The sequence below is a fragment of the Prunus persica genome, chromosome G3 (assembly GCF_000346465.2).
Source record: "Prunus persica cultivar Lovell chromosome G3, Prunus_persica_NCBIv2, whole genome shotgun sequence".
Classification (NCBI taxonomy): domain Eukaryota; kingdom Viridiplantae; phylum Streptophyta; class Magnoliopsida; order Rosales; family Rosaceae; genus Prunus; species Prunus persica.
The window spans coordinates 13716923-13780636 of NC_034011.1; the positions used below are offsets into that span (position 1 = coordinate 13716923).

The 63714-nt window shown below is 37.4% G+C and overlaps 6 protein-coding genes, 1 long non-coding RNA gene and 1 pseudogene across 7 annotated transcripts; 5 read left to right on the top strand and 3 right to left on the bottom strand.

Moving 5' to 3' along the window:
• On the bottom strand, window positions 2535-3411 carry LOC18766060 (annotated as a pseudogene).
• LOC18766023 lies at window positions 9364-10378 on the top strand. Its single transcript, XM_007198874.2, has one exon. It carries the CDS (start codon window positions 9546-9548, stop codon window positions 10047-10049), a length of 504 nt encoding a protein of 167 aa, XP_007198936.1. The 5' UTR covers window positions 9364-9545; the 3' UTR covers window positions 10050-10378.
• Window positions 14451-19836, top strand: LOC18766001 (mannan endo-1,4-beta-mannosidase 2). The gene is made up of 6 exons (XM_007198765.2): window positions 14451-14537; window positions 14667-15694; window positions 16497-16694; window positions 17612-17734; window positions 18179-18390; window positions 19020-19836. The coding sequence occupies exons 2-6, from the start codon at window positions 15299-15301 to the stop codon at window positions 19423-19425; spliced, it is 1335 nt and encodes a 444-aa protein (XP_007198827.1). The 5' UTR covers window positions 14451-14537; window positions 14667-15298; the 3' UTR covers window positions 19426-19836.
• LOC18766094 lies at window positions 19934-21393 on the bottom strand. The gene has a single exon (XM_007198781.2). The coding sequence runs from the start codon at window positions 20875-20877 to the stop codon at window positions 20116-20118; it is 762 nt and encodes a 253-aa protein (XP_007198843.2). The 5' UTR covers window positions 20878-21393; the 3' UTR covers window positions 19934-20115.
• Window positions 27338-29787, top strand: LOC18766140 (ankyrin repeat domain-containing protein EMB506, chloroplastic). The gene is made up of 7 exons (XM_007198778.2): window positions 27338-27841; window positions 28319-28398; window positions 28620-28718; window positions 28818-28916; window positions 28999-29097; window positions 29199-29297; window positions 29425-29787. Exons 1-7 carry the CDS (start codon window positions 27391-27393, stop codon window positions 29527-29529), a joined length of 1032 nt encoding a protein of 343 aa, XP_007198840.2. The 5' UTR covers window positions 27338-27390; the 3' UTR covers window positions 29530-29787.
• LOC18766012 (putative ubiquitin-conjugating enzyme E2 38) lies at window positions 36095-42297 on the top strand. Its single transcript, XM_007198841.2, has 7 exons — window positions 36095-36196; window positions 36347-36445; window positions 37528-38064; window positions 38349-38412; window positions 38732-38871; window positions 38954-39265; window positions 41758-42297. The coding sequence occupies exons 2-7, from the start codon at window positions 36380-36382 to the stop codon at window positions 41995-41997; spliced, it is 1359 nt and encodes a 452-aa protein (XP_007198903.1). The 5' UTR covers window positions 36095-36196; window positions 36347-36379; the 3' UTR covers window positions 41998-42297.
• LOC109948053 (protein FAR1-RELATED SEQUENCE 5-like) lies at window positions 51009-52466 on the top strand. The gene has a single exon (XM_020559955.1). The coding sequence runs from the start codon at window positions 51009-51011 to the stop codon at window positions 52464-52466; it is 1458 nt and encodes a 485-aa protein (XP_020415544.1).
• On the bottom strand, window positions 61787-62229 carry LOC109948325. The gene is made up of 2 exons (XR_002270976.1): window positions 62190-62229; window positions 61787-62096 (listed from the first exon to the last, which is right to left on the bottom strand). It is a non-coding gene; the product is annotated as an uncharacterized LOC109948325 (long non-coding RNA).

Below are 63714 nucleotides of genomic sequence, written 5' to 3' on the forward strand. Positions count from 1 at the left end.
AAGGTTAGCTTCCCAGGAAATCAAAGTTGTATATTAGGGACAAGGCAACAACAGAGTTTCCTCATCTCAATTTAGCCTAAACAGAAGCCCAAGGTTTTTAAATGAAGGAGCCATGATCCATGAGGATCTACCAACAAAAATAAACATAATATAATATATTATTATATTATTTAAAGCCTAAAAAAAGTCGTTATAAACCATAAAAAGTTAATAATTTTGAATGAATTTGAGATTTTAGGTAATTCATTCTTTATGGTTTAAAATAATTTACTATTTTAGTTTAGTTAATTTTAGCCACAGTTAACAAGTTGAGTTGGATAATATATCGCCGATATATCTCGAAATTTCTTCGTATCGCCAATTTATCGCCACTCCAACCAAGCCATTAATAAAGCCAAAATTTCATAGACTTGACACCATGTGATTTCAAACCCATCTTAAAGACCACAATTCCTATCTCTCCTCCACCTGGTATGTCGCAATGTCCTTGTCAATTTGGTATTTGTATTATTTTTATATGGTACATTGATTTAAAGAGAATAGCCAATGGACTTGCTCGAACAAAGAAATTATCTTATATATATAATATATAATTTAATAAACTTACACATATTGCTAATATTTTTACTATATATAATTTTGTTATGTATTTACATAAATCCCTCTTATTTATTATTTTTTTTATAAAGTTATTTATTATTGTTATGTGTCTTTACATTTGTTATTCTTAACCTACATAATAATACATTTTATTACTTTCATATTATTCATTTTTTAAGTTACAGTGTTTGTTAGTTGGCACTAGACTCAACTTAAATCACTTCAACTCATCATACAATGCATTTTTTTTCAACCAAAAAAAAAATGCGCCAAAACAATATATAATTGACTAATTAAACATCTTCTAAAGTTTCATCACAAATTTCCATGTTTTTCTACCATTTTCCGTCATTTTTATCGATATCGATATTTTGTCAATATTTCCATAGATATTTCCGTGTTTTTGGACCACCGATATTTCTGAAACCCTCAATATTTAAATTCTTGATTTTGGCAACCAAACCTTGTATAAATACGTAAGTTATTCATTGAAATGAATCAAGCAATTCTGAAAGCAGAACTCAAAGCAGTTCCTTAGCTTCTTCTTTTTGTTTCTCTAATTGTCTTAAAATTCATCTCGTCCCCCATTCCTATAAACTAAGAATTCATAGTTCTATCAAGAAATTAGGGATTTAGATGGGTTGTGTTTCATATATGAGTTGCGTTTCATCTCTAGGTTCTTTATTGTAGACATTGGGGCTGAAACCCAACCATTACTAGCTGAAGATCAGGTCGAAGGGGTTGGGTTGCATCTATGGTTGGGGTGGTTATGGGTGTTAGGTTTACAGGGAGATGGGGACTGGGCGATAGCCAAAGGGAAAGGTGGTTTATGTCGAGCTTGGGGGTTGTTGGTTGCAAGGGATGTGGGTTGTTGGTCGAAGGTCAAAATGACCATATATCTCTCTCTCAGTCTCTATTTGGGGATTTTGGATATGGGTTTAGAATCAAAACCAAATTGGGAATTCACAAGTTTGCTGTGAGATTCCAAGTCTTCTGAACCGTCTATTCATCCTCCTAAGCTGCTAAAGTAGCAACAACAAAGCTCTTTTTTTCATTCTCCGGTTGAGTTTCAGGCTTATGGATGAGTTCAACTAGGGCAAAGGAAGGCCATGACTATGGATTTGGTGGACAAGAGACTTGGAAGGCACAGTGGAAGCCATGGAATTGGGTTTTGGGTGTCTTGATAAGGTTTGGTGTGGGGAAGGGGAGAGAGACAGAGAAATGGAGACGGAGACAGAGACAGAGACAGAGCTGAAGAGAGGAGGGAGGTGATGGTGGTGTAAGCGAAGGAGGAGCAGTGGGGGTGGCTGAGTTTGGATGACGGTGGAGATGAGATGGGAGTTGGTTGGGTTTGGGTGACAGTAGATGAAGTGGGGAAGGTGGATCACAGACGAGGCTAGGAATGAGAGGTTCGATTTTAAACTTTTTAATTAATTTTAAAAAATAAAGAATTTTTTAATTAATTTTTAGATTGGATGTTACATCAACCTAAAAAATGAGTTTCACTTATGCCACATCAACAATTAACAGAATTTTTAACAGTCTTATTAAAGGAGGGTGTCTTTTGAAAAGTTTTATTAAATTAGGGTACCAGTCAAATGAGTCTTTAAAGATTGGGTATGATTTTGTAATTTCCCCCTAAAATAAAATAAAAGAAGAAAAAAGAGAGAAAGTGTTGTAAAATAAAGTAGGTTAGGTGGAGTCCCCAAATGCCTATAAAAGGCTTCCCCCCTCCCCTACTCAATATACAGACAGATATCAGAATGAAGAAACTCAGTTTCTCTACTTTCTCTCTCTCTCAATTTCCTCTCCAATTTCTCTAGATTTATAACACGTTATCAGCACGAGTCTCTAACCAACAGAGCTGATAGGCCACACAGAGCTTACTCCTCTGCTCTTCTTCGTTTCCGAATAAGCGCCAGGAGCGTTTGCTGCAACCCTCGCAATTCACATTCACCACTCCAAGAACTCCACATGTTCTCCCTCACAAACTTCAAGCTCTCTGCTTTTGCAAAGAAAAAGAAAAGCCCACTTCTTTTCACTCAACACCAATCGAATTCTCCACAGCCATGGCTCCAAGAAAGCTTCTTGTTTTCTGGGTCGTCTTCATGAGTCTCTCCAATATCACAGCTTCCTTCTCTACAAGATGATGACTGGAAACCAAAGCTACTGACAGGGGGCCATAGCCCAGTGGCCACATGGGGTCTCCCCAAATTCCCACCTACCATTGCCTAACTGGTCCTACTCCCTGACCCAATACTGGACCCCCCCCCCCCCCCAATTTATCAATCTTTTGGTGCAATCCAGCTGATAGAGAAGTCCCCAGCTGTGAAACAGAGCCCCCTGCCGCTGTTAAAGCCGATGCTAGTATCGTACCGGTCCCGGTGGCTGCAATTATCGACGGTTCGGCCTGCTGCAAAAGCCACTGTATGGTTTCCCCATCAGATTTGTGGCCCAATTCTCTGGTCAATTGAAAAATTCTTGCTGCACACAGAGCAGGTTTGTTCTCACTCATGTTGGGCTGTTGCTGCTGCTGCTGCTGTTGTTGTTGTTGCTGCTGCTGTTGAGGCTGTGGGAGGCTCAAGAAGCTGGGTATCTCTAGTGTCTGCTTTGAGCCCTTGGGATCCATGAACAAAAAAAAAAAAAATAAGGCAAAAAGAAAAAGGGGTCCTCTTTGATTGAAGAAGGTGACCTGAAAAGTCCTAGACTTTCATGAGTTTTCACTGTTTTTGTTATTGCGCTAACCATGTGCACAGTCCACACACCGATAAAGAAAAGCAAACTCACCGAAAGAAAGAATAATAAATAAATATATATATAAATAAAATAAAAAATAAAAAAAGGCAATCATCTTGCTCTCAGACACTCAGCAAGGGCACTGACTCTAAAGTAGCGATAAGATCTCTGCTCCATGATCTTCCCTTTTATTTATTATTATATTTATCTGCTTTTCTATTACTAACCATTAACAAAAATGGACCCTTGGTAATACTAAACATATTATCAGTGGGAGACCGTTACTAATACTAACACTTTCCTTATCTTGTTCAGTGGTGGTTTTTATTCCCACATTTATTTTATTTACTGTATGGTGTAGGTTTATTACCCATACAACAGTATTTATTTAAAAGGGTGGTGCGGGTTTATCGTCCACGCCTTTACTTTTATTTAAATGTATGGAGCAGAATTAGTGCCCATACAAGCACGTTTACTTTATGAATTTAATTTACCGCACATTTAATTTTATTTAAGGTATGGTGCGGGATTAACGTCCATACAGCAAGCAATTTAATTTATGAATTTACTTTACCGCACATTTAATTTTATTTAAGGTATGGTGCGGGATTAACGTCCATACAGCAAGCAATTTAATTTATGAATTTAATTTACCGCACATTTACATTTATTTAAAGGGTGGTGCGGGTTTATCGTCCACGCCTTTACTTTTATTTAAATGTATGGAGCAGAATTAATGCCCATACAAGCACAATTTACTTTACCGCACATTTAATCTTATTTAAAGTATGGTGCAAGATTAACGTCCATACAGCAAGCAATTTAATTTATGAATTTAATTTACCGCACATTTAATTTTATTTAAAGTATGGTGCGGGATTAACGTCCATACAGCAAGCATTTTAATTTATGAAATTAATTTACCGCACATTTACATTTATTTAAAAGGGTGGTGCGGGTTTATCGTCCACGCTTTTACTTTTATTTAAATGTATGGTGCGGGTTTATCGTCCATACCAGTAATTTATTTACCAGCAATTTATTTTATGGATTAAATGTGCTGTATGATGAGTTTTTACAGTATGCAGATCAGGACCAGAAGTTCCTTGATCCTCATCATACAATTACATCAGGACTTGAAGATCCTTGATGATGATGTTAATATGAGAGCTGGCAGTCTCTCCGGTACTATATTTGTAAACATGTGATCGGACTTGAGGGTCCTTGATCCCTGACATGTAAATAAGGACCTGGGGTTTCTTAATGATGTAACAGTACCGTATTGGTTCATAATGCCGTACACATGAATGATAACTGTACTGGCAAATGTACTGTACACATGAATAGTGCCGTATATATGAATAGTGACGTATACATAAATATTAACCATTTTGGGTAAACCGTCACTATATTCAAAAAGGGAACCTGCAGTTCCTTAAACTCATGGATGAGCAATTAAATGAGATGCCAGAAGTTCCTCAAGATATGGACAATTATGTAAGGGCTTGAAGTCCAGAAATATGTACAGAAAATTGTAAAAATGTCCATACCATGAGAATATGTGATTTTGGCCCGAAGTTCAAAAACTAAGGGGATTGAATGTCCATACCATGAGAATATGTGATTTTGGCCTGAAGTTCAAAATCTAACAGTGTTGAGAACCTGAAGTTCCAACAATTAAATGGACAACCCTTGAGGTATTATTGCAAATTGTGGTACGCCACATATTTCTTTGGCATAAGAGAATGATGAATTGAGGCTCCCCACATATTTTGTTATATCTGGGCTGGAAGCTCATGAACCCAAATATATGAGATATTAGCGTGGCTTTTACTCAATCCATATTTCATGTTCATTTGAAAATGGCAAATGAATTCTGAGTTTGTGTTTATCACAGGCCAAAAGTTCCATACGTTGAAATATGAAATTTGGGAGAGTCGATGTGGTTATTTGAACCTATAAGGCACAAGGTTCCAAACCGTCATTTTGAAAAGACGTAAAAATCACAGGTGCAAGTTTAAGAATGTGCGCAATTATTATTACAGGAACATACAACAGATAGATTTTTTCCTGCAATGAAGGTGCAGGCCCTGTAAAATCTATAAAAATACATTATGTTCTGGAAGCCTCTGAAGGAAGAGGACGACGCCTCTTAAGCTTAGCCATGAGCCTCTCATGGTCTCCCAAAATTCTTTCATTGGAGACCTGCAGCATGTCTAGCCTTCTCAGTGTATCAACAGAGTACGAACTCACCAGTTTCAACAAGGCATTATTCTCTCCTTTAAGTTTCTCAACCTCCTGTTGAGACTCATGAAGCATTCTTTGGAGAGACGAATTTTCAGTAGTTAACCTCTCAACCTCGTTTGCTCTGGCACGCAAACGATCAGCCATGTTAGAAACAGAAACAGCACTCTGAATGCTAAAAGCCATTGAGTCATCAATAGCCTCTTCCTCTGATCTCCCTGTCAACAACATTTCATCCATTGGAGTAATGAAATTCCTAGCTACTATGACAGCAGTAGCATCATTCATCATCACAGAATCATTAACTGTGAGATGACGATTTTGGGATACAAAGGATGGACGCCAAACTTTGGTGTCACTGGTTGTTATGGGAGTATCATTTAAATTGAAATAATTTGGGCAGGAAGAAGAGGAAGCCATTTTTAAGAAGGTTTCGAAGAAAGCCTTAGAAAAACTAAAGTTTCAGAAAATGAAGGAAGTTGAGTTGAAACGCAGTTGCTCCAATCAAGTCTTGCAAAGGCAATATCTATAGGAGGAAATATGGCTACAGTTTTTCAGGATCCCAATATCTTCTCGGATCCCCATATTCTCTTTTTCTTTTCCAGATTCCAAAACTTCATGTGGCCTCCATTAATGTTTGTCGGCACTTTCGGCGTTTTTAAGTATTATTTTCATCAAAGCTGATCTTGCTTTACGGATTTCACGGAGCTACTTTTTCAAAAGTATCCCGAGAATCTCGCAATTTTCCTATGGTTAATTTGAAATTCACCGGTTCTACCTATTCATTGTATTTGTGTATAAATGTGTTACTAACGAAATTTTCTTTGCAGAAGACATCCAGTTTTCTCCATACCTAGTGATGCGATATCTACTTGTTTTTCTTATCAATGAGCACTTAATATGCCCGAGAAGCAAGACTATCTCTGATCGTCCATTCAGGAAGCGAGACTATCCCTGATCACGTTTCCGCCACATCAGGGAACTGTGAAGGCAACCTTATGCTCTAATCTCCGGAAGTTCTTCTAAACTAGAAGAAATGAGAGCTTGTTGTTTGCTCCCACCAGCTTCCTTCCTTGATTGCTGAGCTTGTTGTCTGCTCCCACCAGCTTCCTTCCTTGATTGCTTACCTTCTCCTGCAATCAATATCACATTATTTTTGCATTTTTTCTCTTTTTATAACTCTCTGTTCATAAGAGATTTTATTTCTTTAGAATGAACATCTGAAGAAAGAATCCATGGAGTGATCCTAACTCTGAGGGTTATTTGTTTTTGACAGAGAAAAGAGTTGTGATTTTGCTCTTGCAGGATATAACTAGATCATCAATCGCTACATTATATTTACTGGGCCGATACGAGCTTGAATGATACTTGAGAAAAGTTTCTCCCACCTAAGGATGTAAGCAGTATTTGTGTTATTTTATGCTTATATACTTATTTGATATGTTATCTTGAAAGGTAACCAAATGGGAAGATAAGTCTGTTCCAAAAGAATGGCTTGTATGTATCCATGAATTATTAATGCAAATTTTACAGATTGCAAGTTGGATACATTGATAATACACTGCACAGATTAAAGTCCCATAAGAACAGAATATGGGTATAGCAGTGATCAATATGATGCACGCCTGTTGCGTAGCAAATGATGTGGATTGAAGTCCCGAAAGGACAATCCTTTGACATGTCAATATTGATATTGTGCACGCCTAATGCGTAGCAAATTATATGGGTTAAAGTCCCATAATATGGGTTAAGGTCCCAGAAATTAATTGACATGTATGTATTAATCTGTGGCATGCCTTCAGCATGACAGATATATGGGTTCTAAATGTTCCAACTCCCTAAATAGAGATTATCCACGCCCTACTGCTAAATAACGCTCCAATGGAGGTTATAATCCACATTCTCACATAATAAAAGCCCCATGAAGTGGCTTGGGTACCCAAAAGCAAAGAAATGCTTATAATTGATGCATGCGCATGCAAATGAGAATGGTGGGATCATGAATTGATGAATAACAATTTTTGATTTTGGAGTAGCTACTCAAATCATCAATGGGCTGTGTTGATTGGAACCACGTTCAATTATTTGTCGACAATATTATTGGCCAAAATGGAATGAGGTAATTCCATTATAGATGAGAATGAACGTGAAAGAACAAACCCACAGTACGAACCCCAAAAGATGTTAATACTAAAATTTATACTTCGGTGTTCGGAATAAAAGGGAATATACCTACTTTGTATGACACACTGTTTCTGGCAGAAACAAGGAATGTTGGGTTTTCTCCATATTTACAGATTCAATTGTGCCCCCCCTTATTACACAATTACGGAGACCAACATATTATCTTTAAGGGTTATTAAATGCATGGAGCATATCGCCAGAAGCGATTTCCTAAAGATGTATAAATAGCTGGGTAAAAGCTATATAATGTGTCATAAAGTTTAATCCCTTTTAGACAAAATCCGTTGAGAGGATTGATATTACATAAAGCAAGTCCTTAAAGGACATGTACTTGAAGCACAAAATTTGTACTCAATATTAATATGCATAAATTACCTCAGTGAGTACATTGATTATAATGTGATTGCAACACATTAAAGCTTCTGCAGAATTCACGAAATATTTATCTCGACTTAAAAATCGAGCATTATGCCAACGAGATTCTTGCTTATACTAAGAAAGTATTGAAGCATTTTTATGAGGATTATCCGTTAGGCACTCTAAGGATTTTCCGGAAGTATATTGGACTGGACATTGTATTTTCCAGATAGAGCTCAACTCCATCACCATCATTTTGGGATGATGTGAGGCATATTTAATGCAATCTCAGCATAACACCATATACGGGCATATTTTTGAGTGAACTTATAAATAGCCCAAGTGTTATTAAATATGCAGACTCTGGAAATTTCTATGGTCGCATACTGGAAAAGCTAGTCATGAAGTTTTCAGGGGGAGATATTCATCAGGGGAAGCGTGGTATTAATAAAGACCTTCACACACTGTACTCTTTTTCCTTCATCCAGGTTTTTATCCCACTGGGTTTTTCCTGGTAAGGTTTTAACGAGGCAGTGTTGCTCAAGATTGATTCACAGAAGCAGTGTCAACTACGATATTCAGAAAGGTGATCAACAGTATGACTTAAAGATATTTTGCCAAGCATCAGGGGGAGCGTGCTATCAATAAAGATCTTCAAACACCGTACTCTTTTTCCTTCGTCCAGGTTTTTATCCCACTGGGTTTTTCCTGGCAAGGTTTTAACGAGGCAGTGTCGCACGCGTGTCAATATACATAGAATTTTATGTTACACATGATTATGTACTCTTTTTTCCTTTTGACCAGTTTTTGTCCCACTGGGTTTTTACTGGCAAGGTTTTTAACGAGACATATTCTGTATCATTTGTGGTCTCCAAGGGGAAGTGTTGTAAAATAAAGTAGGTTAGGTGGAGTCCCCAAATGCCTATAAAAGGCTTCCCCCCTTCCCTACTCAATATACAGATAGATATCAGAATGAAGAAACTCAGTTTCTCTACTTTCTCTCTCTCTCAATTTCCTCTCTAATTTCTCTAGATTTATAACAGAAAGCTCATTATTATTAGTGTGTACATAGGTGCTCTTGCTTTGGGCATGTAAATCCCAGCACATTAACATTTACACACCATGAGAAGCGCGTGTACCACGCACTTATCACGTGGCATCAACTTTTGTCACCCTCATTAAGGAATTTACTCCACGCGCTTCAAGTGCATGTGGTCTTCAGCTTCCTTACCCCATCTTTTTCATAATCAATCTCAGAATTCACTCATACATAGATGTACAACAAGATCACCAAAACCAACCCAAAGCTCAGATAGCTTTAATTTTTTCAAAATCTTGTGGAGATTTTCTTTGAGAAAAATAAGTCCAGAGCAAATAACCCAAAGCTAAGGCATACAGAGAAAGAGAAAAAGCAAGCTGTTTCAATGGCAGATACAACAGAAGATGAGCAAGAAACACCGCCGCCGCGATCATATTACATGATGTTTTTAACAACTATGAGCAAAAGGAGAACATGGGTATGTCTATTTGTGTTAGTTTATGCCATCCTTTTAACTTCTTTATGGAATTTCCTCAAATCCATACTGTCTTGGTATGAATTGCAAGCCCAACCTTCTGCCTCATCATATGGGTGGCCTGCCCTTTATGCCTCGGTGCTTCTTGGGGCAGTTTTTGGGCTGCTTTCCATGTTTGCAGCTCTTGCAGTCGTGGTGCCTGCCACTTTGGTCACCTGGATCACTATCGTGGTCATGCTGGCCTTCTTTGGGAAGCCTAGGAGTACTTTGGTTGTGGAGGGGAGGAAGATTACAAGAGAGATTTTTGGGATTGTGATCAGGATTTTGTTGAAGGAAGGCAATTTGGTGGCTGCTGCTTGTGCTGTTTTGGGGTATTTTGCGCTTTTTAGGAGGAGTTCTGAGGTGATCGAATGATTTGGCTGCTGGGATTTTTGCTAGTTCTAAGGGGGTTGAAATGGGTGTGTAGATTTGAAGGATGGGGTTTTGGATTTGGTAAAGTTTTCTCCTCTCTTCCCTAAGACATTATTTGGTATTTCTGTTTTTCTACTCAAGAATAGAAAGGGTGAAGCTCTGAACCCCCCATGTTGTTGTAGGGCTCTGTAACATTACTTCTTTTGATTTTATTGTGCGATCTGACTCTTATTTCTTGTGTTATCTTTATCCTTCCCCAATTTTCGCAATTTTGTAGACTATACATGTTTGAAATCATGGGTGTTTTTTTCTTTGTGATAAACAAGGACCAATTGTTTTCTGGTATGTGTTTTGAGCAATTGCAATAGTAGCTTTATGCTGGAATTTGACTGTGCAGCAAAGGAGAAAATCTATCAGGGCCCTAATATACGGAAACAGAGACATGTAATGATGCATTTGGTTTAAGTCTCCAGGTTTTAGCTTTTAGGTTTAGGATAATCTAGCACGCATTGCCCATGCCCTTCTGTTCATTATGCAACACTAGCATATGAATTAGCAGAAAAACTTGTGGGAAACGGAGATCACACTGTTTTTCTATTTTCAGCCAATCACGGTTGCCACGCGTGATAACTTTTTCACTTGGCATACCATAATTGATCGGGATAGCAAAACAATGTTATTCTCGTCCACACAAGTGTTTCTTACTGAATTGGCCTTGGCTGCTAGCATTACCAATTTTCTAATGCCAAATTGCAGGTTTTTAGCTTCTCTGAGTGGCAATGGCTAGTTGAAGACCTTTTGTCTTTCATTAAAGATGAGAATGGAATTTTGATGTAGAGCACTAACATAATATGTTGGTTTCTTCTGTCTTCTTTCTCTTTAAACTGAAATCCTTCTCCAATCCAAACTAATCTGCGCAACATTTAAAAATGGTTTAAAGCAGGAGGTGGAGTTCAGTACAAGTCTACATAGGAATCTATCTATCTGTTATCAACATCTGTGCACACGCTAGGCCTGCTATTCGGTTCAAATCACTCTTGCTCTTGAAGCTTACCAAACCAAATTACTTTTTTTTTCCTTAAATCACGTGTGTATTTTTCAATATCGATTAAAATAAAACTTCAATTAAAAAAGGAAAGAAAAGGTTTTGGTCAGGAATCATTTGGTTCGAGAAAAACTGTGTTTTATAACCAAATAGCAGTCCTAAAACACTCACACCCAAGGTGATTTTAGATTTCCTTTTAACTTTCTTCTTTGATTAATGCCGATAAAGATTGGACAAAACGAGCTGACTAAATTGGGCCAAACGAGTAGATTTGGGCCGTTTTGGTTCAGTTTAGTATAAATAAGTGACTTTTTCAAGTAATTCGAACAATGTTTTGATTTGTTAAGTTTTGTTAAAAATGACACAAACTTAGTATACTCCTTTTTTTACAAGTGTTTTTAGGAGTACTAGTCTCTGAACTAATGCATGATTTGTATTTTGGTCTTTAAATTCAAAAAATAGTTGTTTTAGTCTCCTTAACTCCACTTTAGTAATTGATCTAACGTTCTATTTTCTGTTAAAGTTAGAGCCAAAACAATATTTTCTTGTTCTTTCATCTGCATTAGTCATATTCTCCCTTTTCTCCTCTGCATTGAACATAGAGTTTATCAAATTAAGATTATTTGGAGCCTAGGTGAAATCTAATCGCATCCCAGTGGCAAGAAAGAACCCCTCTTGAACACCCTCTATAAAACCTTGGTGGTGATTGACTCACTTTCTGATTTATATTCCCTATTTCGATTTTTCTTTATTTTTTTGGGTGAAATTTTGTTTGAAAATAAAATTATGGAAACGAGCAAATGGGGAGGTATGATGGTGATTATCCATGGAATATCCTGCAAATCAAATCCTTATCAGCAGTTCATGGTTTTGTTCCGTTAAGGAAAAAATTGGGCTGAAAACCAAAATGGGCCAACCTGAATAGGTTTCGACTCTATTTTTGCAGGTTTGGTCGGGTTGGGCTTGAGCCCAATATCAGTTGTTCATTATGTATCAGACAATTTGAGTTAAGACACATTAAAATAGAAAAAATCATATTCAAATATAATTAACAAATGTTGACCTGAAAATGAAAATATTACCCCATTGAATTGATTCATAGAACTTCGTTTCCTCAATGGTTAGCACATATTGTAATGAAGATATATCTTATGAACTTAGCCATTTGAGAGCAAATCAAAGCTTCAACCATCCTAGGAGACAATGAGCTTCTTCTCCCACCTGTGTTAAAATATGATTCTGAAGCTACATTGCAATTAATACCAAATCAGGATATTTGAGCCATTTATTTTTCACCACCCTAGTATATCAAACTTATATTAATTGTTTCAAGTGGATCCAACATGTACCTATCCATTTCATGTGTTAGAATCATATTGTCATTTTTTTGTAGAGTGAACCAGAGGGAATCGACTCTCTCCACTATGATTGAGAGAGTTAGAGAGTGAGAAATGGCGGTGGACTGCTAGATTGGCGGCAAACTTGGGTTTAGGGATGATCGACTCTCTCTAGGATTTAGGATTAGAGAAGGACGATTTGTGGGGATGAGTGAATGAGAGAAAGTGAGGTGGAGTGAGGATTAGTTTGTGGTTTTGATCTAGTGCAAGCAAGCCTTCCGTATATCCTTATTTTGGCAAACAAAAGAATGACACATGTCCAATTTATATATCCTTATACTTTTTATTTTTTATTTTCAGTTGTTTGGTAGTAAGGGGTAAAAATTGGTTTAAAATACTATTTATAAATAATTAAAAAAATGGAGGTTTTACTGAGCATATTCTGGGGTTTAACTTGAGTCTTGACTCAGCAAGATGTTGATAATTATGGGGACTAATCATTATAACCAAACCTTTGTACGGAAAATAATCTATACGAAACCAAAGATGGTGCAAAGTTTCAATCAAAGCCCTACAAAGTTGCACCCACTAATTAATTGGAATTAATATGTTATTAGGAGGAAACAAATATCATTATTATTATTTTTTTTTAAACAAGATATGATAGAAGATGACAATTAGGAGGAAGAAAGGAATTATTCTTCTTCTTTCTTCTTTTGGTAAAGGAAAAGACCGTCCAATTATTCTTCCTTGAACTTCAATATTTTTTTTTTCTTCTTTTTCTTTTTTAAGTTAGACCAGACGCTTTTTCTCCAATGAGTAACAAGGCATCTCCCAACTTGCTCTACCAAAACAAACCAAAAAAAAAAAAACACACACACAAAGCATCCCTCCATTTGTCGTTCTCCTTCTAACTGACTCCAACTATATACTTGTGATAACATAACTATAAGTCTTAATCACTAAAACAACAACAATAAACTTGTTTTAAATGATACTTCTGATATTCATCTATTTTTAAACCAGCATAGGAATATCTCTCGTTCCGGTTAATACAAAATTAGGTATGAAGCTTAGCAAACTAGCAAGTAATGAATTGATTAAAAACCATGTTAGTCAATGGTGCGACGATAAATTTTATACACAGAGACAAAACTAAAATTATAAAATTAGAGGCCTAGGAATAGCTCCGCCACTACTCATACAACACTGATTTTTCTAAGACCAGGGCTGACATTCAGGAATTCCGTGCACTTTTTTAATGGAGGAACTGTGTGTCCAAACCAAACTTAGCTCTCCGCACGTGCTATTTCATTGGCCTCACCAATTTGTTTTTTTTTGGGTCAAGCACCAAAGATGAGTTTATGACTCATTGACTCTGACCTCTAGAGACCTACATTGTACAAGTGTTTTGTTTATTATTATTTTTTTTATCATTAGATTAATACTGATTTAAATAATCTCATTATTGTAATTTTCCATTCATTTTCTCTATTTTTTCGCTATATATATATATTTTTAAATGTAGAAGCAGTCTCTTTTCAATCTTCTTCATCAACTTTTTGTTTCCTTCTCATCAAGTAATGTTGCTTAATGATCGGAACAATCTATTTTTAGGTCATCTTAAAAATTTATTTGTACAAAAATTAATTAAATCATAAATTGTTGCACCTAATTGTCATTCAACGTATAGATGAATCATTCTGATTTAATTGAGTTTTTGGAGAGTTTAAATTACCGCTTAGAAAATAGACAGTTTCAATTATTAAAAAATACCAGAAGACAATAAACAGAAAGAGAATAAATCCTCGTTTTTATTTTATTTAACACAATAAATTGACATCCACAAGAGGTAAAAATCTCTTTCAATAACGTGGAATTATATAGTAAAATCTTTGTTTGTAATTATGAAATGGTTGGTGTACTGGATTATGTTTCGTTCCAGTGGCACAGCAACATTCTATAAATTCATTACTCACAAATTAATACCAAAAAATAGTTTTAAATAGAAAGAAAAACACCGTATAAATAAAGTATATGCCTCTCTCACATGGACATAGTTTTCAGATCTGTCAATCCCAAAAACTTTTGTCCGCAGGCGATCAAATGGTACACTTTTGTGAGCTTAAATCAAATCATTGGCACAGTCTTGGCAATGAGTACATGAGAGTTTCTTCTATTTTTCTGTTTTGGTTTTTTATTGTTTATAATTTTATGTTCTTTTCATATTTTTATCAGTTGGTGAGATTCAGCCATTGAGGATATCTTTTCTCTACACATTGAGGGATGGCCCCATGGGTGTTGAACACAGAGACTTGCTCAGTACAAATAGTAAACATGAAGAAAAGCAGTGAAATCAGGTGCTCAGATCTAAACAACCAGCAAGCTTGATACCAACACTACAACCACACACCCACCGCCACTCTCACTTTCACCGAAAATTCATTCAATTCAAACTTTCTCTCTCTCACTCTCTCTCTCTCTCAATTTTTTTGACCATTGTTTTCAAGGTTGTACATGTTAGCTGTGATTTCTCTGCCATATTCCCCACACGGTCTGAAACCTTCCACATTTCTTGCATAGTGTCATAGGTTTCCTCTTGCCTAATTTTGAGTTATAAAATCCCAAAGACTTCAGGACAGCAATACGCATTTTTCTCTGTTTATTGCTTCTTCTCCTTTCTCACTCCGTATTATATGTGTGTGAGAAGTTCTTTGAGAATTTGAGGTACTCCTTACAGCTAGAGAAGGATCTGGGTGTCTTCAAGATTGGGTTTTTGCAAACATTCCTGTTTGCATCTGGGTTCGAAGGTACCAGAATCTCATCTGGGTAATCAATTATTTCAAATCTGTGCCAATTTTGGGGCTTTTATGATCTTGAGGTCCTCTCCAACGTATAGGAAGAAAATGGTAGTGGCAGGAAATGGCCTGTTCTACCCAATTGTTGGATTTGCATCATGTGTGGCTTTCATCTACATGTCCTTCGGTGGCTTGGGGACGAATTTACAGGAAAAAACCAAGCTGGGTTTTGTGGAGAGGAATGGGACTCAGTTCATGTTAGATGGCAAAGCATTTTACATTAATGGGTGGAATTCTTACTGGTTAATGGATCATAGTGTGGATGAGTATACCAAACCCAGGGTGCGGGAGATACTGCAAGCTGGTGCGACAATGGGTCTTACCGTGTGCCGAACTTGGGCCTTTAATGATGGAGACTACAATGCCCTCCAGATTTCGCCTGGTCGCTTCAATGAGCAAGTGTTCAAGGTATTAATAATTCATGTATTTTCATCCTTCTGTCTTATAGTAAACATAAGTTTCTGACCTCTGTGTTTTGTTTTTCGTTGAGTTCGAAACTTTCTCTTTGTACTTGTTTGGGTGCTTCAATTTGTGGGTTTGCTTGAGTGGTGATCATGTTTTGCCATAATTTATCAGTGAAGGTTTGCAACTAAAGTAATAAAACTACGGTTCCATCTGAGAAGGTAAATCAGCAGGTCTAGTACAAACTAAATGCCTCAGTTCCTTGTTGATAGAGATTATATTGCATTATGAAAGTGGGAATAACCCAAAACAAAACGAGGGTTGAAACAAAGAGTTTGTATGTTTGCATATTGACTAAATGTGTTTAAGAATCCAGCGCCTTTGAAAGACGATCAGTCATGTTTGGGTGTTTCTTATTGCGAAATGTTTTGGACTATAATGTAGTAAAAGTGTTCCTAGTATTGCAATGCTTCTGCCACATTCTTTAACCTCTTTAAGATTAATGATTTGTTGTTGTTTAATATAAAGTAAAGCGCACGCATGACCATTGCCCAGTAGGAACAGTTTTTTAGATAACCATATTTTTGCTAAGATAAAGAGAATTCTCTGTAACTTCTTGAAGTTTTTTCTTGCTGTTCAAAGTGCACTTTTAAGGGAAGACAATCAAAGGTTCCCATGCTACATGGTATATAGCTAATGGTATACCTACAATAAAATGGTTTACTATTCTTTTTGTTATCTTGCCATTATTTTCATATTTGTTTTGCCCTTTTTAACTATTTCTTACAACACCGTGATCTCGTGACAGGCTTTGGATCATGTCATTGTAGAAGCTAGACAACAGGGTATCAGGTTGCTTTTTAGCTTAGTTAATAACTTGCAAGCATATGGTGGGAAGACTCAGTATGTGAAGTGGGCGTGGGATGAAGGTGTTGGTTTGAGCGCTTCCAATGACTCCTTTTTCTTCGATCCTTCCATTCGAAATTATTTCAAGAATTACGTGAAGGTAACTTTTTTTGTTGCTTTTCTTCCCCAGAAAGAAATATTGCACAACTCTTTGATGCCTCTTTGACACTTCATAACCTAGATTTTCTTGTTGACGACTGGAAAACTATTTAGTATGTTTAATATGGTTATTTATATTGGAAAGGAAAAAACAAAATTTTATTAATAGGTTAAATTTTGTTAGTGTCAGTTTCTCATGTATTACTTACATTCACCAATATTTATGTTGACATGAAGGCAGGGTATGGGGACAGAATTTTGTTGGCAAGATGACTTGCTACTAGGTTATACTTACTGAATATTTGGTGACAGATTATGTCAGGTAAGCTTTTTGGTTGCAAAGTGGTCACTGGCAAAAGGTACAATGACTAAGAATGCAAAACTTAGTGTCATGATCAACAAGAAAAAGGTTCTGGTCGATCTCCATTTGGATCTCACACCGAATGATGTGGATAGGAGATCTTGAAATAGCTTTCTTTCTTTGGCCTTTTTCTTGTTTCCTTCCCTTGGGTTCTTGCTATGATACAAAGGGATCTAATTGTGTGCCAGATCTTTTACGGATGGCTGCATGGATTTAAAGCATTGTAGAGGGAAAAATTAGAATTTAAAAGCATCAAGTTCTGGTTAATAGGATAGTGGCATTTAAGATTTATGAGAAGGGATATCTCTGAATTCTGGAAGCTATTTCTGAAAATAACATTCTGGTAGAAGTATTGTGGATTGCTAATGAGTTTGAATGTTATGAGATAAATGATTTTGGTCTTAACTGGTATGGTATGTTGAACAGGTCATTACTTTCATCCACTGATTCTTCTCCCTGTAATAACAGACTTGCTGAGAACATATTTTACATCGATTTTGGTGCTACGATAATATGTGATTTCAAACCAATTTTAATTCATTTCCTTTTTTCTACAGACTCTCCTAACGAGGAAGAATACTCTCAATGGAATTGAATATAGAGATGATCCTACCATTTTTGCATGGGAGTTAATAAACGAACCCCGTTGCATTACTGATGCTTCAGGCGACACTCTCCAAGTATGTAGTCAGTTCTTAAAAATTATGGAGTTGTGCAGTTCTGCTTGATGGATTCCCTGGATTTTACAAAATATTTTCACTAAAATATAGTCAGAAATATCTTATTTGTTTGAGACAAAGTGCAATTCTGGTGGAACCTTCCTTTAACGTGTTTGTGATTTCTTTGTGATACACCATATTAGGAAAAGAATAGAAATTAGTAGAGAGCTACTACTACTACGTAATATTTTTCCTCTTACTTTGGGCAAAGAGCTACTTATTCTAACATTCAACGATTCTTAATTCTTATCTTTTCCTTCACCAGTGAAGGGGGTTTTATTCTTTTATTTTCTTCAGAGGGTAGGGTGAGTTGGGAGGTGTGGAGATGGATAGGGAGAGGGGGATGGTCGGCTCTGTAACCTCTGTTTTCAGAACATGAACTAATTGTATGGCATACTGTTGCAGGATTGGATAGAAGAAATGTCAGCATTTGTTAAAGCAATTGACAAGAAACATCTACTGACTGTGGGCCTTGAAGGATTTTATGGTCCTAAAAACCCCAAAAGGTTGACTGTGAATCCAGAAATGTGGGCATCTAGACTTGGATCAGATTTTATTCGCAACTCCAAGGTCCCAAACATTGATTTTGCTTCTGTTCATATTTACCCTGACCACTGGTAAGCGTTTCCATTACATGAAATTTCTCAAGTCAATATGAGGGAAGTCCAATCTTACAAACTTATCAGAAATTTAAAAGGCGAGAAGCATATATATGTACCCACTCTATTAAGGCCTTATCAGATATGGATGTTGAGATATATTGAAATGCATCTTACTTTATGCATCTCAGTCATCCAAACTGATTTATCAATTGAGATGCATACCCCTAACTGAAGTCCTTATTAGATTGGCTGTGTGAGTGTGTCCTGCTCACAGGTGACCCAAAAAATCCATGCCAACTGAGGGATCAAAATCCAATTATTGATAAAGGACCTTTTTCGAATAAATGGAAATCATTTTTGTACTTATATAGAGAGTTATTATCTAATAAGGGCCTTAGATACGTATACGAACAGTTGTGATGTACAGTGGATGGGATACATCTCCATACATCTCAGTGTTGCGATCTAACAGTTCAAAAGCATAAACTACTTTACTCACCTTATTAGAGAATAATTATATGTATAGGTTCATGTTCATTTGCTAGACTTTTAATTTAAAGTATTGATCAGGTGGATTCTTGTTTGAATGTGTGATCCAAACTGACTATCTTAGACGATTCACTTCATCCTTACTTTTTGGGTAGGTTTCATGATAAAGAATTTCACGAGAACCTCAAATTTGTCTCCAAGTGGATGCATTCTCACATAGAAGATGGGGACAAAGAGCTGAATAAACCTGTGATGTTCACCGAATATGGATTGTCAAACCAGAACAAAGACTTTGAACCATCTCAGCGCGATAGATTTTACAAAGTTATTTTAGATGCCATTTACAAATCTGCAAAGAAAAATGGGTCTGGTGCAGGTTCTTTAGTCTGGCAGTTATTCGTCGGAGGAATGGACAAGTATAATGATGAATTTGGGATTGTTCCATGGGAAAGGCCATCTACATATAAGCTGATAATAGAACAATCATGCAGGTTGGCTAGACTCCACGGACCAACTCAACAACAGCGAAATTTGAAAGACTTGTGCTCGCAAAGACAGTGAAATGCTTATTCTTTTTCAGCAGAAAATTTCATTTTCTTGGGGGCTAAAATGCGATCTCTGTTATGGTTCAACAGTGCTTGAAGGAGAGAAGCAGGTCTCGGTCGTGTACCACACTCTTTCCACATAATACGCATTATATAATTTCATTTTAAATGATTCATATGAGTTATAGAAGCTGTTATAAATTGTGATGTTATCAAGCTTTTCATAATGAAAGTACAGATTAACAAGCAAAAAAAGGTCTTAAATTATTGAATATTCTGCTTTTGCTTGTAAGCAATGGTATTTGTTGCAGGCTTGAAACTATGTTTTAAGGCGCTGATAGGATTGATAGCTCTTTTAGAGATAGCAATAGCTCTTTTGTAATGATAAGTACTGGTGTATTGATATTTATACAAACTGCCTTGACTCTGGTGAGATTTTCATATTCTGAACTTGAATTAATGCAAGTCTACAATACTCTGAGAGATGAGGAGAATTGATTCTGCACCCGAGGCCTTAAGTTCGATTCAAGTGTGCAAAATTAATTAATATAATATCTGCAATTAAACAGAAATTCAGCTCTGCAATTCAACAAAAAAGAGATATGTATATAGAGCCTTTTTTTTTTTTTTTTTACTGAAAAAGGCAAGAAACTACAACAAAAAAGAAGAAAAATTAAACTGCAGATCTGACTGCCTACATCAACATTCAGCTACGGTTTGCCAATCTGGGCGAAGTCCTAGTCCCATTTACATTGCTAGACCCGGTCTGCTGCTTGTTCTCTTTTCCCTTGCTTTTGCCCTTCAACTTTTTGTCCTTGAAACTCAACTTATTTACCTCCTCTGCCACCTTCAATACAGTCTCTGCAGCCTCATCTTCCTCCGATCTCCGACTCCGAGTTCTCGTAGCAATTCCCTCAGATTCACCACCCAAACCCTTCGATGGGCTCAGGCTGTTGCCTCCCTCGCCCTCCATAGCCACCTTATCAAACGCATCCGCTAGATTCTTCACGAGCCTCTTCCCCTTCACAGCCTCAACCTCATGCTCCACCTCATCCGCATCGTTACCATCTTCATCATCTTCATCGATCAGATCCAAGAATCTCCGGCGCTTCGTCGCAATCGGAGCCGGAGGAGGCGAATCAGAGGCAGCCCTCTTGCTATTGGACTGATTTGAGGCCGACCCATTTGCGGATTTCTCGAGTTTTTGCCTCTTCCTCTCGGTCTTCTCGCGCTGCACGCGGAGCTTGCCGACGTTGCCTTCAATACGGCCCTGGAGCCTTATGCGCTTGAAACTGAGGCCGCCCATGGACCAGTGAGCTTCGTTGGCCCACCAGAGCAGAGGGTCGAGGACGGCAACAGGCGGATCGACTCGGTGGTCGTTGAACTTGACGTCGGTGTAGATCCGGGGGCGGGGGAGGCTGTGGCCGTAGAACTTGACTGGGCTAGCAAGCTTGAGCTTTTGCACCATGGCTGCGGAAATAGGGCTGAAATGCTATGAGAAAGCTTTGGAATATATTTTTGGGAATTTTCACAAACAGATGGAGGGCAGAAGAAACAATGAAATTTTGGAAATGGGATTTTATTTTTGAGAAGGGGGTTATAAAGAAGGTGGTGTGGCGGGTATTGAGCAAGTGGCGCGAAGTTTTTGGCGCCAGCAATTTGGCGCTTAGAAATTTCAAGAATTTCACGAGGGATGCGTTTCTTATGGGAGGGAGGGAGGGAGCCAGATCACCAATCTTTTATTGTCGTCGAAGAAAAATATAAATATTTAAACAAAATTAGGCTGCTCTGTTTATTTTGAGGAACAAAAATAAAACAACCTTTTTTTTTTTGTCAAGAAAAAAAAAAAAGAAGAAAAGAAACCTTTATGGAAGAATTAGGTGGCTTCTCCCGAAGGAAATGTGGATTCTTGCAATTAGGTGAATTAACCTCAGTCATCCATAATCCACATTCAAATAGAAAAATGCTCTCCTTTCCCCCCATTGTTGTGGAGAATTAATGGGTTGTTCAACCACCCTCCAAATTCCAGACCTAAATGTTGACAAATAGGAAGTGATTACAAGCTTTTTTCTTAACATCAAAAGACAATCTGGTGTCTAATAAGATATAATCATATACATTTTTGTTGTCCTATGGGGTTAATCCAAAAAAGATAATATTTAAGTGCACCCCCTCCTTGTCAATCATGTTGTGATTAAAGAATCTTTACCACATAGGCATGTCGTATCCGAAAAACTTCATTTCCTAAATCACAAATTCACAATCTAAAAACCATCCATATGTCAGGCCAAATCAATGATTTTGGTAACAACTAAGTGACAACTAACATCCTCATTCTATTTAGTTGATATATATGAATGACCAAATGATCTCTAATTTCAATTATTATTATATTTATTATATTTATTTTTACAAAGATGATCTTTAAATTATGATTTAGAAAATAAACAATTCAAATTATGACATGTGTATGATGAAGACTCGTTAATTAATATGGCAGACAAGGAGGTTCACCTAAGGAGTACGCTTAAGTTTGTCCTTTCTGGATTGAGTGAACATGACAATAAAAATGTATTTGATTATGCATACATGGGTTTAACCAAGTTAGCTAGAACGGATGTACTCCCCACTATATGTAGATTATCACTAGAATTATTTGTAATGTTTACCAAGTCAAGTAAATTAAATGTTGAACTGACCTATTCTAACTTATGAGGTGTCAAACTAATCGAGTCAGGCTGACCAATTTGTTTAAAATCGTGACAATAAGTAATTCGGGCCCAAGCACGATCATTATTGAACTGTGTCAAACACAACATGAGCTTTTGAATAATTTATCAACTTGCATATTCATCCAGGATATGGACAGAGTTCCTGTGGTGGTGGAATGGAGAGTGAGCTTAGACAACACTTCACTCAAAGCATTTAGGCCCCATTTGGTTCATGGGAAAGGAGGCTTGGAAATGAGAATTCAATTGCTTTCCCATGTTTGGTAAGTCCAGGCATGGAAAATGGTTGCCTGGCACATGGGAAAGTAAGGGGGAAAGTGAAGCCCTTCTCTTAACTTGGGTTTTGTTTTCCCTCCTCATGGGAAAGTTTGGGAAAATGAGCCAACATTCAATGCACAATTTTCATGACTATTTTGTCCCTATAAACAATTTATAATTACAACGTAAATGCATTCTTTTTTATTTGATTTAATATGGGTATAATTGGATAATTATACAAACTTTGTTTTCTATTCCTACTCAAAACAAACATGGGAAAGGAAACAAAATGAAATTTCCCGGTCACTTTTTCGACATTACCAAACATGGGAAAAGAATCTTTCATTCACATTCTTTGAGAAATGACATGGGAAGTGATTTCCTCTCAAATCCATTCCGTGAACCAAACGGGGCCGGATTTATTAGAATTGACTATATAAGGAATTTGCAAAGACGTAGCAATGTGAAAAAACATGTGTTTGTGCGTGTAGATATGGAGTTAACTCCTCAGCAGATGTAAAACAGTGCATTCACACTAGCCAGAGTGAAACACAAGTATTAACTTATCAACTTGGTACTACCCTGAACTAGAAGTGTCAAATGGCCTGCCTAATTCTTTTAAAATTATACCAATAAGTAATTCATGTTGTGCCGTGCTGATCCATTTAATTGATCGAATCGTGCGCTACTGAACTATAAAATTGTTGAACCTAGTCTGGTTCAAAACTCAAGCACACATTGAAACAAGTTGGGCTCGAGCTCGGGCCAAAGTACAAGCCCATTTAACTTTAATTACATTTTCCTTAGAGTATCTTCAATGTCAAAACTCAAAAGGATCCCTTTGATAGTCCTTAGAGCATTTCCACCAGTTGCCTCTTGCCATGGCAAGATTAGCCCTAGCGCAGGCACTATTCACGTGAATAGTGGCTGCCCTAATCCCCTCCAGCAAAATGTGTTTCCAGCAGTTGGGGCTTGCCATGGCAAATACTATTCATTTTTTTTATTTTTTTCACAACTTTGTTTACTTAAACAATTAATTTGGATAATATTTTCGGATAAGATTTTTGGGTTCCTACGTGTCAATATTATTCATATCGGATAAGATTTTCGGTTTCAAATTTCAGATAAATTTTAAATTTCAGATACATTTCAAAATTCAAATTTCAGATAAATTCAAAATGTCAAATTTCAGATACATTTCGAAATTTAAATTTCAGATAAATTTGAATTTAAAGATAAATTTGAATTTTAAATTTCAGATAAGATTTTCACCCTATAAGATTGCGCCGCGTGTCATATCTATCTGTGTACATTTTTCTATAAAATCAGAGGTTCAGCTCATACCTCCCACACCAGTTCTTCTCTACATTTCCATTTCTCAAATTTTAGATTTCATTCTCCATTCTTAATGGCAGACATGGAAGAGGTTTTGGAGAGGCAAGAGCGAGAAACTAGAGAAAGAATGCGTAGACGAGCTGCAAGCAAAAGGGCGCAGAGAAAACTAGATGAGCAACTTGGCATAGCAGTTGCTTTGCTGGAGGAAGAAAAGCAGGCTCGCCGCCGCCCAAATGTGGACAGACATAGACATTCCCAGGGTAAGAATCTTATGGAAGATTATTTTATCCCATAATCTCTGTACTCTGATGTTCATTTTCGAGGGAGATATAGAATGCAACCCCATTTGTTCAAAAAAATCATGCATGATATTTGCAATTATGATGAATATTTTGTTCAAAAGAGAAATTGTGCTGGAAATTTGGGACTTCTTCCAGAGCAGAAGTTCACAGCTGTGATACGAATGTTGGCGTATGGGTCATCTGCTGATCAGGTGGATGAGATTGCTCAGATGGGGAAGTCCACTGTTTTGGAGAGCTTGGTGCGATTTTGTGATGCAGTGGAAACTCTGTACACCAGAGACTACCTCCGCAGACCTACGCCCAAGGACCTGCAAAGGCTTCTCCAAAAAGCTGAGTCTCGAGGATTCCCTGGCATGATTGGTAGCATTGACTGCATGCACTGGCAGTGGAAAAATTGTCCAACTGCTTGGCAAGGGGACTACGGAAATAGAAAAGGGCAGAAAAGTATCATCCTGGAAGCAGTTGCTGGTTTTGATACATGGGTTTGGCACGCCTTCTTCGGAGTTGCCGGATCTCAAAACGATTTGAATGTCCTAGGTCAATCCCCGGTGTTCAATGATGTTTTGAGAGGTGAAGCCCCAAATATCACATATGAAATTAACAATACCATCTACCAGACCGGGTATTATCTAGCTGATGGCATATACCCGAGGTGGACAACATTTGTGAAAACAATTCCACATCCCCAATCCCATAAGCAAAATTTTTTTGCTCGCTATCAAGAGGGGTACAGAAAAGATGTTGAGAGGTGCTTTGGTATCCTTCAAGCTCGGTGGGCTATTATCAGGGGCGCGGCACGTCTATTTGACGAGGAGGTGCTTAGGAGTATAATGATGACTTGTATCATCCTCCATAACATGATTGTGGAAGATGAATATGATTACGATGTGATGACGTGTATGAACCAAATCCCATGGACACGGCCCTAACACAAATTTATGAAAAATCAGTGGGGCCAAATGGAGAAGCAGTGCAGCATGAACCGTTGGTTAGAGAAGGTAGTTTCATGCCCCGTATGATTGATTGCTACACGGAGATGCAATCGTCGTATATTCATGAACACCGTCAAGTTGACTTGATGAAGCATTTATGGGCAGTGAAAGGCAATGAAGAAAATGAAGGTGAATAAAGTGAAGTGAAGAAGTTGTTTTTATTTTATTATGTTTATGTTGTATGTTGTTTATTTTTTGTTGTGAGTGGGTTGTTTATGTTTTATGCTTTGGTTGTGGGTTGTTTATTTTTTATGCTTTGGTTGTGGTTTGTTTTTCATGTATGGAATGTTTTGAATAAAAAGGATTTTTGTTGAATATTTTCTTTATTGACTAAAAGAAAAGCAATACAACTAATAATAAAATAAAATACATGAATTAAACAAAACAAAAAATACAATGAAATGAAAGGTACATGAATTAAACAAAACAAAAAATACAATGAAATCAAAGGTACATGAATTAAAGAAAACAAAAAATACAATGAAATCAAAGGCAAGTAAACTAAGACATGAAAGGCAAACAAACTATTTTAATGGTTTCCATCATTTAACCAATCCGTGTTGCTAGGTCCATCGTCACGAAAAAGTCTTCGTCTCATAACATCCCTTCGTTCTAGCTTCCAAAATTGTTTTGTTTCAGGGGACATATGGCTTGTATCCATGGCCATGGTTTCCCGATCTTTTTTTTCAATGTTTTGTTCGCGTACATACTCCCTTTCTTTTGCATATTCTACTTGAATAGCCATATCGTGCTCTTGTTGTTTCAAATCCATTTCAATTCTCATGGCTTGGTGCTTTGAAAGTTCCTCCAAAAATTGAGATGCATTCTTGCTAGAATTACTCCCTCTCTTCGCCTTCGCCGCCTTCCTCCCAATAGGCCTTGGATTATTTTCAATGGGTGAGTCGGTACTCATCGGGGAATCCATAGGTGAATCCGATGCCGGCGTCTCATGAAGTGGAGTCTCGTTCACCACTACCGTCGGACCGGTTGGAATAATTTGGAATATCTTACAAGTCTTCACCACCTCCCAACAATGGGTATGGTTGAAACTTTTTTTCCCTTGGCCAGTAGCACCAAACTACATTTGTGCTTGTATAATCTATAAAAAAAATGAAATGGAAATGCAAGAGAATTTTTAAAATATTGGCAATGCAACATGTAAAAAAAAACTAATGGAAATTAAAGAAATAATAAAAAAATGCAACATGTATTAAAAAAAAAACTAGAGACATATTAACAAAATATATAAATTGCAAGAAACATTTAAATAAAAATTAATATGACATAGAAATTAATAGAAGAAAAATGACAAATAATTTACCTCACTGCTAAGATTTTCTCCGCTTCGATGGTTGTCAATCGCTTTTGCTAAGGCATTTCTCCATTTCCCCAACTCTTTATTAAGAACTTTCCACCTACTAGATAATGCCATTTCTGTACGTGTAGAACCAATTGCCCTTTCACAAAATACTTGATGAATTTTTTTCCACATATGAGAAAATTTAATCTCATTGCCCGTTACGGGACAATGACTAACTTGGACCCAAGCCTCACACAAGCTAACATCTTCCATCATGCTCCATGCCCCTCCATTTTCATTAGAAGAACCCATAATATGCTAGAAAAAAATTACAACTTCAAAGTGAAAAAATATTGAATAGAAAGTGAATAAATTTTGAGGAGAAAGTGAACAATAGTAGAAGGAGAAGAAAATATATGAGGATTTGGTGTTAAAAGTGAAGAGTATTGGTTGGTATTTATACACAAAAAATTCTGTAATTTTTGTGTATTTTTTTAAAAAAAATTCGATTTTTTTTAATTTTTCATTGCAGAAAAATTGGCTGACGTTGGATTGAAGAAAAAATTCCAATCGGAGCGACCAGAGGCTGCCACGTGTCAAGTACCCGTTGGCAGCCACTGTAGCTGTGATTTGAAATTTTTTTTAACGTGCACGCGCCAACGGTAAAAAAAATTCAAAACCTCCAGGGCTAACGCCAGCATGGCGTCAGCAATTTTGTCCGCGCCCTCGGGCCCGAGCTCAGGCCAAAATTACCTTCGGACCTGCCCGTTTTGGTGGCCCCCACGCTCGCTCGGGCTAAGTCTTGGCTGCTGGACTTCGTTTTTTTGCCCAAACCCCCCCAGCCCGAGTCCAAGAGCACTGCTGGACTTGCTCTTAACCCTGTATACGTTTAATTTAATCCATTCCTCGATACCCAAAATCCCTCTATTCCTAAATCCGGTTTGACCCGACCCATTTGATAGTCTTTAACTTTAATCCATTCCTCTATTACCCAAACTCAGACTCCCTTCTAACTTGGGTTCTCTCATATACTCACACAGTGGCTATTTCGGTCGCTGAAAACAAATGGGCACGGTTTCTATCTCACCGTTCTCAGCTCCACATTCACTCTCTGCCCCAAAAGGTTACCATTCCTTTGCAATTTTGAGCTCTTTCAAGCATTTCACGGCCAGAGAAAATAGCCATCAATTACAATTGCTTCATAACACCAATGTTTTGAAAGCGTATAGTATAAGGAGGGGAAGCTTCAGCTTCCATGGTGCTGAGAAGCACTCCAAGTTGAGAAATTTTTTGGTTGAGTCAAACCCAACATCTTCATCTTCATTACAGACCCACATGGGAACGTGGGAAGATCCTGACGATGGCAGCGGCAGTGAAGATGAGGAAGAAACAGAAGAACATGACTTGGGTTTCCAAAGTGAATGGGAAGAAGAAGGAGAAGAAGAGAAAGGTGCTCCAGCTGCTGCTTCTGTTGACAGGTCCACAACAAACAAGTATGAAGAGGAACTTGTGAAAGGTTTATTCTTAATTTCCTTTTATTTTCTTGTTGCTTCAATATTACTGTTTTCTCTGAAATTTGTGTTCTAAAAGTTAAAAGAAGCTTTGGGTTTAGAGGGTTTATGATCTTCCTGGAAAGTTTATGGAAAACCCCTAGTTTTCCCTACTATTTATTTATTTTAAAATGATTTCTTAAGAAAAGTCTTATTGGGTAATCTTCTCTTTGCAGAGAATCAGACATGCTGTGTTAAAATTGATAGTTTGACAAAATAACATTTTTCCTAGACTTACCATGTTATCTTGCAATATTAGCACATTTGTTGCTGTAGTAAGATTATTCAGTTCTGGCTGATGATTTGTACTCTACAATTTCTTGGTCATGTAGATCTTAAAACACTGGTCTGATAATTTTCTTCTTCAATGTAATAACACGTTTTTGGGCATCTCAGTCCCTGGTAAACACCAAATATTCATTGGTATTATCTGTTTATTTCAGAGGTGGAACAGCTCTTGGAGCAAGAAGAAAAAGCAATTTTGCAAAAGCATGCGACTCCCTATATGGAGAAAATATCAACTGTAATGCTTTCTGTTCAAGTTTTAACTAAAATGAGTTTCTAGCAGTCTGCTCATGCCATTACCTACCTCCTATAGTACAAATGATGAATTGTAGATTGAGCAGATTGATTGAACTGTTTCTCACTCCCTAAAACAACTGTTAATAAGAAGTCAAATGTACAAGTAGAGAGTGATTACTTTTTTTTCCTTCATTTATTGTGTCTTATACCTTCATTACTCAGGCAAAATGGAATCCGGTACATACTCTTGCACTATCGGGGTTGGTAACTTTCATGGACAAGTTACTTGACGATGGTGTAGATATTAATGTTGTTGATAAGGTGAGTTTTATCTATAATGGAGTTCCCATATCCGTCTCCGATTTGATAGCACCCTGTAGTACCTGGATTAGTAAACCTCAGATTCATTTGGTGAAACAGGATGGCTTAACTGCTCTTCATACTGCAATCATAGCCAAAAAGGAAGCTGTTATTAGTCATCTTCTAAGAAAAGGTGCAAGTCCTCATATCAGAGATGGGGTAAGGAAAATATTTTGATTAATGTCTCCTGGTCCGTTTTTCTGTGGGGGAACTCTAAGTTTTTATGATTATTGTGTTATAGGATGGTGCTACGCCACTTCATTATGCAGTACAAGTAGGCACCAAGCGGATTGTCAAGTTATTGATCAAATATAAAGTTGATGTCAATGTTGCAGATAATGTGAGTTTTATTTTTTTGAAATTTCTCAAAGCTGTATCCAGTTTGTCTTTTTTCTTTTATTTTCCCCAGCTTGTTAACAACTTAATATGCTTGTATTTCAGGATGGATGGACTCCGTTGCATATTGCTGTACAAAGTAGAAATAGAGATATTGCAAAAATTTTGTTAGTCAATGGTGCAGATAAGAGTAGAAGAAATGAGGTAGGATTGACCAGATACAGAGCAGGGATCTCTAGTAGAGATGAAGCAAGGATTTTTCTACTCCGTTTATTTTTCTTTCCTTTTTTCTGTAAAAGTGATCTTAACAAAGTTGCTCCATATTTTTCAGGATGGCAGAACTCCCCTAGATCTGGGCTTATGTTATGGGAAAGACTTCAAGTCCTATGACCTCACTAAGCTACTGAAGACAGTGCCAATGGACAGAGAGTTTTAGAATACACAGTCGATTGTGTGTTTTCGTATTTATATGTTCAAAAATCCTGCATCCAAGATGGCTTTATCAACTAATTATTCCGACTTTATCTCGTTGTTTATATCTGGGGGGAAACTGAAAATACATGGATGAAATATTTGGGGGCAGAGAGAATGCAAAAAGGAGCATATTGGTTGAATGCATTGTAAGTAGAGGCATGTATATGTCATCAGAGGGCGAACAGGTAATAGAAACGTGCTGGATGCACTGGTTTGCATATTTCTTAAGGCACACCTGAGTGGAATGGCCGAGCCGCCCGCAAGCAAAGCAATAATTAGGAAGATACTCATATCTGAACTCCACCATTTTCTCCCCAACCTCTGGAAAAGTGACCGGTGCTTGACGAATGAGAGGTAAAGTGACATCAAATTGCACATGGATGAGAATAAAATGACCTTCACAATCGGATCCATCACGATTATCTACCCGAATAACATCCCCTAACATAGCACCAATATAGCCTGAGCAACGACCATCGTCATATAGAAGCCAGGAACACTGTGTAACTGAACCCAAAAAGTGCCATGTGTCAAAGACATAGAGTGCATATTATCATCATTTGGGGGTTCGACCATTAAGACTAATGAGTGTCGATACACCTAGGGTTCCATTTGGAGGACCTTTTTCTGATCCAGACACTCACAAAGCGAACCTAGAATCTATTAGACTATATTTCCTTGATTAAGACCTCCTCAGTTTCCTTCCAAAGATTCGAAAAAGTCTTAATAAAACCATCACTGTTGACACGGTGATCCACAAGGACTTTGGCCACAAGACTATAGGTAAATCCAATAAAACTATTAGAGATGGCTGAAGAACCAATAACCACCCCATGCTGTTCACGTGGGGTGAGCATCAAACGACTCCCAAAGGAGCTATTAATTTAATATCATCAACAGAAACATCGTGATTGTGAATCACCGTAGGAAGACGCAGGAAGACACCCAGAAGTGTACAAGAAACCAACTGACATAAGCCAACCCTAAAGCGTGGCGGAAGGCTAAGGTATAGAGCCCGTAACCCTAGCCGTCAAAGAGAAAATTAAAAGGTCTGAAATCTATGCAGGGGTCAGCAATTTACTTCCAAATGATCTATATTTCTTCTGATTTCACTGTTTTTCTTAGTGCTCTGACTGCTTCTGTTGTCATGCAGGATGAAAAAGTTGAGTCTAAACCATTTGTAATAGGTGTATTAAAATCGTCTACCAATGGAGTTTGGAAAATGCTTTGACAGTGCTGGACATGAATTAGCAAACTGGTAAAGTCTGGTTTTCACTTTTTTGCTTGTTTTTTTTCCTCCTTTTTATCCGTTGGCTTCCACATAACATATTGTGCACCCTTAGATCAATAAAGAACTTGTCTAAGTTTATTTTGAATGTGTACTTCAAGCAATTGAAACTGTCATAGTAGTTTGCCCACCTTGTTGAACTATTAAGCATCATGAACCTGTTCATGTATTTGTTATTACATTGTCAATATTAATCCGACTACATCACTTGCACTGGATTTTCACTCAATTCGCCTCACCTTCTTTAAAATTGAGTGCCATTCTCAAACACTGGTTGATTACATGATATTCTCAGTTGGGAAACTGAAACGTTGACCTTTCAGTACTTAATAGGCCAGAGCTCAAAGGCATGATTCATTTGTACAGCATGGAGGAAGAAGAAAGTGAGCCTGCACAATTCCGTATTTGGTCAGTTTCTCATCTTTATATGCATTTAATCTAACTCTGGGTTCCAATATATTGGGGTTACTTTGGTTGCAATTTCCTAATATGCAAATGGAGTGTAACATTAGCCGTATTCGAATTCAAATACGAGGAGGAGATTGTTTGAAGTTTTCATTTCGTAGTTACGTCTGTCTTTTGCTTTTTTACATATTTGTTTTAATGTTTCTCTTTGGCAGGATGACCAATTTTTTTTGTAGGCATGCTCTGAAGTTTCAACCAGGAGTGAGAATCATTTGACAAGGAAGAAAAGTGAAGTAATTTTTGCTTTGAGGTCTAGTAATTATCAAGCTTTAACATGTGTCGTATTTTAGTTCTATAAGAAATAGTATTTTTGTTCGTCGTATTTTAGTTCGCCGTATTTTAGTTCTATAATGGATGGTCTCCAGGACACAAAATGAGCTATTGGAGTGTGGTTTTGTTTGCCGTATTTTACTTCTATAAGAAAGAGTATTTTTCTGTACCAAACATTTTCACAATGTGTTCTAAACTACTCATGTATGGAGAGGGGGATCGAATTTATTATTGTTTTTTTTTGGCTAATAATTGAATATACCTTCCCCACACTTCTTGTTGGCTAATGTGCTACTATGGAAACCGATGCCAAAGAATGCCGTCACCAGAACTTGGAGGATTTTGCTAAGCTTCCGAGCTAAATTGAAAATGCAAAGTTGTCACCAACCTGGTAAACTGTAAGGCATGCTTTGTTTTGCAACTTGCTGACTTGTATGTGTACGTATTCTTTAGACATCAACTTGCTGCATGTTTTTGTTGAAACAACTATAAATCTATCCCATTGATCCTTGAGAATTTAGTACAGATCCTGTCACTTTGAGAGCTTGCTTCAGCCTTGTTAGCCATGGACACTCAAAAAATTGCTTCACAAAAAGTAAGAATCACATATATGAATTTAGCCAAGTTGATTAACGTGGATTTGATCCCCACTCTACATCGGAGTTCGAATCCCCTTTAATAGTTTAGATTAAATTAAAGTATAATGTCACTCTACATTAAAGTTCGAATCCCCGTCGATAATTTAGATTAAATTAAAGTATAACGTAATTTGTATTTAATTTTTTTAATAAAAAAAAAAAAAGAAGTAAGAAATCAGTCAATTCCCACTTTGAGGTCTAGTAATTATCAAGATACTCCTGCTCGCCTCGCGATCCCCACTATGGCGTACCCCCTGTCCCCATATGAAAGCAGTGGTTCGTTTTCTCGGGTTTAGATTGAGGATATGAACTAAGTTTTCAAGCGAAACACGATCAGTAAGCTTGTGGAGATGGTGCACGGCGACGTTACTCAAGTAACAACTAGTTTTCATTTTGTGGTAGGATTTGTTGTAATATTTCTTGTAATAATTGGTAGGATTTGTGCTAAAGCCAAACTAGGAAGAAGGGAAAAAGAGTGGACTTCAAAAACTCTTCAACATGTTAGTTTTAATGAAACTACAATGGATGAAATGATGGGAATCGAACTTTGTTCACAGTTCATATACAAAGCCCAAATACCACTGGACTGATGTGCCTTCTTATCTAATGTGTGTATAATTGTATTATTTATTACAATCTAAAACATTATTTATTTATTTTTAAAGTTAGGGTTTTCCCTTCCCCACATACTCTCCTTTTCTTTTTCTTTTCTTCCACCCCCAGCCGACATGCCTTCTTTCTTCTCTTTTCTATCTTTTTGTCATTCCATCTTTCTGCTCTCTCTCTCTCTCCATCTTTTTTTCTTTCCTCTTCCTCCCGCCGCTGCATTTTCTTCTTCTTTTTTTTTGGGTGAATAGCTGCATCTTCTTCTTCTTCTTCTTTCCCTTTTCTCTCCATCTTCTTCTTCTTTTCTTCTTCTTCCTCCCCAGACCCTCAACTAGGAAGTGATCCTTAATCTCAGTTCAATCCTCTGCCATCGATGCTCGCCGAACCAAACCAAACCGCACCGACTTCTAGGCGTGCCGATTGTAGTCGGTCTTGCATCTCCTCGGTGCGGCGGTGGTCTCTAAAATAGGTGCGCTGATGACCTCCGGTTCAGTGGTCGGCAACTCCTCCAAGACAGGGTTATTGACCCGTGAACATCCCTATTGAAAAGAGATAATTTCATTCCACGTAGGTGTACCCATAATAAATCAGTCAACTCTAAGTGTCACATAAGCGACACATCCTCGCAAGCCTTGGAAATACAAAGTCACCCAAACCGCATTCCTCGCAAGACTCGGGGGACACTTGGTCAACCTGAGCCGCATCCTCGCAAGACTTAGGGGACACTTAGTCAACTTGAGCTGCATCCTCGCTCCTCACGGTCTGAATATCCCTAAAACTCATGGGGTAACTGTCAAAGGCGTGCTAACTCAACCGAAGGCAACATTTTGGGTACCTATGGTGGTTTAAAACCTTTCCTAGAAAATTTATAATTCTATTTCTCATTTAGTCCTTAAATCCCGTTAATATTTCCTTTTCTACTTTCTAATTCATTCACATTTAAACATAACCAAAATTTAATAAAAATCATTGAATTCAACTAAATGCTTGGAAAGCAAAAACTATAAATACTTCGTTCATGAATAATCTTTCAAAATCGTTCTCAAATTAAATTCGAATATGCATAAAACGCTATTTAGAAAGCTGAAAATCATAAATTATCCATTTCCTTGAGCAAATCAATTAATAACCACAATTCAATAATTTCTTAAAACTATTTAGAAAACAAATGTCTACTCACTGTGCGTCCGAGCTAGCCTAACCCTTCGAGGGTCCTTCTTAGTTCAATAAAGCCCGAGTATCTTGGCTCGAAGTTCAATTCCACCGTTAAAACCCTCGAATGAACATTTCTGTCTTCGAGAACCTATAAATTTCTAGGTTTGAAATCAATGATTTTGGAATGAATTCACATTGGGTCTTCGAGGGATAACACAAAGGGAAGGTAGGAGAGTATTTTGGGTGTAATTTGGTGGCCGGAGTTGGCCGGAAAATCCCTCGAAACCCACTGTTTTGAAACAGCCCGATTTGGGCTTTAGTTTAGCTTGAATTTGGGCTTTAATTTCCTTAGATTTGGGGCTGGAAACTAGTATATATGTGTAGAGGAGAGAGAGACGAAGAGAATGGATCCAAAATCATGGTCGGGGACGGCCGGACGTGGCCGGAATCATTGCCGGAACATGTGGTGTCCCACCTGGGCTGAACGGAGGAGAGAGAGAGATATGTTCTGCGTGAGAGGAGAGAGAGAGAGAGAGATCTGGTTTATAAAAAAAAAAAAAAAAAACTCACTTCGAAATGTTTACGGTTGTGCCACTAGGCTTCCGTAGATCATAACTTCTTCATTACAACTCCGATTTGAGCCCACTACATGTCTATGGACTCATCTTGACATGCTCTACACAATGGTATAACTACAATCCACAGATTCCTTCCCAAACAAAAAGTCAACTTTTAAACTATTAAAATATTCTCGAGGTAAAATCGTCTTTTACTTGAATAAATTAATAATCAAAAATTTATTTAGGATCAGATTATTACATGAAACATAATAAAACATAAACTGCAATACAGAAAAAAAAAAAAAACTGCGTACCTATTTCCTGTTCCTCTTCATCTCAGGTAGTATTTTTTTGTTGATGTTTTTTAGAGGTTTTGGAAAGTCCCTGTAGAACGATAATGGTTTTTTAAAATATTTTTTTAGAGTTTTTTGTTTACATCATTTGATATCTACATTGTATTTTTTGTTTTTGTTAATAGTTTTTGTTTTTTTTACATCATTGATATCTACATTGTATTTGTTGTAGTTTCTGTTTTTATTTTCAGTTTTCCATGAATTTGGTTTGAAATGTTTTTTTTTAATTTTTAAAATTGTTGATTGTTTATATAAATATTGTGTAACTAAATGAATATCACAAAAACAAGTTTGGTGTATTGGTTTGTGAGTGAGGCTTCCTCCTTTGGCGGTCAAGGTTCCAGTCCTTTAATGTCACAATTTTTTTTTTTTAAGGATGAATAAAAGGTAATGAAATTGGTCCCTGGGGGATTGCCGGAGTTGAAATGGCATTGTGTATAATTTTGATATTTTTTTTGATATTACATTATTGTAAAATTGTAATACTTTTTTATTTAAAATGAAATAGTTAAAATGTCATTTTTTGCAATTTTTAGCTTTTTGCAATACATGATTGTAAAATTACATCCTACTAGCCCCTTGACACATGCTCACGCATGTGCCAATTGGTTTTCTTTTTCTTTTTTATTTTATTTTTAGAATTAAGAAAAGATAACAAGGTAGTTATGTTCCATAAAAGTAGGACCTATTATCTTATTTTATTTTTAATTTTAATTTTTTTAATATTAAAAAAATATGAATTTACCATATTATCCTCATTTAATTAATAATTTTAATTCTTAATGTTTGAATTAACAAAGGGCATTTTCTGGTATTTTGAATGTTTCACCATTCTCTGCCTTTTGCTTTATATATATAGATTTTTAATTCTTTGGCCTTTTCCTAATTAAGTGAAATTGAATTTGTATTTTCTTAATTAGTAAAATATATAGTGCCTAAAAACTAAAGAACCCAAAAAATTAATGGGAATTATAAGGGTGTAAATTAGAATAAGAAGCAATCCCCCGTATTCAGTCTCACCTGAAGCTTTAAAATACTCACTTCCTTATTGGCAATGCAGGAGACAATAACTCAACATTCCAATAATAAGCCGCCACGTTGCAATACATGGTTATCCTCACCGCGTCGTATTCCCTCGTCCTAACCTTTGTTTCCGCGTACGATAGCGAACTTACCTAATAAGGCGCGAAACGATCACACACTCTCTCTCCTCTTCCAATTGGAAGTTCCACTCTCACTTTACTACTTTCTCTCTCTCTCTTCTTATAGAACAAGGACTTCACAGCTCTGCAAGGTTTTGATCATGTTGATGACTTTGAAATTTGGATTTTGTTTTTCTCCGTAATAATAAGCATGAATTTTAATTTTTAAGTGGAAATAGTCCGTACAAGAAAACTTTGTTTCTCTCTCTGTCTTTTAAAGTTTGGTCCCATTGATTTTCTAGGGATCGTTGTCGTTGTCAGAAGTGAAATTTGGCATGGCCTCTTCCGCTTCTGAAGAAGCCCTTCAGGCCTCTTTGCCCAAGAAACTCAAGGAGAATGAGGTATTGCTTTTAAATTTAGTATAATTTAAGAAATGGGACTTTTTGGGTAATTGTTGGGTGAATTTATTTTTCATGGGTTTGTGTCAAATTTTCTATTTATGCCTTTTTTTGTGATGGGTTTTGGGTATCTGGTCGTTTATGATGATTTTTGACTCGTGGTTGAAGAGAACTACACTTATTGAGACCAATCGCCATGAAATTGTTTTGTTCTCTTCAATTTTGTTAAACTTTCTGGGAAAGTTGATGCTTTGTGTTTGGTTAGCAAGTGAACTAGAAGTCTTCTACGCTTCTACACGACTGATTTCTCTGTTTCTTTCAGTGCTTTTGTTATTTTAGTTTGGGCTGTTTGATCACTCAACTAAATGCTGTAAAACTAACAGTTTCCAGCAGCAACCACTGGTTGTTTTGGTTAAAACCTATTTTTTTAAGCTTTAACTTTTAAGCACTTTTGCAATGCATATAAACTCTCCTCGTGGTTGAAGTGAACTACACTTATATACAGTCTCCATCAGTTTGTTGGCAAATGCGGAATTTTTATGCTAAACATACTGTTACGGCCACTGTTATTGTCACAGTTACCATTTGAAAAGTTGTAAACTTGTATGTTGTCACTTACTTTTTGCCATAGTTAAGATTGTGTGTGTCTCCCTTATATTTATTACCATTACTGGTGTTGCTGGTTTAACCTCTGACCATTATATCACCACTCATCGTTATTGCAATGTACTGTACCGTGTTTCAATTTTACAAAAAAGAAATTTTTATACTTACATGAATATGCAAAAAGACATATTTTAGCAATTCAATGACAATAGCTATGAAACAATTTCAACTACTCGAAATAATTTTTTTTCCTTGTGGAGCTTGTTTCTCAATAAAGATCAATTACCATTTTGGATGATATTATTGAAATTGACTTGGGTAGCGTGGGAAGAACTGTTAAGTTATGAAGAATGAGATGTAAGAAGAATAAGCTTTGCTGTGTTATCTTGACTAATTTTACACTACATGCTGATTGGCTGCCTTTTCTGTATCTCTTGTGTACCATTGCATGGTTGTAAAAATTGTACATCTTTCTGTAGGGTGCTTTGGTCAGTGATCCTGGGAACTCAGGTAGTGCAGCAGGATCAGCAGATAGCATTGATCTCCTCAAGATTTCAACATCAGGATCATCCAATTCAAATGTTGTCAAAACTTCCAATGGTGTTTCATCTAATGACGATGATGATATGAGCATTGAAGATGATGATGGTGATGATGATAATGAATATGACTATGATGACAATGATGACAATGATGGTTTTTTGTATGATGATGATGATTATATGACTCTGCAATCTCATTTTGATAATGTGAACTTGCCTCCTGGGGTAGAAGCTCCACTGCCCTGGTTGAATGATCCTTCACCAAGTGAGAACTTAGCATCCACTAAGACGTTAACTATTTCAGATCTACCACCATGTAGTTCAACTGTTCCTTCTGAGTCAAGTTCTAGTACGAAACCGGCAGACAGCATTGATGACTGTATCATTCAAAATTCCCAACAGTTTAAGCAATTTGATATTGTGGAAGATTTCTCGGATCATCACTATAGCCGCATGGGATTTTCAGATGAGCAGGTGAGTTTAATTACTTAAACTTGAGCTTTACACCTGCCCCCTCCCAGACAGATGTGTGAACATGTGCAGGTGCCCACATTTCACTTCACAGATGTGCCTGGTCTGGCTGAATATTCATCTTACAGATAAAAATGCACAGGCCTGAGCACACACAAACTAACACACCCCAAATTGGGGTAACCATTTCCCATGGGTTTCGGGGAGGGGGTGGGTTTGAGGTACCAGCACACGCACTTATGTATGGATGTGTGATCATGTACTAATCTGTGTCTGTTTATTGATAGCCACCCAAGTCTTGGGCAAAGAGAATTCAGGAAGAGTGGAAAATTTTGGAGAAGGACTTACCAGGTGAGGTCTACCACTATGTCTAGTGATTCACCATGCTTCTGTTATGTCGACAGCATGGGGAATGTATGGTTTGAGCCTTTTGTGTTTGATTTTTTATGTAATTGAATGTAAGCAATTCCAGAAATGACTAACCTTTTATATTGATCATACCAGTGTTGGAATAATTTTTGTGTTTGTAAGGTTGTATCTCCCTTTGCCATCTCTGTTTTCCATAAGCAATTTCACCTATTTTGGGAAATCAGTTCCTTTTGGGTCATTTCATGGCATTAGTTTAGTAGGATGGCATACTTCCTCTCTCAATTTAATTTTCCTTTTGCAGACACTATATTTGTAAGGGTTTATGAAGCAAGAATGGAACTTTTGAGGGCAGTTATTATAGGACCTCCGGGCACTCCCTACCATGACGGTCTTTTTGTCTTTGATTGTCTCTTCCCCACTAACTATCCTAAGTCACCACCGGTATGTATTTGCTACCACTATATTGGCTTTTATTGTTTATTTGGTCTGTTGTATGTATTGACTTCAGAATTTCTTCTGTCAGATGGTGTACTACTATTCAGGAGGTCTTCGATTAAATCCAAATTTGTATGAATGTGGGAAAGTTTGTCTCAGTCTCCTAGGCACTTGGAGTGGAAAACAAAATGAAAATTGGGTCCCAGGGCAATCAACAATGCTACAAGTTTTAGTCTCTATACAAGCTCTTATTCTGAATGCAGACCCCTTCTTCAATGAGCCGGGGTATGATACAACGTATGTTGGAGCAGAAGGGCAAAAGAGGTCCAGGAGCTACAATGAGGAAGTATTTATTTTATCCCTAAAGACGATGATGTATACACTAAGGAGGCCACCTAAGGTATAATTACCGCGACCATCTCTGTTAGAATTCACTTTGATCTTTTATTTGCAAAAAAAGTTTACTTCTTTCCTTGCTGGAGGATTGATTTACTAGATTGTCTCTATTGACGTTTGAGTCTTTTGCAAAACAATAGGGAGTTTTATTTCCCAGAGTTGTGGTTTCTTGGGTTGAATTGGTTCTGAGTCTAGCATAATTGTAGGACTTAATTGAGCTAGGCTTGTTTTCTCTGCTTACTTTAGTTGTTAGCAAACTATGTTGTAACCCTAACCTGCCAAGTTCCACAATGGAATTAGAAGGGATGCAATGAGGAAGGGTAATATGGCCAGGAGGCAGAGGAACGTGTGCTTTATCTTTTACTCTATTGTCCAATATTGGTGATTATTTTAACCTGAGATGGGGCAGGATTTGGATATTGTAGATTTACCCATGGATATTCAGGTATGGTTTGAGATTCATTCAGTCTTGTCCTACCCTGTGTTGCTCTGAATATTCATATTTTAAAGAAATTCAAGCACAATTTATCTAATTTAAAGAGTGGCAGGATCTGTTAGACACGAGTTTATTTTGGGATACTTTGATGTGGTGAAAAAGTTTAGGATTGTGGTTGTATTTGGGCTTGGGATACTGGCTGCAGGAGAAGATGACAGCAGCTAGCAATTAAATAGAGACAGGATGAGATTGGAACTGTACAGTGGGGGTCCCTTGGCATGACTTATAGGCTTCTTAGACAGGAAGCTGTACTCGGATGTACAATATGAAATAGATAGCCAGCTTTGGTATCTGTTAAACTTGGAGTCCAGGAATGCTATTTTGTCTGAGCTAAGAGCTACTGGATTACCATCTATTACTCATCTAGGAAACAAATATTTTGTTATTTCACATGGAGAACTATCGAGTTAGTATGGCGTCTAGATCTTCTATGCAAAATGAGTGAGGAAAACGTGGATCATCTGTTTTTACATTGCCCCTTTTCTTTAAGTCTTTGGTGGACCTTGTTGAGGGAGGTTAAGTCTGTTTGGACTATTCCACAGGGTTGTTTTGATTTTCTCAGTTCCCTTTTTGTCGTATGGGGCGGGGGAAAGCGTGCTTCAACCTTATGGGGCTGTTTGGTGCAGTCTGTATTTTGGAACATATGGCTGGAGCGTACTAGGAGGATTTTTGATGAGTATGAGGGAGTGGGTGTTGGTGAATTATGGGATAGAGTTCAATTCTTGGCAGCTTTATGGGCTTCTGTCACTTCAGATTTCAAAGACTATTCCTACTCCACTATATTGAGGGATATGGCTGCTGCTGTGATGTCAAGTGATTTTTTGAGTCTTGCTTATTTTTAGCTTTTTGCTGGATCTTGTTCGATTCTTTCTGGCTCGTTTCTTTTGGTCCTTCTGATGTTGCAGACTCTAGTTTGGCTAGTGTCTTTGTTTTAGTGTGTCTGATTCTGGTTCTGGTTTCGTCTGTTATTCTGTTGTAGCTCGTTTGGCTTGTGGATGTCTTATCCACTTGGTTTTGTATCTAAAGCTTGCAATTGTTACTTGTGTTCTATGCCAAAAGATAGCAGAATATAGGGAGCTCAAACATGGTTGATTCATTGTGTTATATGACTCTGCTTGTTGTAGAAGTACTTTGAGAGTACAAACTGTATTATTTGTCATTAATTGCCAGTTATGTGACTAATGGACCTTAAGTCATGATATATAAATTTTGCTTTGTGAGTTTCCATGCTCTTTGAATTCCGCTGGTTTTTCCTTCTGTCACAATCTATGGAACCACTGGGTATATAAGTTAAGTGATGAAATATTTATTATTTGAAAGTATATAATGGAAAGGTTCAAAGAAATGCTATGTATTCCAAAAGGGAAAAGAAGGAAAAAGACGAGGAAAAAGAGAATTTTCATAAACTAGAAAATTATTTCCTCATGTATTTACTTGGATCATATGAAAATTTGATTAAATTTTGGATCTTGTAATTTCTGTATTTTTGTTACGGAGTTGTCATTGGCACTTGAGAAAACTCATCCTGCACTCCTCTGTGGAAAAACAAGGAAGGAGCACATGATGATTTTTTTTAAGTGCCAATAACAGTTTCCTTATGAGGTATGGTGGTGGTTCGCGAGGTGAACTTTGCTGTCCTGCCCACTGATTGGTGTACTGAGATGAACATTAGAACACAGTACCTCACTCTTCTTTATGGTTTACTGTGGTTTTAGTAGCATAGCTGAAAAGTGAATTGTGAGACAGTTCGTATATTATCTTTTGTTTTGAGAAGCGCTTTCCCTTTTGTGTCTTATGTTTGTAATTCTATGGCTAAATTAAGTGTACTGAGATGAACAACACAACACCTCACTCTTCCTTATGGTTTACTGTGGTTTTAGTAGCGTAGCTGAAAAGTGAATAGTGAGAGTTTGTATATTATATTTTGTTTTGAGAAGCACTTTCTCTTTTGTGTCTTGTGTTTGTAATTCTATGGCTAAATTAAGCGGATTTTCTTGCAGTATTTTGAGGACTTTGTCTTGGGTCATTTTCGCAACCGTGCACATAATATTCTGGCAGCATGTAAAGCATATACTGAGGGCACTTTAGTAGGGTCTGTTAGCGAAGATGCAGCCCAGAATGTTGAAAATAGTGGCTCAAAACAGTTCAAGTCAAGTGTAGCTAGGATGATGAATATGCTTATTACAAATTTCACCAAAAATGGATCAACAGATTGTGAGCAGTTTCGAGTTGGAGCCTAAATCACAGTTGACCAGCTGACATGATGGGATTGGGAAGGTAATAAGAGCTAAAGATACATTGGCACGGTGAAACAAATTCCTTGGACATGCATATAGTATTTTTGTACCCCATGTGCTTTTCAATGCTCTGCTATTTTGGAATTGGTTGGTTAATTTTCAGTATGTTTTATGTTTTGGGATTCCTGGCATATGTAAGTATAAGGTAAATGACTTTGAACGGGACTTGGCTCATTGCTATTGTGCTCTAATTGGAATGAATATGGCCGTATTAATATATGCTTATGCCAATTCTGGCCAAAACATTTCTTATTCCAATTCCTCAATACTCAATCCATACCGAGATGTGTGGCGAGTAATACTTTCTGATCACCAGTTGTGCACAGCCATATCTACCTCTTTCATCTATGACCTGTCTCCTGATAAGAGGCACATGGTTGGGTACAACCGATAATAGTGAAAAATTCTGGTGACCATGTTACATGGTAGTACTCAGATAAAAGAATCTCTATTGTTAAAAGTATAACTTGGAGTTGGAGTCTGTATTTTTGGGTAATAAGTCAAACCTGTTACTCAGGAAACGAAGCTTGATTTAAATTCGCCTGTCCATATTTAATTTTCTTTTTCAGACGCCTACCCGTATTTTATGGGTCTAAAACTTGGATTGGATATACAATATCCAACTTACTTCGCTACAAGCAAGAGCTCTCACTCAACCGCCTTGTTTTAAAAGAACAACTCTTTTAACTATTCTAAATTTCTAACCTAATTGCCAACGAGGTCTAGTCGAGTGAAACAGGGCATTGATTTGCAGAACTGTAAGAAAGTTGAGGGCCCTATAATTAGACTATCATTTGTACTAAAAAAATAAAAAACAATTCTAACCTAATTTTTAATATATATATATATATATATAGGTTACACGTTCACTTTGTTTTCCTTTGTTCCTGCCATCTTCTTCCCCTCATCCCCTTTTTCTCTCTCGCTCTTCCCCTCAGCCATCTTCATCCCCTCGGGTGATGATGATGATGATGGAGGAAGAGTGATTGGAGAGAGAACGGGGAATGGAGGAGGGGAGGTGATGCGGAGATGGAAGATGGCGGTCGACGTTGATGCTGAGGATGGAAAATGGCAGCGATCAGGAAGAGAAAGAGGCTGAAAATTTCTTCTAAAGAATTGCAGGGGAAGACACAGAGACAGAAATGAGAGAAAAGAGAGCAGGGGGAGGAGAGGAGAGTGGGTGAGAAGAGAGAGAGAGAGTCGGTGAAACAAAAAAAATTAAAAAAAGATACATGTGTCGTTTTCTAAGGAGGCCACTTCATGTGTTGAAGATGAATGACTTCTGATATATAAGGAGCCAAGCATTGTCCTTTTAAACAAAGAAAAGATACGACCAACAAGGCTAAGAGAGAATAATTGTCAATGAATAGATTGAACATAATGATCTTGAGATAAATATTGCCAGTGAAGTTTTAAGGCTTGTATGTAGATGTTGAGGAGATGTATTAATTATTTTTGTTGAGAAAAAGATAGTATTTCATTAAACCCAACAAAACATTACATGGTAAAGACTATAATGTTAACGGTGGTCTTGTTAAAACCTTCTCGGAGAAAATAACATGGGACAAAACCTTGGGAGAGGAAAGAGTATACAATTCAGTTGTGTTGAGGCCCAAAAAAGTCACGGGAAGCCCAAAGACATTTAAAACCCAATATAACATATAATGTCGGTCATGCGTTAATCCAAGCTGTATTTTGGGATTTAATTCATTAAATAAATATAGAAATAGTGCACATGCCATGCCAAACTAATAATACATTTTTCTCATGCCAATCACCTATCAAGCTCACATGAACCCAAGTCATGTGGTTTACGGGGCTTGCATGAGGGATTGTGGTGTGGAAGGTTATGGAGGTCCACATGGCCCACAGAAGCTCTTGGATAATGGAGACTTAGCTACTTGGGAGCACCAAAGTCCAAGCCCATTACTTAGAGTTCTCCAATGTGGGTGAGCAAATGAGATATTTTTCAAGCACTTCCTTTTATCCATAGGAAATAGTCATTTTCCAAATGCATAGCTTTACCCGTTGAAAACAAGCCTTTTCCAGCACTTCCTATTACCCACTGGAAACAAGCAGTCTCCAGCGTTTCTTTTTACCCATAGGAAATCAGTTTATGGTACCTAGGTTCACCTGCTGGAAAATAGCATGCCCCAGTGCTTCCTTTTAACCACTGGAAATAGGCTGATTCCAGCACCTCCTTTTACCTATTGGAAATAAAGGAAAACCCTCAACCTATATAAATTAGCATTCATGGCTTAGGCAAAGGGCACCAATTTTTCTTCAACCAACACTCCCTTACTCGACTGTTGCAAGCAACACAACTGCCATCAACTCCCTTCTTCAGCCATCAGGCATTTCCTTTAGCTGCTGAAGTAGCACAACATCTTCTTGCTTTGGCTGCTGCAAGCATCCCAGCAGCCATGAACCCCCTCCAGCAACCACCAGACCACTTTCCTTCCTTTATTCAGCTATTGCAAGCATTCCAACGGCCATCCCAACCATTCCTCAGCTATGACAACCATTTCTTCTATTTTCCCATCTTTGAAATCCTCCATTTTCCCTATAAAGCCTCACAAACCATAACTCTAAGCTTTTCCTTCCTTCTCATACCCTTCCAAGCTATAAACACCATAACTTTCAAGCCTCAAGCTTTTCCTTTTATCCTCCTACCTACAGAACTCATAAATTTCTCTAGAATCATTGTTACAAATACCATACCCTTCAAAGTCTTAAGCTTTTCTTTCCTCAACCATGCTCTTTGAAACCTCATTCATTTGACTGCTATAGGCATCCCAATCAAACAATCAAACCATCATAGCCATAGCTTCAAACAATAAATTCTCAACACCTAAACTCAAGCATATCAAACACCAACCCAAGCACAAGCATTCTCATTTGCTAAACTTGTGGGTCTTTAGCTCCCACACCCCAAGCTCTCATGCCAAGCTCATATAATCTCATATCAACTTCAGCAAGTCATCTTCAACTCATCCAGAGCAAGCAACATCCTTACTCATTGCTGGAAGCTTTAATCTCAAGCTGTGTTCTTCCATATACTTCCTCTCCCTCCCATAAACACATCCAGAGAGAGCAAGCATTACCACTCACCTCTGGTGTAATAACCCAAACCTTAATTAATATTAACTATTAAACTATTAAGAGAAAATGACACTTTTGCCCTTAGAATATTCTAGTAAAGGAAAAGTTGACTTTTTGACCGAGAAAGAATTTGACTATTCTACTTGCATCGTTGCGTAGAGCACGACGAAACGAGTCCGTAGACATGAAGTGGACTCAAATCGGAGTTGTAACGAAGAAAATACGGTCAAAATACTTAGAAGGGCAAAACGGTAACCACCGCCAGTCACCTTCATAACCACTGCCATACTCCACTCCGACCGACGGCACCGGACCCAATCGAACCACCGCCGCTTCCTCTTCCTTTCCCGACCGGTCCCTACCCTTGGAACTGATGTTTTTCGCCGGAAAACGCTCGAGATCACACCGGAGTTGACAGAACTTCCAAGCTTTCGTTCTCCTTCATCCGGCCACCAAATTGGACGAGTGAGGTATGGTTTTCTAGCTATTTTCCATGCTCTAGCTGCTGGTTGGGTAGGATTCCAGAAATTCCAAGCGTAGATCGTTCGATTTTCCAATCTAGGTTTCAGCTGATTTTGAAAGTGTGATTCCGGCAACTTTCGGCCACTTTTTGGGGTAGGTCCAAGAACAAAAGTGGTTCCAAAATGGGTGTTTTACCTACGTTAGGAGTTTGGGCCGGCAGTATAGAGTTTTTCCGACCACCAGGAATTTCTCAAGCCACCCACGCGCTACCAGCACGTGTGGCGTTTTGGTGGGGATCACACTCAATCCTAAAATGATCCTCGTGTTGTCACGAGTGCGTAAAAATTCGCGGATCTTAATTTGGATAACGTATGAACCCTGAACGGATTTCGCATCTTTTGTGATTTCTGGGTTCAATGGGTTCGAACCTTTGTTCGTGCGTTTGTGACCAAACCAACCGTCTGCTTGAGACCAGACTCTTGGGACTTGTGTCCTAGGTTTAACGGAACGTTAATGTTGGCATAGGAGTAACTTTAATTGGATGCACGCACTTCTAGGAGTCGGGGGTCAGGGTTTTATTTAAATATTTATATCGAGCAGTTTTATTAATATATATTATTATGATAATTGAATCAGGCACCCGGGCCCCAGTTGACCCGCAGGAGGGATCTTCAAAAGGTCCAGCGAGTTCGGACTAGTTGTGAGTGGACTTTTCTTTTATAAATGATTTTATGCAAATGAATTTCATTATTTGATCTTGAATAAGTTTTATTGAGTATGGTTTTCCTAGCATGATTTGTTGAAGTTAAATATCTTTATTTATATGCTGCCTAGTTGAAAATGCTAAAAAGATATGGAAAGTAAAGATTGAGATATATATCAGATAAAATGGCAGAAAAGTTCTAGATTTAACAATAATTCAGTTATTTATCAGACCTTTCAGAAATTTTATATTTTCTTAAGCCACCTTAGGTACCCAGTTATAGAAACAGGTTGCCTTCAGTTAAGACAATGTCCATGGACATCTAGGTTGCCTTCAATTTTGTCAGCGCGCTTGACATCTGCCTCACGAGTTTCGGGGACGCCGGGACCGTGGGAGCTAGGAATGCGGATCAGGCTGACTACGGTCCCCTGAATCATGCCAGTTTGCGGCTCGGGTTGACTTTGTGTCACCGAGACTTGCCAGGGGAATTGACGGATTATCAGGAATTGACGGATATCAGGAATTGACAGAATTAAAGGGGTACACCTTGGTGGTAGTTTTAAACTGATTTTAGTGCTTTTAAGAGTTTAAAGATGATTATGAGTATGATTGATTTATATTTATATATAACTGGGTGCATTGATTTCAGTATGTATATGATTAAAAGAATGAATTAGTTTTGTATAACTGTTTTTACAGTATGTTCTTAAAACTTTGTTTTTGGGTCCACTCACCTTTTAAATGTTTTGCGCCCCCAGGCAGTAGACGTGCATCTGAAAACCACCACAGGGCAGTTTCCGCTTCCTGCATCTCTTCAGCTTAGTGTAGGGTTCTTGACCCTCCAGATGTTCTTCTTGTAAATTAACCTGTATAGATGCTCTGATATTACCCCTGGGCTCGAACTTTACTATTGATTGTATATATATACGCATGCTGGAAGTTGGGTTGTGTATAAATGCTTGTCTTGACATGTGTAATTTTGGGGATTGAACAAATTACAGGGAAGACTTTGCCGAATTTTGGTAGAAGTCAAGGATAAAATGAAATTAAGTTTGTAACCAGAAGGGCAACCAGGTCATTTGTGCTCGGCACCTGCCAGGTGTCGATCACGAACAGGGTTCGGCTCGGATTCCAAAGGGGAATTTGGGTCAGGTCCTGTCATCTGGAATCCTTCGATTTCAAGCTCCGTTATTCTATTTCTTCCCTTTTTTCCCTTTTGACAAGCCACCCAAGTGCCTGATAAAGCTTTTATCAAGCTGCTGGAAATCTACTAAAGAGCCACCCATATTGCCACTTGAGTCATGCACAATCACACATTGCTAAAGAGCCACCCATATTGCCATTCCCCGAAGACCTTCCTTCGTATCCAACACACCATCAACATAATGTTTAAAATTACCAGCCAGTGTGGGGCGTCAATTTCTACCCATGATCTGACAAAGAAACACTCCTATGGTGTGATGCATTAATTTGGTGATACTCCGCATCATAGTTCTTCGGACAGAAGAGAATACGCTCCGCAGACATCGGTTCAGAACCAAAAAAGAACTTCATTTCTGTCATTCCAAATTAACCACAAAACAATAGCAAACAGAGATGGCTTAGCAACTCAACTGGGATAAGCTCCAATGCAGCCAACAACCAAATAGCAGCATCATCCACTATCAAGGCTAGAAAAGTTTGCGGCAAGTCCAACTTCTCCCAGACTTGATGAATTGCCTGCCGCACAGTGTCAGTCTCGTAGGGCATGAACAGCGGTTTCGCAGCCATCAGAACATCTGAAACAATTTTCCTCAGTTGATATCTTCCGTTGACCAAGGACAGCTCTTGTCGGAAGGGCGTTCTGAGCTAATAACCATAGAAAATACTGTATTAATTGAAGTTTGAATCTTTTTGATATTTGAATCTTCAGAGAGAGTTTAAAATTTTTTAATCTTCAGAGAGAGAGAGAGAGAGAACCCTGATATCCATTTGGTTTTTGGTTCGGACGAGTCCTGTTGACTCTCCCGTATTTTGGTTATCATATAGGTTTAGTTTTAGTTTCATAGGAAAATATGATTTTGTTTTTTAAAAAAAATTACCGTTAATAATTTTTGAGTAGATTTACTAGAGCCTAAAATTTATTCTATGATTAAAACCAATTTGACATATTACCTAGTGCTAAAACGGTTTAGGTAAATTTTATAACATATGTTATTGTGTGTGTGTATTATATAATATGAATTATTCCTTTTACCCTGTCAAAATAAAAGTAAATTCCAAATCCTAAAATGAAAGCTAGGAGGATAAAAGGAAGATCTTGCACATAACTTCTCATCTTGAAATGGGGTGAATTGCAGAAATTGTATTGTTATAGCATGTGTTTTCTTAATAGATTATAAGAGATTGGAAAATGCATTGGAGGCTAGGGGATGGACTCAAGATTATAAATTGGGGTTGGCTAAATCTTCAAGAGAGGAGGAGCAGAGTCTACAGGAGCAGCAAGGCCAATGACCACTCCAGGAGTCGAAAGTTGAGTAAGCAAAATTTACATGTTAAACTTGACGGTGTGAAAAATGTTCATGTTAAACTCAACGGTATAAGTGACTTTTATTTTATATTAAAATAAGTAAAATTTACATATTAAATATATATTTTTTTGGTGAAGAGGCGACGTCTTTTTTTTTTTCAGAGAAAAGAGAAAAACATGCCTAAATACAGCACATTCAACACCAAAAACAAAACAAAAAAGTATTAAAAACACACTTATAATAAATTATATAGTATTATTTACCAACAAACAATTATATATAGTATTGTTTATTTTTATACCACCCATGTGTGCCAGCCTGCCCAAGCCCAAGGCAAACATTTGTTATTTTTTTAAATATTTCTTTAACCTATATATTATATCAATTTATGCCCAAGCCCAAGACACGTGGGTATTTTTTTAAAGATTGGGGAGGGCTAAAATTTACTTTGGGCTATAAAAAAGTAAAATCCCCTCGAGCTATAGCCCAGGTAAGGTTGTACTAAGGCTGTACAAGGTATCTAAGAGCCATCCGATTAAATTGGGGGAGCTTTTATAGTGAGTGGAAAGTTATAAGGGGTGTTTTTGAGGGGTATGTAAGAGCCGTTGGATTTCATCCAACGGTGAGTTTTTAAAAGAGGGTGCATGTAGAATCGGGTTGAAATCTAACCCGTTTAGAAACCCAACTTCAGTTGAAGATCTTCCCTCTTTCCCTTTCTGTGAAAAACTCAAGAATACAATCCTCTCTTTTTGAATGTAAAGCAAACCTACAATTAAAAGGATCCAAATCTCCCAAACCTTATAGTCACTCGATTGTCATTAGCTCCTTGGGAGGCCTGCGATCTATGGTATCCTCGGTATTACAAAGAATGGCTCTTACCTAGCTGTTGCCCTGTTTTGATTCGATGAGTCAAGTGAAAACCCCTTCTCTTTTTCATTCAGCTGACAAGATTCCAGATGAAAGCAAAGTAGCATATCTCTTTTTGTAGCTAGACGCCGCAGCAACAGTTGTTCCTCGATTTTGGTAGAGATGGAGTCTCAAATACCAAAGAGTCTTTTCTAATGTCCACTACATTCTCTCAAGCTGACTGACTTCAGAGCTCCCGATTGATTTTGAGAGGTAAGTTCACTTGCTGGATTGATTTTATTGGGTTTGGTTTATTTTTTGTGAGGGTGGGAAATTCGTCATTTGTGGCATCAATAATGCGTCATTTTTGGAATCAATAATGTGGCATTTCCTTATGAATATTCAATATACTTAGTTGATTGTTTTTGGTGGGGGTGGAAAATTATGAAATGTAGGTAAAAGATCCTAAACTTAGGCTTAATGACATTAGGAGTAAGCATTTGGAGAGGATATTGGATGAAGTTCTGTAATTGGTGGTTTGAATTACATTTGTGTTCTTAGTTGAACATGTTGGTTCTAATGTTATTTTTTTTCAGATTATTTCACAAGAGATGACGTAACTATTATTAAATTTTGCTTGCGTTTTGTGTAATCGGAAGTTAGGCTATGCGTATTTTGTGTCAATTTGGGCAATGTTTTGTGTAAGTGGAATGCATTGATATGTTGTGATGCAGTAATGACTGATTAATGAATTAATATTTGCTATGCAGTAATATAGAAGTGGATCAATAATATACGTAGATAAAATGTCTGGGGGCTCAGAGAGTGATGAATGTGCAACAGCTAATGGGAGGGTTTATATTCCTGAAGTAAGAAATGAGGAAATACCAGCAGTTGGGATGAAGTTCGACTCGCTTGACCTCGTTTACAATTTCTATAATAGATATGCATTCTTGGCTGGCTTTGGTATTCGACTTCATTCCAGCTTTTGGGGGAAAAATAAGAAAGAGATTTTGAGGAAAGAATTTGTATGTTGTAAACAAGGTGCATACAAGAGAGATGAAACTCGGGAGAGAAAAAGACAACGGGGAATAAGTAGATGCAATTGCAAAGCTAAGATTGTAGTTGTGAAGACAAATGGGAGCAAGAAGTATACCATCTCTCTTTTTGCAGAGGGACACAATCATAAGATGACACCCTCAGAAAGAATGCATTTATTGAGATCACACCGTCATATTTCAGATTCTACAAAAGTACTCACAAAACAGTTGGGTTCAGTTAATATTCCCATTCATCAGAAGGTAAGTATTTTCGAGGTGCAATTCGGAGGAATGGATAAAATCGGTTTTATCAAAAAAGATATCTACAATCTTGAATGTAGTGTGAATGGGAAGCTGAGGAACCACGATGTTGAACTAGTGACCGAGTATTTTATGGCTGAACAGAAAAAAAATGAGGCTTTTTATTTCAAGATTGAGGGAGATGGCCATGACAGGTTTAGTCGATGTTTTTGGGCAGATGCAACTTCTAGACGGGCATATGGGTTTTATGGAGATGTTGTTGTATTCGATACCACATTCAACACAAATCGATACGACTTGACATTTGCACCAATGTTGGGAGTTAATAACCATGGTCAGACAATTGTCTTAGCATGCTCATTTTTGAGCAAGGAAACGACTAAGTCGTTTGTTTGGATGTTTGAGGAGTTTAAGAAAGCCATGCCAGGTGGCGAACCTAAAACGATCATTACAGATCAAGATGCGGCAATGACCATAGCGATTTCAATAGCCTTCCCGACTACATTTTATCGACTTTGCATATGGCACATCACATCAAAGTTCTCTATTAAGTTACCACCTTCTGCTTATAAGGAGTATTGGCGTGAATTTCAGAAAGCCATATGGGATACTGACAATAAGGATGAGTTTGATGCAAAATGGAATATTGTAGTTACAAAGGCTGGTTTGACTGACCATCCATGGCTAAGTTCAATGTTTGATTTAAGGGAATCTTGGGTTCCAGCCTACGCACGACAATTTTTTGCCGCTGGAATGTCAAGCAGCCAAAGAGCAGAATGTTCTCATGGTTTTTTCAAGCAATACATATCAAGGAGAAATTCGTTGATGGATTTCATAATACGATTTGAGAGGCCACTTTCTCATCAACGTGAAAAAGAGTTAGTTGCTGATCACGTAGATGCATTTGAAGTGGCTCAATGTATTCTACCGATGCCAATGAACAAACAAATGGCTACCTTGTACACAAGGACAATGTTTCAAAAATTTGAGCAAGAACTAATACAAAGTACAGCATGTTTCCTAGAGCTCAAAACAGAGGATGCTTCTAAAGTTGTCTTTAACGTGAGCGAAAGGAAAAATTGGGAAACAAGAGTGGCAGAAGTCGTATATGTCAAAGATTCTGACCACGCATCGTGTAGCTGCAAAAGATTTGAATTTGTTGGAATTATTTGCAAGCACATCCTAGCATTGTTCAGAAGGGACCAGATTGAATATATGCTCGATAAATATATTTTGAAGAGGTGGAAGAAAACTGCGAAATCTGGATTGGTGTCAGATGCAAATGACAACGAAATTAAAGACTGTGCAGATCCTGGTCTTTTAATAAAGCGGTGTACAATGTCTCGACTTGCTTCAGATATGGTTGAGGATGCATTAATGAGTGAAGAAGGATGTGAGCTACTGTCAGAGACTCTAAAAAGTTTGCAGGTGAAGTTGAAGTTGTTGAAGGATGGACCAAGTAATAACGAAGTTGGAGGGTCCAGCTGAGAGTGAGGTGCAAAGGAAGGTCGAAAGGAGTAACGGGAGCAAAGGAAAAGGCAATGAAGCGAGGGATTAGACACTGTCGAGAGTGTGGACACATTGGTCATGATAGAAGACAATGCCCAAGACATTTGAACACACCGTAAGATGCTAACACTATTTATAATAACATCTAAAATTTGAATAGGGAAATTTTTTATGTGCTTGTGTTTGATGTTTATGCAGGACATCACCGTCGAACAATGACGAATCAACTCCAATAGATCGTAGTGACCCATTATTCGACGAATTTGACAGGATGCACGGACCAACTAAATGATTTATGTTTCTATTAGACGAAATCTGGTTGTTATGAAGATTAATGATCAGGTGAAGTTTTATAGATTCAGTTTTTGATTATTATTGTTTTTTTGTTCATGTCCACCGATGAGGTCTTACTATGTCCACTGGTAATTGAAATGAAAATTTGCTTGGTTTCATTCTTGCATGAAATTTGGACACATGTTAATTTTACGTCTTCTCCCTATTTAGAAATTTTCATAGACATTTGATAAAGTATGAAATTTTGAGTTATGTGAAGAAGCAATGACTTTTACCATGTAAAATGGGTAGTTTAGGGTGAATTATGTTTTAACAGAGATTCATTGATTATATCACAGGCTAATGCAGCATTTCCAGCAGCCAGCTGTTGTTTCTATTAGCAGTAATGATTTCCTGCAGTACCCACTTTTTGGTTCTGGTTATTAGGGGCACGATTTTGTAAACATTTGTAACTGAAGGATACTTGAAGCACTTTGTTGGAACAGAGCGAATAGAAAGCAGTGTGTAAAAAAGAAAAAGTACATTGCAGCTAATTACATTTCGAACGGTTGGAGAATATTAAAGGGTACACTAACTTACATAACTAGTCTTAATTCCACACACAAAAGAAAATTTGATTGCAAAACATATTATGTGCTCCCTCTTAGCAATACCACGATCTCCCCAACCAACTGAACAACGGTATCCACAATCACTCGGTCGTATTGGTCAACTTCTTCTTAGCAGGTCTCACATGCTTATGATCACTCATGTCCCTAGTGATATAGACGAAATAAATCTTCAGCAATATTTGAAATTTTATTATATATAAATAAACCATAAACCATTCACTAAACAATGTATAGCACATGTTATGTTACTTATGACTTACGTGTCAGTTTTTTTTTGAGAAAAAGTACGCCAGCTCTTTAATGTGAATGGACATGATAATGAGATTTTACTGATTCCCAGCTTGCTGTGATATTCACTGCTTATTGAATAATATTTCGATATTTGCAAAATATAATGTTAGACAGATGGAACACATGATGACTTGCAATACATAGTCCCAATAATTATATATGAAGCAAATGAAACCGATATTTGTGTTTTATTGAAATGAAAATGACATTAAGGGAATATACTTCTAATTTGTGCAATACCACGATCACCCTCAACCAACTGAACAGCGGTAGCCGCAATCACTTAGTCGTATCGGTCGGCTTCTTCCGAGCAGCTTTGACGTGCTTATGCTCATTCATGTCACCACCATCGTCTAGTATCTCTCTCACAGCATCAGGGGACACATAGTTCCAATCATAACTTGTATGAGTAGTTGCCGCAAATGCTCGAAATTTGTCGAATCCTTCGTTGAATGCCAACTTCAGTTCACTATGGTGCTCTTCGCATCGCATATGGTTCACCAAACAACCTTTAATTTCATCATTCATTACTGTATCCAACTCCTTAGCTTTCAGCTTCCTTTTATGACTCAGCTTCAAGTACTTGTTCTTTTGGGAGAACACTTTGTTCACTCTAATGTTAAGATCAGCCAAAATTCCCTCGTCTTCAACACATTTCTCGTGCCATGAATTGATCAGTCTGGAATTATAATCCAGCTTGCCAGTGACTGCATGTATTGCCTCTAATGGATCATCGGAGTCCCCCTCACTCCCAAATGATGTTGAAAAAGGAAGGGGTCGGTGAGTACAATGTGAAAATAGAACCTGCGACTCCAATTTGTCATCTTCGATTGTGTTGTTGGCGCCTGAAGAGTTTGACATGCTTGAATAATCCTCTTTGTTTTGGGAGGATGAGGATTGCATATGCAATTTCGTTTGAGAAAGGGAACATAGGTTTATAGACCAACATACCAAAGCTTGTGTGTAGTCAACATATGTACTTTTTTTCAATTTTTAAAAAAAGAGGTGTCAGGTTTTGCTTTTCAAGCATGTCAACCTCACACCCTCCTTACACCACTGATAGTGGTTGAAAGAAACTCAATGGAAGTGACATCTAGTTAGTGAACTCAACCAAACTAGTTAGGATTAAACCTAGATTGTATCAGACCAAAAAATAATTTATACATTGTCAAGCAAATATTTTTTGGCGGGAACCCTTTTATTGGTATTACTATCACCCCTTTCATAGAAATTCTCCTTCCACACAAGACTCACTCCTCCACCGAATCTGTCTCCATCTACTAAAACTCTCTCCTCCATAGAAACTCACTCCCCCCATAGAATGGATTTACTAACCAAGTTTGATGTGAGCATAATAAACACCCCTCCAAACAAAGACCGCCTTCGAAACGCAAGTGAGTCACCAGAGAAGCAATGTCACATTCCTAGACAGAATGACCATTTTGTTGGAAGTTTTGAGTCTGAAAGAGTTCTTGCTTTTTGGAAGGAGAGGCATCTTCAACTTGGTGATGAAATCCAAAGGGCAAGGGCACGTTTGGAATTTGTTGAAGGCCAAATTGAAGATGACAAAAGGCAGACCAATCTGGATAGGGCGAAGTTGCAGCGCATGAAGCGTAGACACAAACGACTTCGGAGTGTAGCTGTTCAAAAATACAAGAACTCATCTAATGCAGTGGAGTCAAAGAAGCGTGTGATGCAAGCTAGATTCGACTACTTCTGATCCTATGCAAAACTCGTCGTACCCGGGTTTGATTGGTCATCTATTACCGTTTCCGACGTTAACAAATATACTCAGCAAGGGAAGTAACCATTTTGGTTCTCGTGTTTGAGCAGAGGCAAATCAGTGGAATTGGAATTTTCGTTAAACTCTGCTTCAAACTATTTTGATGCTTACTACTATGGAAGATTTCAACCTTAATATTTTGATGTCTTTAATTACAATAACACAAGATGCAAAGAGTCCATCTACTTCAGTCATATGTTGCTGCCATGTCCATTATTTTTTGATCACGTATCAGATTTGGACATGGTTGCATCATATGCAATGTTGCCTTTATTTATTATATGTTAGGACAATGTTTATGGAAAAAAATTTGTGTGTGCGTTTGTGACAAGGTTATGGAATTATTATGTACCATTTATATATTGTTTTTTGTACTGGTTCATCTCCTACTATTTCTTTCTTTCTTTATATTATATGTTTGTGGAATCCCTCTCAAAGTTAACATATACTGTGAAAAAAATGCAGACTCAATATATAATCACTCATATACACTAGGACAAATATTCACTAATATTTTAAAATTGCTTCACTTGTGTGAGGTTTTTCAGAAAAAGTATGGCATTATTTTATGTGATTGGACATGATAGAAAATATATTACTGATTCCCAATGCGGCGTCATATGGACAACTTATTGAATACCTCTGACGTGTTAAAAACTCTAGGTGCAGTTGCATGTGGACAACTTATTGAATATCTCTGACGTGTTGAAAACTGTAGGTGCAGTTGCATGCGGACAATTTATTGAATACTTCTGAGGTGTTGAAAGCTCTAGGCGCAGTTGCAATGATGGCTTCAAAGCATGTGCAATTATTATATATGTACATTATTATAAGCCACATATTATTTTATATAGTCCCGATCTCTTGGACCACAGGAGTCCAAGAGATTGTGGTCACCCATCGTTGGATATTAATCCAATGGTTCAAAAAAGTTTTTTAAAAGGAGTGTAAGAGTGAGTGAACCGTTGAATTTACATCTAACGGTGAGTGACCACAAATCTCTTAGACCCCTGTAGTCCAAGAGATCAGGACTGTTATTTTATATAGGGAAACTAATTCCTGTATTATTACAAATTATATAACGAATATTAAGGAAATATACTTGTTAAAGTGAATTAGGGTTAATGGGAAAGTGAGGTATGTAAAAATAATTAGGATTTTTTAATTGCGAAATGGATGATTTATAGGTTCCCCTAGTTTTATAACGTCACAAGGAGGCCGGAGTAATTTTCCTACTATTTATTACCTTTTTTCAAAGATTTTTGCACTACAAAAGCAAAAATAATTGGCAGAGGACACCTGGCGCGATCTGAGCCCGTCACCTTTCACCACTTGCACAAGTGTACGTGAATCAACATGGCCACATCCTCGCCTTTTACCCTAAATTATTATTTTATTACTTTTCCTTAGAAAATTCATAACTAAATACACAAAAATTAGAAAAATGATCCGAAAATTGCTACGAACTCATTGACACTCCATCTCCCTTACTGAATTCTTCGATTCATTGTTACGCATTTTAAAAAATTATTCCAAACATTAACGGGAGATGCTTGTTGAAGTAGGTTATTGAAGTTTAAGTTAACAAACATATATACTTAGGGTTAAGAGGAAAGTGAGTTATGTAAGAATAATTTAGATTTTTTCATTGCGAAACGGATGATTTATAGGTTCCCCTAGTTTTTTAATGTAACAAGGAGGCCGGAGTAATTTTCGGGGCATTTTTAGGATTTTCCTACTATTTATTACCTATTTTCACATATTTTTGCACTAAAAAAGTCAAAATAATTGCAAGAGGACACCTGGCGCGATCTCAGCCCGTCACCTTTCACCACTTGCACAAGTGTACGTCAGTCAACATGGCCATCTCCTTGCATTTTACCCTAAATTATTATTTTATTTTTTTTTTCTTGGAAAATTCATAACTAAATACACAAAAATCCCAATAATGTTCCGAAAATTGCTACAAACTTATTGAGATTTCAGCTTCCTACTGAATTCCCTGTTTCATGGTTATGCTATATTAGTATTTTATTATTATTTATCCTAAATTAGTTGAATTATTATGATATTACTTTTTAGGCTGTCCATTTGTTAATTATATTTACTCTAACTTTTTTATTAAATTTTATTTTCCGTGCGAATAGGCCATTTCTGGTGCTAATCGGTTTCTCTCTTCTTCAATTTGTTAATTTGTTAATTTTTAGGTTGTAGGGATGTTTTGAAAAATAAAATGGAAATATACAAGTCATCCATTGTACAACATCAGGAAAAAATAATTCAACGTCATTCACTCCATATAAGTTTTGCTTAAGAAACGTGTAACCAAATCAGTTGGGATATGCTAAGTGGGAAAATGTCATTCCCAAGTACTGGTGAAAAGACACCTATTTACTCCATGCATGACCTTTCGTTTACCAAATATGAAGATTGCAGTTGTGCAAAATATCTGTGTCAGTAAAATGTCATTCCTAGCCGTCTATGATGTCAGTAATAAATCAGCTATATAATATATATTATACATTTATATATAAAACGGTTTATGACAGCACAAACACCAGACAAAATAGATTAAAACCCAACATTTAGACAACATTTGTACAACGTAGCCAGCCAACCTAGAACCGAAGAGAAGCAAGTCGACAATGCATAAAAATCGTAAAAACATACTACAACTAATTAAAAGGGTATGGATTCACTCGCACAACATACGCACGCATCACATTGAACCAAAAAATACTCTCACGGTGCCATTTGCATCGATTGCAAGAAGTCCAGAAGGCAGGATTTATCTTTTCTTCACTAGGTCATCCTTGAATAACAAAATACCATTCATTGTTGTTACAAGCGCTGCAGTGATTGAACTTAATCTTCCCATAGTCAAACATATCTACGATATGTCTTGCAACTATTGGTCCACTTAATCTTCGTGTCAAAGCATCCCTGGTTCCTTTCATATCAATGTTGTTACGTTGATTCAAAGAACACAAGAATTCTAATGCACCCTCTTTTGACTGACCATTTCCGGACATACCAAGTAGTCCAACTACATATGCCGCTTCCATATGGCCTGCCGTGGCTGCAATGCGCATCCCATACAACGCTTCCACGTTACCCTGCCTGAAAAAAACTTGGAATGCTTCTCTAAATATCGACTCAGGGTTATCGCAAGCCCTGCATTGTTGCAAGAAATGCTGGACCGCAGGTCTGGCACGATACCAGCTAGGATGGTCTGGGTACTTTGCTATTGAAATGGTGTTCCACACTTGTGGACTGTTTGCCAAAGTTTGGAACAATGGGCACACAGATGCCATACGGAAGAGATCTTCCGATGATTGGGTTGCCACGTATAACATCACTTTAAACCAAGCTAACTCCGGGATGAAGGCTTGGGGCATATCCAAATGGAGATGCTTCCTTCTCTTTCCTCCGACTGTAGTGAAATGTTTCGAATTCATTGAAATATTTTTGGAATGGAACGATTTGAGGAGTGGCAGAGGGGAGAAATCAGAATATTTGGGGTACACGTTTTGTTGTAGCCTCTGTTTATAGTGTTTTGAAAAGGTGTTTTCAGTTGGGGTTTTTCCAAGTTGACCGTTTTTAAAGAAACTGAACCCAACACCCTAAAACTGAAGACAAAAGAAAGGAAAACGTCATAACATTGCATAGAGAGTCAGACAGTCAAAAAGTCAATTAATAACCTATTTGCATAGCCATTTTTGGGATTTTCCCGCTATCAAATTAATTGATACAAATGTGATGGATTACTGACTAGTGACAGAAGGTCCCATCATATACTTTTTCATTTTCCCACACCCAACTACCCCTAATAATGTTATTAAAATGGAACCAATAATGATGGATTCTTATCCAACTAGTTGCCTTAATGAAATATAAATAAAATAATAAATTTCAAGCTGTGTCCCCTCAATTTTCAGATTAATATTTGGTCGTGAAATATTATATTGCTTTTCGGAGTAAAAGATGTCACAATTCTGACGGTACAGATGTCCAGATCGTGACCAACCCACCCACACACAGAAAAGAAGGATATAATTCAATTTGGGCAGAGATGAGAGAGAGTTGAGTGAGAAGTTTAGGGTTATGAGTGAAGGGGTATGACTGAGAACTATGAGTGAGAAGGTATGAGTCCGAAGAGGTTTCAGTGAGAAGATCTGAGTGAGAAGAGGTACAACTGAGAAGATTCAATATGCCTTCGTCGTCATCTCCAGCTCAAACAAAGAGGTGTCAGTATTGTGGAGCTACAATGGTGCTTCGGATTTCAAAATCAGACAAAAATCGAGGGAAGCCATTTTGGAAGTGTCTAACCTCCTATGTAAGTTTTCATTTCAAGAATATGTATGTGGGTCAAAAAAAACCTATGTCTAACTCTGACATAATTATTTTCCATATATGATGCCTGCAATTAGGGAGCCACCAGTTGCAATGGATTCGAATGGGTTGATGTAAACTCCGCTCAAGCAGAACATCAAGCTGACACGTATGATGCTACAGTGCTGAATATGCTGAAGTCCATTAAGGACTTGGTATTAGTTTTATTAGTTGTATCAATTGTCATATTATTTGTTCTTTTAATGAGCAATTAAGTGCACGGTTTCAAAGATTGTGAAAGTTCTCCCCAAAAAGACATGTTGCACGCACCACCAATGAATTTTCAAACCCATTTTGTAATATTTGTTCTTGAAATAGGTGGATTGGCATTGAATTTAAACAAAAGCATTTATTTGTTTGAAACCCAGCAAAAACTTTCCAAGACTTAGTTTAAAAACAGAAAATCATACGAAGATGATAAAATCACAATACAGGGCCAATACGATGCAATAACAAGACAATACAATTTTTTTGAAAATTGCATAATTAGTTAGTGTATATAGATTGTTTATTTGCGTATACTTAAAGTTTATTGATTGTTTACTGCATATAAATCGCATGATATTGAATGTTTATTGAAGGTTTATTGATTTTTTTACTGCATGTATTTCGCATGTTATTGCTCCGATATTGAATGTTTATTGAAAGTTTATTGATTGTTTACATGTTTATTGATTGTTAACTGCATGTATTTCGCATGTTATTGAACCGATATTGAATGGTTATTGAAGGTTTATTGATTGTTTGCTGCATGTATATCGAATGTTATTGCTCCAATATTGGATGTTTATTGGGGGCACAAGTACCACTCAAGTAAGATTTAAGGGGGAAAACGGACCTTATTCTTTTTTTTAGTAGGAAGAATAACTGTTAAGTTTAATTTCCTATTGAATACGACTTCCGTATGGTTGGTGTAATTGGGGACTGATGTATATAGCATGTCTATTGTGTGTATATTGCATGTCTATTGTGTATATTGCATATCTATTGTGTGTATATTGTGTGTATATTGCATATATTGCTTGTCTGTTGCCTGTGTATTGTCGTTTATTTCCTTCGTAAGCAATAAACAATCAATACACATACAATAAATGTAAGATATACACGCAATAGAGAAGCAATATAGACGCAACAGACATGCAATATAGATGCACTAATATACATTACTTTTATGCTACTGAGCTGCCCAAAACCAATAAAAAAAAATCAACGAATTTATCAACCGATTATAAAGGAGAGAGGGATTCAAACCCGAGGGGTGGTACGGAACCAATAGGGAGGTTTTATAGCATTGCACTTGGAGATATTTTTTCTTGTATTTCTATAAAGAGGGCATGGTTGAATAAAACATTGGAGGCGAGGCCATAGTCGCTGATTATGTACCTTATTAAGATGCAACCCATTGCGATTAATGGTGGCTTGCATAAACGATGACATATCACTTTGCAATGATGTAATACACTTAAAAAGCCATCTTCAAATCCCAATTCACATATGCAGTCTTTAAATCCCAATTCAATGCAGTTTGGTTAAGGTTATGTAAATGTCGTGAAGGAGTTAGGCTAATATTACACAGAAGTTTGTTTCATTAAATAAAAAAATACTTTACGGAACCGTTGACACATTCTATGTATGAGAATGACATGTGTCTGACTTCAAAAACTCATCTGCCTATCCATTTAGATTGCCTACGTGTAATAGATTTACAGATCCATTTACTTTTCTCCTCACCAACCCTCAGCATCTCCATTTCAGTTTCTTCATTTTTCTGTCTATGCTCTGCATCCAACTCCATATACATTTAGGACAATATCAGAATAAACATAGCGTAGTATCACACTAATCAAAATGAAAGCATGCATCCGCTATAATATTTGCCATTATTTTGGTTCTAATTGTTATTGTCCAATAACTTAAACCTCAATTTATGTACAAAAATACACTAAGATTGAGAAAGACGAAGAAGAATAGAGGAGCAGAGGTAGAATTCGAAAAGGACCCGTAGGTCTCTATTGTGTATTTACATGAGTTTGAAATTGGACATTCCCAAAACCTATTTAATCATCATGTACCTAAACCAAGTTCAACCCATATCATGGCATGTAAGCATCTCCCCGTGTTATCTCTGCAGCCAATTTCAACCGAAAAAAGGGCATGTTCTGCGAGGTGCAAGTAGCTAACGGAATCTCAGCGCTCAAAAGCTCAATGTACTTCAACACGAACATGCCACAATCGCCTCTGAAGCAAAACAGAACTCGATCAATTCAACTAATGACATCTAACGTAATTGACAATTTAAAGTAATAAAATTAAATAAAAAGTTGTGCTTACTGATTAGACTGTTGTGGAACATCCACACGCTCTATTGGCCCACGGACATCACCAATCTCGGCTGCAATTGTTTGCGTAAACACCTTTCTTCATAAAAGTCGATGGTGTTGAGAAGATTTGGAATCGTAACTGAAAGCGGGGCGAGTTCTTCCTTTAAGATCTCATCTGGAATAAGTGAAACCATTGAATCGTACACTTTGATTTCACACTTAACCAGATTAATCATTACAGCCACCCAATGCTTGTACTTCATCAACATACAAGGGGCATGCACCGTATATGCGTTCTGCCAATCCATCCCACACGCCGGAACCTTGCCATTTACAACGTTCAGTAAACTGTTTCTAATTTTCCACCCAACCTGCTCTTTTTTTTTAATTATCCGTAAAGCAAGTACGAATGTGATTCTGTCAAATAGAAAACAATCAATGGTTATACACCTCCACAAAGCAAGTATGGATGATTTGTAATTATTAACAGCACTTGGTCAAGGCCCATGACATACTATAAAAAATACATCGGTCGTTGTCCAGTCAGATATTTCTACTTCCTCCAACTCTTGTTGTCGCTTCCGGATGAGATACAACCCCAAATCAATGTGTTGCAACATGTTTTTCTTGTCAATCTCATAATCTATGTACATTAAAACAAATGCATAATCAATTAAACTTACATCTCCTTTCAGCCAACCATCAGCTTTGACGAGGGAAGCGAAGAATTCAATATCAGCTTCCACGTTGCCAAATTGCATCACCAAACTATGAATATAAAAAAGTTTTAGAACACAACAATTAAAAAATATATACACTCATGCCTTCTATCTCAAAAAACAAGGGACTTACTTTGGGTTATGGCGCCATTCCCAACAAAGTTTTAGCACTTTCACCAGATCATCATGCGGAATCGCCTTCATTGGGTCTAACGTATGAAGTCCGGTTGTCTCTGCCAGAGTTTTTGGAACCAATTCACTACCTTCAATGATCTTCCACATAGGAATGATCCTCTTTCTCTTCCCTAATTGGACCCCTTGTTCCACAGCTTTACCTTTATCATTCAACCAAACGTTCAACTGAGATAGCACAGCTGTAGGTTGATCCAAATCAATGTCCCCGACAGTAAACTCAACCTTTGTCCCCTCCGTGCTCTCGCCAATGTCATCGCCAAGCAACATAACTTCATTATCTACTTTCTCACATTGGTTTCTTTGCACTTCCTTTTCCTCACTTGTTTGTCTTTTCACTTCCTTGCCCTCCCTTCTTTTTCTTTGTGGATCCTCTCCCTCACTGCTCTTTCTTTGCGCTTCCTCTCCCTTGCTGCTTTTTATTTTCACTTGCTCTCCTTCACTTCTTTTCCTTTGAGCTTCCTCTACCTCACTTGGTTTTCCTTGCACTTCACCCCCTTCAATCCCCTCCTCTTCCTTTTCCTCTCCCTCATTTCTATTACTTGGCCCTCACCCCCTTCAATCCCTTCATCTTCCTTTTCCTCTCCCTCATTTCTGTTACTTGGCCCTTCACCCCCTTCAATC

What these genes read in the sequence shown, in the direction of transcription:
- LOC18766001 (XM_007198765.2), top strand. Translation starts at nt 15,299, where the DNA reads ATGATCTTGAGGTCCTCTCCAACGTATAGGAAGAAAATGGTAGTGGCA. An exon ending in TCAATGAGCAAGTGTTCAAG is followed by an intron (nt 15,695 to 16,496) that starts GTATTAATAATT and finishes ATCTCGTGACAG; the next exon opens with GCTTTGGATCATGTCATTGT. An exon ending in ATTTCAAGAATTACGTGAAG is followed by an intron (nt 16,695 to 17,611) that starts GTAACTTTTTTT and finishes TTTTTTCTACAG; the next exon opens with ACTCTCCTAACGAGGAAGAA.
- LOC18766094 (XM_007198781.2), bottom strand. Translation starts at nt 20,877, where the DNA reads ATGGTGCAAAAGCTCAAGCTTGCTAGCCCAGTCAAGTTCTACGGCCAC.
- LOC18766140 (XM_007198778.2), top strand. Translation starts at nt 27,391, where the DNA reads ATGGGCACGGTTTCTATCTCACCGTTCTCAGCTCCACATTCACTCTCT. An exon ending in ATATTAATGTTGTTGATAAG is followed by an intron (nt 28,719 to 28,817) that starts GTGAGTTTTATC and finishes TTGGTGAAACAG; the next exon opens with GATGGCTTAACTGCTCTTCA. An exon ending in ATAAGAGTAGAAGAAATGAG is followed by an intron (nt 29,298 to 29,424) that starts GTAGGATTGACC and finishes CATATTTTTCAG; the next exon opens with GATGGCAGAACTCCCCTAGA.
- LOC18766023 (XM_007198874.2), top strand. Translation starts at nt 9,546, where the DNA reads ATGGCAGATACAACAGAAGATGAGCAAGAAACACCGCCGCCGCGATCA.
- LOC109948053 (XM_020559955.1), top strand. Translation starts at nt 51,009, where the DNA reads ATGGATAAAATCGGTTTTATCAAAAAAGATATCTACAATCTTGAATGT.
- LOC18766012 (XM_007198841.2), top strand. Translation starts at nt 36,380, where the DNA reads ATGGCCTCTTCCGCTTCTGAAGAAGCCCTTCAGGCCTCTTTGCCCAAG. An exon ending in TGGGATTTTCAGATGAGCAG is followed by an intron (nt 38,065 to 38,348) that starts GTGAGTTTAATT and finishes GTTTATTGATAG; the next exon opens with CCACCCAAGTCTTGGGCAAA. An exon ending in ACTATCCTAAGTCACCACCG is followed by an intron (nt 38,872 to 38,953) that starts GTATGTATTTGC and finishes TTCTTCTGTCAG; the next exon opens with ATGGTGTACTACTATTCAGG.